The sequence below is a fragment of the Arachis ipaensis genome, chromosome B4 (assembly GCF_059453495.1).
Source record: "Arachis ipaensis isolate K30076 ecotype BB chromosome B4, ASM5945349v1, whole genome shotgun sequence".
Taxonomy (NCBI): domain Eukaryota; kingdom Viridiplantae; phylum Streptophyta; class Magnoliopsida; order Fabales; family Fabaceae; genus Arachis; species Arachis ipaensis.
This window is the reverse complement of record NC_142439.1, coordinates 115,116,287-115,188,375: the sequence shown is the minus strand read 5'-3', so window position 1 is coordinate 115,188,375 and position 72,089 is coordinate 115,116,287. Positions and strand designations below refer to the sequence as shown.

The 72,089-nt window shown below is 36.8% G+C and overlaps 2 protein-coding genes across 6 annotated transcripts; one reads left to right on the top strand and one right to left on the bottom strand.

Annotated features, from left to right (window-relative positions):
• The first annotated feature begins 48,142 nt into the window (after nt 1-48,142).
• Nucleotides 48,143-62,310, top strand: LOC107636789 (ARM repeat superfamily protein). Of its 4 annotated transcripts, none has more exons than XM_088485760.1 (24): nt 48,143-48,678; nt 48,771-48,880; nt 49,090-49,162; nt 49,260-49,321; nt 49,666-49,807; nt 51,584-51,799; nt 51,940-52,006; nt 53,254-53,653; nt 54,104-54,251; nt 54,350-54,510; nt 54,973-55,072; nt 55,314-55,388; nt 55,489-55,623; nt 56,994-57,083; nt 57,727-57,909; nt 57,998-58,102; nt 58,808-58,966; nt 59,851-59,895; nt 59,998-60,219; nt 60,639-60,745; nt 60,813-60,869; nt 61,153-61,222; nt 61,320-61,591; nt 62,001-62,310. In XM_088485760.1, the coding sequence occupies exons 1-23, from the start codon at nt 48,538-48,540 to the stop codon at nt 61,479-61,481; spliced, it is 3,030 nt and encodes a 1,009-aa protein (XP_088341886.1). In that variant the 5' UTR covers nt 48,143-48,537; the 3' UTR covers nt 61,482-61,591; nt 62,001-62,310. The 4 variants fall into 4 exon arrangements, with proteins under 4 accessions (XP_088341886.1, XP_088341885.1, XP_088341888.1 ...); XM_088485759.1 differs by having other exon boundaries at nt 59,998-60,223; nt 60,643-60,745; XM_088485762.1 differs by lacking the exons at nt 48,143-48,678; nt 48,771-48,880; nt 49,090-49,162; nt 49,260-49,321; nt 49,666-49,807 and adding an exon at nt 50,302-50,395 and having other exon boundaries at nt 59,998-60,223; nt 60,643-60,745.
• Nucleotides 62,311-66,761: 4,451 nt separating this feature from the next.
• Nucleotides 66,762-70,606, bottom strand: LOC107639577 (ERBB-3 BINDING PROTEIN 1). Of its 2 annotated transcripts, none has more exons than XM_016343115.3 (10): nt 70,399-70,606; nt 70,132-70,252; nt 69,871-69,955; nt 69,566-69,715; nt 69,315-69,468; nt 67,890-68,105; nt 67,550-67,686; nt 67,376-67,467; nt 67,101-67,280; nt 66,762-66,995 (listed from the first exon to the last, which is right to left on the bottom strand). In XM_016343115.3, exons 2-10 carry the CDS (start codon nt 70,220-70,222, stop codon nt 66,925-66,927), a joined length of 1,176 nt encoding a protein of 391 aa, XP_016198601.1. In that variant the 5' UTR covers nt 70,223-70,252; nt 70,399-70,606; the 3' UTR covers nt 66,762-66,924. The 2 variants fall into 2 exon arrangements, with proteins under 2 accessions (XP_016198601.1, XP_016198602.1); XM_016343116.3 differs by having other exon boundaries at nt 70,132-70,249; nt 70,399-70,540.
• Nucleotides 70,607-72,089: the final 1,483 nt, after the last annotated feature.

Genomic DNA, 72,089 nt, shown 5'->3' with positions numbered 1-72,089 from the left:
AGGAGATGGAGAGATTCATCTCAATGGTCTATAGCTCAGTGGTAGAATATTTGACTGCAAATCAAGAGATCCCTGAGATACCTCAGGGGATACATTTTCCTTCACACAATTATTGGGAGCAACTAAGGGTGGAACATCAAAAGCACTCCATCATCCTCCATGAAATTAGAGAAGATCAAAAAGCAATAAGGGAGGAGCAACAAAGACAAGGAAGAGACATAGAAGAGCTCAAAGACATCATTGGTTCCTCAAGAAGGAAACGCCACCATCACTAAGGTGGACTCATTCCTTGTTCTCAAATTTTCTGTTTTTTGTTTTATTTATGTTAAGTGCTTATCTATGTTAGTGTCTTATTACATGATCATTAGTATTTAGTAACTTTGTCTTAAAGTTATGAATGTCCTATGAATCCATCACTTCTCTTAAATGAAAAATGTTTTTAATTCAAAAGAACAAGAAGTACATGAGTTTCGAATTTATCCTTGAACTTAGTTTAATTATTTTGATGTGGTGACAATACTTTTTGTTTTTTGAATGAATGCTTGAACAGTGCATATGTCTTTTGAAGTTGTTGTTTAAGAATGTTAAATATGTTAGCTCTTGAAAGAATGATGATAAGGAGAAATGTTATTTGATAATCTGAAAAATTATAAAATTTATTCTTGAAGCAAGAAAAAGCAGTGAATACAGAAATCTTGTGGGAAAAAAAAGAGAGAAAAATGGCGAAAAAATAATAGAAAGAAAAAGAAAAAGCAAGCAGAAAAAGCCAAAAGCTCTTAAAACCAAAAGGCAAGAGCAAAAAGCCAATAGCCCTTAAAACCAAAAGGCAAGGGTAATAAAAAGGATCCCAAGGCTTTGAGCATCAGTGGATAGGAGGGCCTAAAGGAATAAAATCCTGGCCTAAGCGGCTAAACCAAGCTGTCCCTAACCATGTGCTTGTGGCGTGAAGGTGTCAAGTGAAAACTTGAGACTGAGCGGTTAAAGTCAAGGTCCAAAGCAAAAGAAGAGTATGCTTAAGAACCCTGGATACCTCTAATTGGGGACTTTAGCAAAGCTGAGTCACAATCTGAAAAGGTTCACCCAATTATGTGTCTGTGGCATTTATGTATCCGGTGGTAATACTGGAAAACAAAGTGCTTAGGGCCACGGCCAAGACTCATAAAGTAGCTGTGTTCAAGAATCAACATACTGAACTAGGAGAATCAATAACACTATCTGAACTCTGAGTTCCTATAGATGCCAATCATTCTGAACTTCAATGGATAAAGTGAGATGCCAAAACTATTCAAGAGGCAAAAAGCTACAAGTCCCACTCATCTTATTGGAGCTATGTTTCATTGATAGTTTGGAATTTATAGTATATTCTCTTCTTTTTATCCTATTTGATTTACAGTTGCTTGGGGACAAGCAACAATTTAAGTTTGGTGTTGTGATGAGCGGATAATTTATACGCTTTTTGGCATTGTTTTTAGTATGTTTTTAGTAGGATCTAGTTACTTTTAGGGATGTTTTTATTAGTTTTTATGTTAAATTCACATTTCTGGACTTTACTATGATTTTTTGTGTTTTTCTGTGATTTCAGGTATTTTCTGGCTGAAATTGAGGGCCTTGAGCAAAAATCAGATTCAGAGGTTGAAGAAGGACTACTGATGCTGTTGGATTCTGACCTCCCTGCACTCAAAGTGGATTTTCTGGAGCTACAGAACTCCAAATGGCGCGCTCTCAACGGCGTTGGAAAGTAGACATCCAGGGCTTTCCAGCAATATAAAATAATTCATACTTTTCTCGAGTTTAGACAATGCAAAAGGGCGTTGAACGCCAGTTCTACGCTGCAGTCTGGAGTTAAACGCCAGAAACACGTCACAACCCAGAGTTGAACGCCAAAAACACGTTACAACTTGGCGTTCAACTCCAAAAGAAGCCTCTGCACGTGTAAACTTCAAGTTCAGCCCAAGCACACACCAAGTGGACCCCGGAAGTGGATTTATGCATCAATTACTTACTTCTGTAAACCCTAATAGCTAGTCTAGTATATATAGAACTTTTTATCATTGTATTCAAAGTTTTGGTTACTCCGGTTCCCCTCTGGGGCCGAGACCAATGAACTCCATTATCACTTATGTATTTTCAACGGTAGAGTTTCTGCACTCCATAGATTAAGGTGTGGAGCTCTGCTGTTCCTCATGATTTAATGCAAACTACTACTGTTTTTCTATTCAATTCAACTTATTCCGCTTCTAAGATATCCATTCGCACCCAAGAACATGATGAATGTGATGATTATGTGACACTCATCATCATTCTCACTTATGAACGCGTGCCTGACAAACACTTCCGTTCTACATGCAAACAAGCTAGAATGAATATCTCTTGGATATCTAATACAGGGGACCGAGTCCGAGTTATTAGAATCTTCGTGGTATAAGTTAGAACCCATGGATGGCCATTCCTGAGATCTGAAAAGTCTAAACCTTGTCTGTGGTATTCCGAGTAGGATCTGAGAAGGGATGGCTGTGACGAACTTCAAACTCGCGAGTGTTGGGCGTAGTGACAGACGCAAAAGGAGGGTGAATCCTATTCCAGTATGATCGAGAACCTCCAGATGATTAGTCGTGCCGTGACAGAGCATTTGGACCTTTTTCACAGAGAGGATGGGATGTAGCCATTGACAACGATGATGCCTTACAGAAAGCTTGCCATGGAAAGGAGTAGGAATGATTGGATGAAGACAGCAGAAAAGCAGAGGTTCAAAGGAACGAAAGCATCTCTATACGCTTATCTGAAATCCTCACCAATGATTTACATAAGTATTTCTATCTTTATTTTCTATTTATTTATTATTATTATTCGAAAACTCTATAACCATTTGATATCCGCCTGACTGAGATTTACAAGATGACCATAGCTTGCTTCATACCAACAATCTCCGTGGGATCAACCCTTACTCACGTAAGGTTTTATTACTTGGACGACCCAGTGCACTTGCTGGTTAGTTGTATCGAAGTTGTGACAAATTATGAATTAAGATTAGAGCACCAAGTTTTTGGAACCATTACCAGGGATCACAATTTCGTGCACCAGCTATTCCGCTAGACCCTCCAATAATGATCCTTTCTCCAAGACATAAAATTTGGGGTAGAGGAATTACCCAAATTTTGGATGGGAAAATCAACCACAGAGGCACCAGAATTTTAATAACAATTAGGTCCATCAAAAAAGTTTCAATCAGAGTAATTTCAACAACAATAATCCACCATCTAATTCTCATAAGTACTCTGACTTAGACTCCATAGTTGCAGAGCTCTCCAAGAGTACTCTTAGTTTCATGAAGAAAATCAGAGCTTCACTTAGGAACTTGGAGGTTCAGATCGGTCAAAAGCCACAAAAGTTGCTGAAATTGATCAAAGGTTATTTCTTTTCTAGTAACACAATTCTAAATCTAAGAGAAGAGTGCAAGGTTATCACCTTGGTAAGTGGACCAGTAGTAGGTTCAAAAGCTAAGGTTAATGAGGAAGCACAAGTTACTGAGGGACCAGTTGAAAAAGAAGCTCCGGAGAAGACACAAGCCAAGGAGAAGCACGCCCATGAGAGGCACCCTGATAATCCTTTTTCGGTTGATCTTGAGCAATATCCGACGAAGCCTAAAGCACCTGAGTACAAGCCAAATATGTCATATCCTCAGAGGCTTCAAAAGGAGACCATGGACAAGCAGTTTCAAATTTTTTGGAAGTCTTCCAAAAGTAACAAATCAATATTCCTTTTGCTGAGGTTTTAGAGTAAACGCCTCTCTATGTCAAGTTCATGAAGGATTTCCTTTCCAAGAAGAGGACTTTAAAGGGAGATGGGACAGTGGTCCTGACTAAGGAATGTAGTGCCAAAATTCAGAGTAATTTGCCAAGGAAGATGCCAGATCCAGGGAGCTTTCAAATTTCATGCACCATTAGGAGCACAACCTTTGTGAAAGCCTTGTATGATCTTTCATGAAATATGCACATCGCCTCTGAAATATGCATTACAACAAGGATAGCATTACAAATAGTGGACAAATCTCTGAAATATGCACATGGAATAGTGGAGAATCTCTTGGTCAAAGTGGAGAAGTTCTTCCTCCCAGCCGACTAAAATATTCTTGACATGGGGAGGATGACAATGCCTCTATAATCCTACAGAGGCCATTCCTAGCCACTGGAAGAGCTCTAATTGATGTAGAGGAGGGTGAACTAGTGCTCAGAGTGCATGAAGAGTAGTAGGTCTTTCATATCTTCAAACATATGCTTTCATTAGGTGAAGAGGAAAGGTGTATATAGACTGAGCTCATTGATCCAAACCTTCAAAAACCCCCTGATGATGCACAATAGGGTCTGTAGCTCAAGCCTCCTTTAGTGACAAAAAACAAAATTCCCTTGACATCAAACCTAAGTTTAGTGTTGTGTGTGTGTCATCCACCAAGGAGAAAGTTCCCAAGAAGAAAGTGCCAAGGGGTTGGAGAAACAAAAAGATACCCACTGAAGGTTTCTCACCAGGGTTAAAAGTGGTGATGACTCAACATCCAGGGTTACCTTATACAGTAAACAAAATCCTCTCTCTTGAGCATATTGAGCTGATCCATGAGGACATAGGGAGAAGATTCACAGTGAGAGGGGAGGAGTTGAAGAATTATGATCAATGATAAGGAGGTGCCCTCTTGAGATGTTCTCAGATTGGATCCGGTTGTAGATTTTCTATGATGGACTCTCTGAAATGGCTAAAATATCTCTGAATAATTCTGCAGGTGGATCTCTACATATGAAGAAGACTCCTGAAAAGGCTAATGAGTTGATTGAGATGGTTCTAACAACCAATATTTATACTCTTTTGAGAGGTCCTCTATGAAGAAAGGAATCTTGGAAGTGGATGCCTTGCATGCTATTCTTGCTCAGAACAAGACCATGTCTCAACAAATTAGTATACACTTGAGTGAGATGCAAGTTTCAGCTGTTAGTGCTCAGAATGCCCCTCAAAAGACTCCATATGACATGAATGGTGGCTTCACTCAAGGTGAGAATTATGAATATGCTGAATTTTATCCTGAACAGGTCAACTTTATGGGGAATGCTCCTAGAAATCCCAACAATGATCCATATGCCAAGAACTTTAATCAAGGTTGGAGAGATCACCTAAACTTTGGGTGGAGAGAGCAACATCAGAGGCCACATAATTTTAATAATTCGCAAAGCAGTTTTAACCAGAATAATTTCAATAACCGCCAATTTCAATCATCTGAGCCACAGCAACCTCAGCAAGCAACTTCTCAGCCTCAGAAGACCACTGACTTAGAATCGCTAGTTGCAAGTTTTTCATAAGAAACATCTTGGGCATTAATAGCTGAGACTTGCAATCCACCCAAGTGTTGAGAAATAGCTTTTATCTGTTGAGACATGGCTTTATTTTGGGCAAGAAGGGCATCCAAAGCATCCAGTTCCATGATTCCTTTCCTCACAGAAGTCCTCTCAGAAGAATACAGATATTAGTTGTTAGTAACCATCTCAATCAAATCTAAAGCCTCCCCAGGGGTCTTTTTCATGTGAAGAGATCCGCTTGCAGAATTATCTAAAGACATTTTGGCGGCCTCAATAGCTCCATCATAAAAGATCTGTAGCTGGATCCAGTCTAAAAACATGTCAGGAGGACATTTTCTAAGCATCAACTTATACCTCTCCCAAGATTCATAGAGAGATTTACCCTCTCTCTGCCTGAAAGTTTGAACATTAGTCCTCAGCTTGGTCAACTTCTGAGGTGAAAAGAATTTGGTCAGAAATCTGTTGACCAATTTGTCCCATGTATCCAAGCTTTCCTTAGGTTGTGTGCCAAGCCACTGCTTGACTCTGTCCCGTATAGCAAACAGAAAGAGCAACAACCTATAGACATAAGGATGAACTCCATTGGTCTTCACCGTATCACAAATTTATAGGAAATTTGAAATGAATAAATTTGGGTCTTCCTGGGGGAGTCCCTAAACCTGACAGTTTTGTTGCACTAAAAGTGATGAGCTGAGACTTCAGCTCAAAGTTGTTAGCAACCATAGGGGGTACAACAATACTATTACCAAAGAAGGTGGGACTAGAAGCGATGTAAAAGCCAAGTGTCCTTCTAGGTTGCTCAAACACATTAGGAGCATTAAGAGCATTGGGCATGACAACATTGTTGGTGTTGTTTAGCTCCATGATGAACTCTTCAGCTTCCTCCTTAGAATGTTCTCTGAGACTCTCAGCAGCTCTAAAATTTCTAACTAACTAACTTGTTGTTGGCGTCTTCTAATAGTTCTTTCAATCTCAGGATCAAATTCAAGAAGAGGTTCCTTGTCTCTATTCCTACTCATAAATAAACAGAAAACAAGAAAAGGTGGAAATTTCTATGTCAGAATGAAGAGAATTCTCAGTGAGGTAACCTGAGTAAAAGAAATAAAATAAAATAAACTAAATAAATTCAATTAACTTTCGAAAATTAAATAGAAATTTAAAATAAAAATTTCAAAAATTAAAAGGAAAAAGGGAGCAACAATTTCGAAAGTAATAAGAAAAATAGGAAAATAAAATGAATAAAACAAAAAAGAAAACACTAAGCAAGTTTTTTGAAAAAATAAGGAAGAAAATTAACAAAATTAAAGTAAAGAACGTCTAATCTAGGCAATCAAACAACGCGTAGTTGTCAATCACAGTTAATCCCCGTAACAGCGCAAAAACCTTGGTGCAGAATTTTAGGATACCACACTGAACTGGCAAGTACACCGGGTTGTACCAAGTAATACCTCAGATGAGTGAGGATCGATTCCATGAGAATTGATGGATCCAGCAACAATAGTTGAGTGATTTACTTAGTCAGACAAGCAAAAAGAGGTGTTTTGAGTTCAAATTGCATTAAACAGTAATTCGGAGAAATTAAGAAAGCAAACAATGACTTGGGTGTGAAATGTATATGAGAAACAGTTAAGGTTTTGGAGATATTTACTTTTCTGGATTAACAATTCTTACCAACTACTTCAATCATGCAAGATTCAATTCATGGCAAACCCTAATTGATTAAACCCTAATTCCTTAGTGATTTAATCTCCTCTAACCTAATCAACTGCCAATTTCTTCATCACTTAATTAGATTAAAGGTTGAAGTCCAATTCTAGTGTGTTAGCCACACAAACCCTAATTACCCAAAGATAAGATGATTATATATCATGTATCACGTTAAGTCCAGATAACCAAAGAATTGTGAGAATTTACTTTCAAGCTATTATTCAAGTGAGTTAACTTTTCCAAAGATTCAACAAGAATTCAAGTAGAAAAAGAGTTATCTTCCAATATACCTGAATTCCTAGGATAAAGAATGAAAGTAATTCTTGAATATAAATTAGTACATTGATTGAAAGTATGATGATAATGGTATTAATCCATAGAATAAACAGAGCTCCTAACCTTAACAATGGAGGTTTAGTTGCTCATGGAAAAAATAAACCCTAGCAGAGAAAAAATGTGTAATTCTGAAAAGTGCGGAATAGGAGAAGATGAAAACCCTAGGCCAAGTTATCTTCTCCTTTTATATCTAATCCTAACAAATGAAAAATATAAATTTCTAAAATCTAAAAATATCTTTTTTTTAATTCATAACTAATTTTAAAAACTAAATTAAATCAAAATATTTGGTGAGGATCACGCTAGAAACCTTCTTTTTCATCATACTAGCGCCAAACTTGAGATTGGTGGCGTTTGGCGCCAAGTATGCAACAAGTAAGCACGTGTTCCCAGGCTTCTGACGCCAAACTTCAGGTTCTGGTGTTTGGTGCCAGCATATTAGTGGCGAGTGTGAGTTCTGGCGCCAAACTTGAGGTTTGTGGCATTTGGCACCATGATGCGAGAAAAAAAGTATAGACTATTATGTTTCATTAGAAAGCTCTGGAAGTTGGCTTTCTAATGCCACTAGAACTGCATCAATTGGACCTTTGTAGCTCAAGTTATAATCATTGGAGTGCGAGGAGGTCAAGGTCGATAACATCCACTTTCTTCTTTTTCTTCTACATGAACTCTGTCAAACTTGCTCGAATGCTACCTGTAATAAATCAAATTGTAAAACAACTCAAAGTAGCATTCATGATGGCTTAAAACACCTAAATCTTGATTTAATTCAACAATTTCACATGCAAATTCACTAAGAAAAGATAAGAAAGATGCTCACACATCAAAGCTCGGGCCAGAAAGGACACAGCTCGTGGAGGAACAAGTGCAGGCCTTGTTAGAAGCAGGGTTCATAAGGGAAGTAAAATATCCATTGTGGCTAACTAATGTTGTTTTGGTGAAAAAAAAAACAAAATAAAAAGTGGAGGATGTGTGTTGATTATACCAACCTCAATAAGGCTTGCCCCAAGGATCCATATCCTCTCCCTAGCATTGACACTCTAGTCGACTCAGTCTTAGGCTATTGGTATCTATCCTTCATGGACGCTTACTCAGGATACAACCAAATCCCGATGTATAAGCCAGATCAGGAGAAAACCTCGTTCATAACCCCAAAGGCTAACTATTGTTACATAGTAATTCCCTTCGAGTTAAAGAATGCTGGAGCCACATATCAACGCTTGATGAATAAGGTATTTTCTTCCCACCTAGGGAAGCTTATGGAGGTAATGTAGACGACATGCTTGTCAAAACCAAGGAGAACTTGACTCAATTATCCGACTTGTCGGAGGTGTTCTCCACAATAAGGAAGCACGAGATGAGGCTGAATCCTTCAAAATGTGCCTTCACAGTAGAGGCAGAAAAGTTTTTAGGCTTCATGTTAACCCAAAGGGGCATAGAGGCAAATCCAGACAAGTGTAAAGCCATACTAGACATGAAGAGCCCAACATGTGTCAAAGAAGTTCAACAACTAAATGCAATGTTAGCAGCTCTATCTTGATTCTTAGTAGGATTAACATTGAAATCTCTGCTTGTGTACTCAATCCTCAAAAAGGGAAAAACAGTTTGAATGGACTCAAGAGCACAAACATGCCTTTCAAGGCTTTAAAAAATTCCTGGGAAAACCCCTATACTTACCCGACCTGTCCCAGGAGAAGAACACATCCTCTAGTTGGCAGTGGTAAGCCATGCTCTAGCTTCAGCCTTAATTAGAGAAGATAAAGACGAACAACAACCTATCTACTTTGTTAACGAAGTCCTACAGGGGGTAGAATTGAACTATCAAAAGATAGAAAATTTTGCATATTCCCTTTTCATCGCCTCTCGAAGACTCTGATCTTATTTCCAAGCTCATACCATAAAATTCCGTAATAATCAACCAATGAAACACGTCCTACAAAAGACGGACCTCGCAGGACGGATGCTACAATGGGCTGTTGAATTGTTCAAGTTCGATTTAAGATATGAAGCTCAGACCGCAATTAAGTCCCAATACTTCGGCGACTTCATCGTTGAATACACTAAAAGTTGGGGAGATCCGACCACATGGAGCCTATATGTAGATAGGTCATCTAACAATGCTAGTAACGGGCAGGGGTCATCCTGGAAAGTGAACAAGGAACTCGAATAGAACTTTCATGAGGAGGTTCGAGTTTCCTACTTCTAATAACCAGGCAGAGTATGAAACCTTACTAGTTGGCCTGAAGTTGACTAAAGAAGTGGGGTCCGAAAGGTTAATAGTGTTCAGCGATTCTCAAGTAATAACTTCACAAATTAATGGAACCTACCAAGCCAAAGACCCCAACATGAAAATATACTTAGATAAAGTGTGAGAACAACTCATACAGTTCTCGGAAGGAGAGGTTCGACATATAACTCGGGAATCCAATGTCCGAGCTGATGCGCTCTCCAAACTAGCCAGTACTAAGCTAGAGAATAACAATAGAAGACTTATTCAGGAGACTCTACAAAGACCATCAATATCAAAAGAAGAGGACAACTCAAAGGTAATGACCATATCTGACCAAAATTTAGGATGGATGACCCTTATAGTCAACTATCTCAAATTTGATGTCCTCTCCGAGAATGAAAAGAAGGCCCGAAGACTCGTAAAAGAGGTACAGAATTACACATTGTTCTACGATTCCTATACAAAGGGGGATATCAACACCTCTCTTAAATTTCGTCCCTACTTCCAACACAAAGGAAGTCTTAGAGGATATACATAATGGCATATGTGGGAATCATTTGGGAGCCCGGTCACTAGCCAAGAAGGTAATCCGAGCTGGTTTCTTTTTGCCGACCTTAAAAAAAGAAGCGGCTGAGCTTGTTAAGAAGTGTCCACCTTGTCAGAAACATGCCGACTTCCATGTTGCGCCTCCTGAAGAACTCATTAGCATTATCTCGCTATGACCATTTGTAAAATGGGGTCTCGATCTACTCAGACCATTTTCTCAAGCTCTAGGACAAGTCAAATACCTCATAATGGGATTGACTATTTCACTAAGTGGATCAAGGCAGAACCATTAGCAACTATTACTGCCCAAAGAAGTCAAAAATTCCTTTACAAGAACATTTTCACAAGGTTTGGAGTTTTCCACTCCATTACCACGAACAATGGGACACAATTTACCGACTTGACCTTCAAGAATCTAGTGGCCGATCTCAAGATAAAGCACCGGTTCACATCGATAGAACACCCTCAGGGCAATGGACAAGATGAAGCTGCAAACAAGGTCATACTAGCCGAGTTTAAACGCCGATTGCAAGAAGCAAAGGCGGCATAGGCAAACAAGGTCCCTCAAGTCTTATGGACATATCGGACAACCCCGCATTCCACAACAAGAGAGTCACTTTTTCGACTTGCCTACGGGATGGAAGCTATGATTCCTATAGAAATCGCTGAAGAATCACCTAGAGTTATATTCTATAATGAAGGGGCCAATACCCGAACACAAAAGGAAGAGCTCGATCTCCTCCCAAAAGTCCGAGAAAGAGCTCGAATTAAAGAGGAATCCTAATTTAAGAAAATTGTCGTGGTGGAGAATTTCCTCAAATGAATTAATTCTCGTCGCAAGTATAGTTCTACACCAACAAACAATCCTCCAAATCAAAAAAATTGAGTTGTCACAAGTACAAATCCCAATGAAAATTAACCGGAGTATTTAGACTCCGGGTCGTCTCACAAGGAATTGCAATGAAGTGCTCAATTATTGGCTATGAAGTATGTTTTGGGGTTTTTGGAATAAGAGACATGAAAAGTAAATGATAAGGAAATTCAAATAACAAAAAGGCCTTGGCAAGGGTTGGTGGTCAAGGATCTCTATCCTTATCACTAACCACAATATGAGAATTGGCAAGGACCAACCCCACTAAGTTAACCCCTAACTAATAGTAGAGGAAAGTCAAGTGAGCTATGTCAATCTAAGTCCATAAGTCCTAGTTCTACACCTAATCAATTGGTGAGATCTAGCGTTAATGGCTCCCAATCGTCAATCACTTGGACATTAGTAACTCAAGAGTTCCTAAGTTACCTTCCCAAGCCAAGAGCACTAAAATCCTACTCTAACATCCAACCAAGCATTTTATCAAACACTTGGAAGGCATAAAAGGAAAGCATAATAAATGACAAGAAATAATAAAATCTATCAACTACCAATTGCAAGAAAAGTAAATCAACAATTCAAATTAACAATAAAAGAACATCAAACATTAAATTGCATTAAAAGAAAATCAAATCCAACAAGTGTTCATCATCACAAAAGAAACATAAAAGAGAAATTAACATGAAAACTAAGAGAATCAAGTAGTAGGAACAAGAAATCATAAAAGAAATAAGATGAGAACAATAATCAAAACCTAGATCTAAGAAATTCTAATCCTAATTCTAGAGAGAAGAGGGAGCTTCTCTCTCTAGAAACTACTCTACATGATGCTAAGCTACCAAACAATTGCTCCCTCTTTACCCAAGCTTGAATTCTGCATGAAATAGCATTAGAAATGAGTTGGGTTGGGCCCAAAGTGCTTCAGAAATCGCTGGGGGCGATTTCACTTTAGTGGGCCACAGACAGCATCGGCGCGCACACGTACATGGTGCGTGCGCGCCCCTGAGCACGAAGTAACATATGGCAAATTTTATATCATTTCGAAGCCCCGGATGTTAGCTTTCCAACGCAACTAGAATCGCCTCATTTGGATCTCTGTAGCTCAAGTTATGATTGATTGAGTACGAAGAGGTCGGATTTGACAACTTTACGGTTCCTTCATTTCTTCATGAGTTCTCCCACCTTGCATGCTTTTCTCCTCACTTCTTCCATCTAATACTTGCCATGTGAACCTAAAATCACTCAACAAATATATCAAGGCATCGAATGGAATTAAAGTGAATTGAATTTAGTATTTTAAGGCATAAAAAAGCATGTTTTCACATTTAAGCACAAATCAAGGGAGAATTGCAAAACCATGCTATTTCATTGAATAAATGTGGAAAAAGGTGATAAAATCCCCCAAATTAAGCACAAGATAAACCACAAAATTGGGGTTTATCAAATCTCCCCACACTTAAACTAAGCATGTCCTCATGCTAAAATCAAGAAAGAAGTAAAGGGATATCAACATTTATTCAATGCAAACTAACTACATGCAACCTATCTATATGCAATCTATCTACATGAATGCATCCACTTAGTCAAAATAAATCAATTCCTAAGAATACATATACAAACACAAGAGCTAAGGCAATAGCAATCACTCAACCAACAATTGAATTGAATTATTAAAAAGATTTTACAAACTTGCAAGAAAAGATGATCATGGGTGGAGACATGTAATTGAGCAATCGAACCCTCACCGGATGTGTATCCGCTCTAGTCACTCAAGTGTATGGGGTTGATTCACTCAATTCTCCTCTAATCATGTTTTTTAAGATTTGTTTTTCATCTAACAATCAACAATTAATTCATGCATGCATACAAATATCATGAGGGCTTTCCCATAGGTTGTAATGGGGCTAGGGTCAAGGTAGGATGCATATGGTCAAGTGGGCTTGAGATTTGAATCTTTGATTAACTTAAACTTCCCACCTAACCTATGACAACCAATATAATTCTAAACAAACCTAACTACCCATTCTTCACTTTTTCACACACTCATGCATTCTCTTTTTGATCACCACCCATATGCATTGACTTTTATTGAACCTTGTTTTGGGGCATTTTTGTCCCCTTTTTATTGTAATTCTTTTTTCTTCTTTTCTATATATTTTCTTTTTTTTCTTATATATATATTCTTTTTGTTTTTCTCATTCATTTTTTTTTCAAACTAAAATATATACAAGAACATCAATGCATATGGTTTACACATGATTAATACATGAGTATATACCCAATTCCCAATATTCTCAACACAAATACAAAAACACACTTTGATCTCTACCCAATGTTCCCAACTCTCCCAAAATCAAATGATAAATGGTGCACGAATTGTTACTCTCTTACAATTTCGCACACATGACCAGCAAGTGCACTGGGTCGTCCAAGTAATACCTCACGTGAGTAAGGGTCGAATCCCACAGAGATTGTTGGTTTGAAGCAATCTATGGTTATCTTGTAAATCTTAGTCAGGAAGTCAATTATGTTAATCAGTTGAATTGCAAATAAACAATAGAGCATGGATTAAGGGTTACTTGTTATGCAGTAATGGAGAATATGTTGGAGTTTTGGAGATGCTTTGTCTTCTGAATCTCTGCTTTCCTCTGTCTTCTTGTTCACGCACGCACGTCCTCCTATGGCAAGCTGTGTGTTGGTGGATCACCGTTGTCAATGGCTACCTTCCATCCTTCCAGTGAAAACTACGCTCACGCGCTCTGTCACAGCACGGCTAATCACCGGTTGGTTCTCGATCCGGTTGGAATAGGATTTACTATCCTTTTGCGTCTGTCACTAACGCCCAGCCTTCAGGAGTTTGAAGCTCGTCACAGTCATTCAATCCTTCAATCCTACTCGGAATACCACAGACAAGGTTTAGACCTTCCGGATTCTCATGAATGCCGCCATCAGTTCTAGCTTATACCACGGAGATTCTGATTAAGGAATCTAAGAGATACTCATTCAATCGTATATAGAACGGAGGTGGTTGTCAGGCACACGTTCATGGGTTGAGGAAGGTGATGAATGTCACAGGTCATCACCTTCATCACAGTTAAGCGCGAATGAACATCTTAGATAGGAACAAGCGTGTTTGAATGGAAAACAGAAATACTTGCATTAATTCATTGAGACACAGCAGAGCTCCTCATCCCCAACAATGGGGTTTAGAGACTCATGCCGTCAGAGAATACAAGGTTTAGATCTAAAAATGTCATGAGATACAAAATAAGTCTCTAAAAGTTGTTTAAATACTAAACTAGTAGCCTAGGGTTACAAAATATGAGTAGACTATGATGGATGATGCAGAGATCCACTTCTGGGGCCCACTTGGTGTGTGCTGGGCTGAGACTTAAGCAATTCACGTGCAGAGACCATTTGTGGAGTTGAACGCCAGTTTTTATGCCAGTTTGGGCGTTCAACTCCAGCTTTTGATCCTTTTCTGGCGCTGGACGCCAGAATTGGGCAGAGAACTGGCGTTGAACGCCAGTTTACGTCATCTATCCTTGTGAAAAGTATGGACTATTATATATTGCTGGAAAGCCCTGGATGTCTACTTTCCAATGCAATTGGAAGCATGCCATTTTGAGTTCTGTAGCTCCAGAAAATCCACTTTGAGTGCAGGGAGGTCAGAATCCAACAGCATCAGCAGTCCTTTTTCAGCCTGAATCAGATTTTTGCTCAGCTCCTTCAATTTCAGCCAGAAAAATACCTGAAATTACAGAAAAACACACAACTCATAGTAAAGTCCAGAAATTTAAATTTTTCCTAAAAACTAATGAAAATAGACTAAAAACTAACTAGAACATACTCAAAACTATATGAAATTAACCCCAAAAAGCGTATAAAATATCCGCTCATCACAACACCAAACTTAAACTGTTGCTTGTCCTCAAGCAACTAGACAAATAAAATAGAAGACTAATAGGTTGAGAAGCAATAATATCTCAGAGTTTTCTTGAGTGAAGCTCAGATTCTAATTAGATGAGCGGGACTAGTAGCTTTTTGCTTCTGAACAGTTTTGGCATCTCACTTTATCCATTGAAGCTCAGAGTGGTTGGCATCTATAGGAACTCAGAATTCAGATAGTGTTATTGATTCTCTTAGTTCAGTGTGATGATTCTTGAACACAGCTATTTTATGAGTCTTGGCCGTGGCCCTAAGCACTTTGTTTTCCAGTATTACCACCGGATACATAAATGCCACAGACACATAACTGGGTGAACCTTTTCAGATTGTGACTCAGCTTTGCTAAAGTCCCCAATTAGAGGTGTCCAGAGTTCTTAAGCACACTCTTCTTTTTGCTTTGGACCTTGACTTTAACCGCTCAGTTTCAAGTTTTCACTTGACACCTTCGCGCCACAAGCACATGGTTAGGGACAGCTTGGTTTAGCCGCTTAGACCAGGATTTTATTCCTTTAGGCCCTCCTATCCACTGATGCTCAAAGCCTTGGGATCCTTTTTATTTGCCCTTGCCTTTTGGTTTTAAGGGTTATTGGCTGTTTGCTCTTGCCTCTTAGTTTTAAGAGCTTTTGGCTTTTTCTGCTTGCTTTTTCTTTTTCTTTCTATATATATATTTTTTTTCTGCAAGCTTTGTTCTTTGCTGCTTTTTCTTGCTTCAAGAATCATTTTTATGATTTTTCAGATTATCAATAACATGTCTCATGTTCATCATTCTTTCAAGAGCCAACATATTTAACAGTCTTAAACAACAAATTCAAAAGACATATGCATTGTTCAAGCATTCATTTAGAAGACAAGAAGCATTGCCACCACATGTTACTAATTAGAATTTTTCTTATTAAAAACTCGAAATTTTATTGCCTCTTATTCAAAAGATTTACTATTTTATTCATGTTTGCTGATGATGAGAAAAATAGACTATAACTTAATTGGGGATAAAATCAAACTAGACACTAATTACTACTAATGATCATGTAATGAAGACACAAACATAGATAAGCACTTAACATAGAGAAAACGAAAAACAGGGAAAGTAAGAACAAGGAACGAGTCTACCTTAGTGATGATGGCATTTCCTTCTTGAGGCACCAATGATGTTCTTGAGCTCTTTTATGTCTCTTCCTTGCCTTTGTGGCTTGATTCTTAGTGATTTTTGGTATTTCTATCCTCAGTGATTTTTGGTATTTCTATCCTCAGTTGCTTCCAATAATTATGTGGAAGGAAGTGCATCCCCTGAGGTATCTCTTGATTTGCAGCCACATGTTCTACCACTGAGCTATAGATCCTTCACATAATTGTTTTACCACACCAAACTTAGAATGTTGCTCGCCCTCGAGCAAAAGAAGAGGGAATAGATGAAGAAGAAGATGTGGAAAGAAAAAACTAGGATTATAAGGAGGGAAGGTGGGGATCCTGTGGGGTCCACAGATCTTGAAATGATCCTGTGAGGTCCACAGATCTTGAGGTGTCAAGGCATTTACATCCCTGCACCAATTTGGGCATGCAAAATGCCCTTGCACACAACTCTGGGCGTTCAGCGCCAGGTTGGTGCCCATTTTGGGCGTTCAACGCCCATTTACTAGCCCTTTCTGGCGTTGAACGCCAGAACCATGCTTGTTCTGGGCGTTCAGCGCCAGGATGTTGCCCATTTTGGGCGTTCAGCGCCAGAACCATGCTCTGTTCTGGCGTTGAACGCCAGACAGGTGCTTCCTCCAGGGTGTGATTTTTCTTCTGCTGTTTTTGATTCCGTTTTCAATTTTTAATATTTATTTTGTGACTCCACATGATCATGAACCTAATAAAACATGAAAAACTATGAAAGTAAATAAAAATTGGGTTGCCTCCCAACAAGCGCTTCTTTAATGTCCTTAGCTGGACCTTGCTGAGCTTTTAATCTAGCTTCAGCCTTGAGCATTCTTGCTCAATGTTGCCTTCTAGATAATGCTTGATTCTCTGTCCATTGACAATGAACTTCTTATCAGAATCAATATCTTGAAGCTCCACATAACCATATGGTGATACACTTGTAATCACGTATGGTCCCCTCCACCGGGATTTCAGTTTCCCGGGGAATAGCCTGAGTCTAGAGTTAAACAACAGAACCTTCTGTCTTGGTTCAAAGATTCTAGATGACAGCTTTCTGTCATGCCATTTTTTTTATTTTTCTTTATAAAGCTTGGCATTTTCGAAAGCTGTGAATCTGAATTCCTCTAGCTCATTTAGCTGGAGCAATCGTTTTTCTCCTGCTAATTTGGCATCAAAGTTTAGGAATCTGGTTGCCCAGTAGGCCTTATGTTCCAGTTCCACGGGCAGGTGACATGCCTTACCATACACGAGTTGGTATGGAGAGGTCCCTATAGGGGTCTTGAATGCTGTTCTGTAAGCCCACAGAGCATCATCCAAGCTCCGTGCCCAATCCTTTCTACGGGTATTTACTGTCCGTTCCAGGATTCTCTTTAATTCTCTGTTAGAGACTTCAGCTTGTCCATTGGTTTGTGGATGATATGGAGTGGCCACCTTGTGGCGAATTCCATACCGAACCATGGCAGAGTAAAGCTGTTTATTGCAGAAGTGAGTGCCCCCATCACTGATTAACACTCTAGGGACACCAAACCTGCTAAAGATATGTTTCTGGAGGAACTTCAGCACTGTTTTATTATCATTGTTGGGTGTGGCAATAGCCTCAACCCATTTTGATACATAGTCAACTGCCACCAGAATATAAGTGTTTGAGTATGATGGTGGGAAAGGTCCCATGAAGTCAATTCCCCATACGTCAAACAACTCTATTTCCAAGATCCCTTGTTGAGGCATGGCGTAACCATGAGGCAGATTACCAGCTCTTTGGCAACTGTCACAATTACGTACAAACTCTCGGGAATCTTTATAGAGTGTGGGCCAATAGAAGCCACATTGGAGGACCTTGGTGGCTGTTCGCTCACCTCCGAAATGGCCTCCATATTGAGATCCATGGCAATGCCATAGGATTCTCTATGCTTCCTCTCTGGGGACACACCTACGGATAATTCCGTCTGCACATCTCTTAAAGAGATAGGGTTCATCCCACAAGTAGTACTTTGCATCAGTAATTAATTTCTTCTTTTGTATTCTATTGTACTCCTTGGGTATGAACCTTGCAGCTTTATAGTTTGCAATATCGGCAAACTATGGTGCTTCCTGAATGGCAAACAGATGCTCATCAGGGAACGTCTCAGAGATCTCAAGAAAGGGGAGGGACGTCCCTTCCACTGGCTCTATCCGGGACAGATGATCAGCCACTTGGTTCTCTGTCCCTTTTCTGTCTCTTATTTCTATATCAAACTCTTGCAGAAGCAATACCCATCTGATGAGCCTAGGTTTTGAATCCTGCTTTGTGAGTAGATACTTAAGAGCAGCATGGTCAGTGTACACAATCACCTTTGATCCTACTAAGTAGGATCTGAACTTGTCAATGGCGTAAACTACTGCAAGTAATTCCTTTTCTGTGGTTGTGTAATTTTTCTGGGCATCATTTAAAACGTGACTAGCATAATAAATGACATGCAGAAGCTTGTCATGCCTCTGTCCCAATACTGCACCAATGGCATGATCACTGGCATCACATATTAGCTCAAATGGTAATGTCCAGTCTGGTGCAGAAATAACTGGTGCTGTGACCAGCTTAGCTTTCAGCGTTTTAAACGCCTGCAGGCACGCTGTGTCAAACACAAATGGCGTGTCAGCAGCTAGCAGATTGCTTAGAGGTTTTGCGATTTTTGAAAAATCCTTTATAAACCTCCTATAGAATCCTGCATGTCCCAGAAAGCTTCTGATTGCCTTAACATTGGCAGGTGGTGGTAATTTTTCAATTACCTCTATTTTTGCTTGATCCACCTCTATTCCCTTGTTTGAGATTTTATGCCCAAGAACAATTCCTTCAGTCACCATGAAGTGACACTTTTCCCAGTTTAAAACTAGGTTGGTTTCTTGGCATCTTTTCAGAACAAGTTTCAGGTGATCAAGACAGGAGCTGAATGAGTCTCCATATACTGAGAAGTCATCCATGAAGACTTCCAGAAATTTTTCCACCATATCAGAGAAAATAGAGAGCATGCATCTCTGGAAGGTTGCAGGCGCATTACATAGCCCAAATGGCATCCTTCTATAAGCAAACACTCCGGATGGACATGTGAATGCTGTTTTCTCTTGATCCTGGGGATCCACTGCAATCTGGTTATAGCCTGAATAGCCATCCAAAAAGCAGTAATAATCATGACCTGCTAGTCTTTCTAGCATCTGGTCTATGAATGGTAAAGGAAAATGATCCTTTCTGGTGGCTGTATTGAGCCTTCTGTAGTCAATACACATGCGCCACCCTGTAACTGTTCTTGTAGGAACCAGTTCATTTTTTTCATTATGAATCACTGTCATGTCTCCCTTTTTTGGGACGACTTGAACAGGGCTCACCCAGGGGCTATCAGAAATGGGATAAATAATCCCAGCCTCCAGTAATTTGGTGACCTCTTTCTGCACCACTTCCTTCATGGCTGGATTTAACCGCCTCTGTGGTTGAACCACTGGTTTGGCATTATCCTCCAATAAGATTTTGTGCATGCATCTAGCTGGGCTTATGCCCTTAAGGTCTCCTATGGACCACCCAAGAGCTGTCTTGTGTGTCCTTAGCACTTGAATAAGTGCTTCCTCTTCCTGTGAATTTAAAGCAGAGCTTATGATCACTGGAAAAGTGTCACCTTCTCCCAGAAATGCATATTTCAAGGATGGTGGTAGTGGCTTGAGCTCGGGTTTATGAGGTTTTTCCTCTTTCAGAAGAAAGTTCAGAGGCTCTTTCATGTCCTCTGAATCCTCCAAATCAGGCTGAACATCTTTAAAGATGTCTTCCAACTCTGATTCGAGACTCTCAGCCATGTTGATCTCTTCTACCAAAGAGTCAATGAGATCAACTTTCATGCAGTCTGTTGATGTGTCTGGATGCTGCATGGCTTTGACAGCGTTCAACTTGAACTCATCATCATTGACTCTCAGGGTTATTTCCCCCTGTTGGACGTCAATGAGGGATCGTCCAGTTGCTAGGAAAGGTCTTCCTAGAATGAGAGTAGCACTCTTGTGCTCCTCCATTTCCAGCACAACAAAGTCAGTGGGAAAGGTGAATGGCCCAACTCTGACAATCATGTCTTCAATCACGCCTGATGGGTATTTAGTGGAACCATCAGCAAGTTGGAGACATATCCGGGTTGGTTTAACTTCTTCAGTTAAACCAAGCTTTCTGATAGTGGATGCAGGTATTAGGTTGATGCTTGCCCCAAGATCGCATAAAGCTGTCTTGGTGCAATCACCTTCTAGTATGCATGGTATCAGAAAACTCCCAGGGTCTTTAAGCTTTTCAGGAAAGCTTTTCAGGATGACTGCACTGCATTCTTCAGTGAGGAGAACTCTTTCTGTTTCTCTCCACTCCTTTTTATGACTCAAGATCTCTTTCATGAACTTGGCATAAGAAGGTATTTGCTCAAGTGCCTCTGCAAATAGAATCTTTATTTCAAGAGTCCTTAGATAATCTGCAAAGCGAGCAAATTGCTTATCCTGCTCTTCTTTCCGGAGTTTTTGAGGATAAGGTATCTTGGCTTTATATTCCTCAACCTTAGTGGTTAAAGAAGCCTTTTTAGAGGGGTTGTTATCAGCACTTGTGTGTGTCTAATCCCTCACTGGCAACTGAGTTCCAGAGTCAGAAGCTGGAGTGACGTTAGACGCTAGCTCACTGTCTGTTCCTGGCGCCTGAACACCAGAAATGTGCCCATTTTGGGCGTTCAACGCTGGATTCTGCCCCATTTGGGCGTTGAACGCCAATTTTGCCTTGTTTCTGGCGTTGAACGCCAGTTTTGGGCATGGTCTGGGCGTTCAGCGCCAGCCTTCCACCCATTTTCTGGCGTTTTAGCGCCAGAATTATTTTTCCCTGGGCTCTTACTGTCCTCAGGTGAATCTTTGGTGGGTTGCTCATTTCTTGAATTTTTGATGCCTTGAGGTGGGGTATTTAATGTTTTCCCACTTCTTAATTGAACTGCTTGGCATTCTTCTGCTATTTGCCTTGATAGCTGCTGCTTTGTTTGCTTAAACTGTTTGTCCATATGTATATTAGCTATCCTTGTCTCCTGTAGCCTGTCCTTGAATTCAGCTAGCTGCTTTGTTAGAAAATCCAATTGCTGATTGAATTCAGCAGCTTGTTTTACAGTACTGAATTCAGCAGTTACTGTTTTAACCTCTTCATTCATGGAAGGGTTGCTGCTTAGGTACAGATGCTGATTCCTGGCAACTGTATCAATGAGCTCTTGAGCCTCTTCAATTGTCTTTCTCATATGGATAGATCCACCAGCTGAGTAATCTAGAGACATCTGAGCTCCTTCTGCAAGCCCATAGTAGAAGATGTCTAACTGAACCCACTCTGAAAACATTTCAGAGGGGCATTTTCGTAGCATCTCTCTGTATCTCTCCCAGGCATCATAAAGAGATTCATTATCTCCTTGTTTAAAGCCTTGGATGTCCAGCCTTAGCTGTGTCATCCTTTTTGGAGGAAAATACTGATTCAGGAATTTTTCTGTCAGCTGTTTCCATGTTCTTATGCTGGCCTTAGGTTGGTTATTTAACCACCTCTTAGCTTGATCTTTTACAGCAAATGGAAACAGTAATAGTCTGTAGACATCCTGATCTATTTCCTTATCATGCACTGTGTCAGCAATTTGTAAAAATTGTGCCAGAAACTCTGTAGGTTCTTCCTGTGGAAGACCGGAATACTGACAACTTTGCTGCACCATGATAATGAGCTGAGGATTCAACTCAAAGCTACTAACTCCAATGGAAGGTATGCAGATGCTACTCCCATATGAAGCAATAGAGGGGTTAGAATATGACCCCAGAGTCCTCCTGGACTGTTCATTTCCACTTATGTCCATGATGGATAAAGGGATATAACTTGGATTGATTTACCTTTTTATTTGTTTTATTTTATTTATTTATTATTTTTTTTATTTCGAAAATAAAATAAATTAAAATAAAATAAATAAAAATAGGTGAAGATTTTCGAAAAAAATGAGGAGAGAGAAAGTGGTTAGGAAGTTTTGAAAAAGATATGATTTGGAAAAGATTTTAAATTTAAAAAAAAAATCTGAAAAAAAAAATTTTTTTTTAATTTAATTTTCGAAAATTTGTTTTGAAAGTAGAGAGAAAAGATATTTTTGAATTTAGTGAGGAAAGAGAAAAACAATAGGATAGCACAAGATTTAAAATTTTTAGATCTAGTGCTCCTTGTTTTCGAAAAATTTGGAGAGAAAACACCAAGGAACACCAAACTTAAAAATTTTAAGATCAAGACCAAACCAAAATTTTCGAAAATCAAAGGAAATCAACAGGAAAACACCAAACTTAAAGTTTGGCACAAAATTTAATAGAGAAAATATTATTTATGAAAAAGAAGGTTTTGAAAAGAATATAAAAGACTCTAACCCAATTACCAAGAACACAGATTAACGCTCTAGCCAAATGAGTTATGGAAATTTTCAAAATTTTTAAGAAAAATCAACAAGAAAACACCAAACTTAAAGTTTGGCACAGGATTTAATAGAAAAATGATTTTTGAAGAAGGTTTTAAAAATATGATAGCCAATTACCATGAACATAAACACCACGTTCTAACTAACTGAGCTATAAATTTAAAGTGTTTTAACAAGGGATAAATAATAAAAGACTCTAAACCAAAAAAAAGAGAATTTTTTCCTAATCTAAACAACAAAATAATCCGTCAGTTGTTCAAACACGAACAATCCCCGGCAACGGCGCCAAAAACTTGGTGCACGAATTGTTACTCTCTTACAATTTCGCACACATGACCAGCAAGTGCACTGGGTCATCCAAGTAATACCTCACGTGAGTAAGGGTCGAATCCCACGGAGATTGTTGGTTTGAAGCAATCTATGGTTATCTTGTAAATCTTAGTCAGGAAGTCAATTATGTTAATCAGTTGAATTGCAAATAAACAATAGAGCATGGATTAAGGGTTACTTGTTATGCAGTAATGGAGAATATGTTGGAGTTTTGGAGATGCTTTGTCTTCTGAATCTCTGCTTTCCTCTGTCTTCTTGTTCACGCACGCACGTCCTCCTATGGCAAGCTGTGTGTTGGTGGATCACCGTTGTCAATGGCTACCTTCCATCCTTCCAGTGAAAACTACGCTCACGCGCTCTGTCGCAGCACGGCTAATCACCGGTTGGTTCTCGATCCGGTTGGAATAGGATTTACTATCCTTTTGCGTCTGTCACTAACGCCCAGCCTTCAGGAGTTTGAAGCTCGTCACAGTCATTCAATCCTTGAATCCTACTCGGAATACCATAGACAAGGTTTAGACCTTCCGGATTCTCATGAATGCCGCCATCAGTTCTAGCTTATACCACGGAGATTCTGATTAAGGAATCTAAGAGATACTCATTCAATCGTATATAGAACGGAGGTGGTTGTCAGGCACACATTCATGGGTTGAGGAAGGTGATGAATGTCATAGGTCATCACCTTCATCACAGTTAAGTGCGAATGAACATCTTAGATAGGAACAAGCGTGTTTGAATGGAAAACAGAAATACTTGCATTAATTCATTGAGACACAGCAGAGCTCCTCACCTCCAACAATGGGGTTTAGAGACTCATGCCGTCAGAGAATACAAGGTTTAGATCTAAAAATGTCATGAGATACAAAATAAGTCTCTAAAAGTTGTTTAAATACTAAACTAGTAGCTTAGGGTTACAAAATATGAGTAGACTATGATGGATGATGCAGAGATCCACTTCTGGGGCCCACTTGGTGTGTGCTGGGCTGAGACTTAAGCAATTCACGTGCAGAGGCCATTTGTGGAGTTGAACGCCAGTTTTTATGCCAGTTTGGGCGTTCAACTCCAGCTTTTGATCCTTTTCTGGCGCTGGACGCCAGAATTGGGCAGAGAACTGGCGTTGAACGCCAGTTTACGTCATCTATCCTTGTGAAAAGTATGGACTATTATATATTGCTGGAAAGCCTTGGATGTCTACTTTCCAATGCAATTGGAAGCATGCCATTTTGAGTTCTGTAGCTCCAGAAAATCCACTTTGAGTGCAGGGAGGTCAGAATCCAACAGCATCAGCAGTCCTTTTTCAGCCTGAATCAGATTTTTGCTCAGCTCCTTCAATTTCAGCCAGAAAAATACCTGAAATTACAGAAAAATACACAACTCATAGTAAAGTCCAGAAATATAAATTTTTCCTAAAAACTAATGAAAATAGACTAAAAACTAACTAGAACATACTCAAAACTATATGAAATTAACCCCAAAAAGCGTATAAAATATCCGCTCATCAATAAACACTCTCACTAGCCTAAGCTAATCAAAGATCCAAATTAAGGGATATTTATTATTTTTTACTTAGGCTTGTAATGTGCTACAATTAAGAACAAATGGGTTAAGCATAGGCTCAAATTGGTTATCAATTGAAGATAAAAGGTATGCTTATTTGGGTAAGTGAGCTATTTGAACAATGGCCTCAATCATATAAATGCATGTATACACAAAATAATGGACATATAGAATTAAACAAATCAAAGATTACAATCATAGGAAGAGAATAATGCACACAAGAATGAAAATAAGTGGTTATATATGATGTAACCACACAATTAGGCTCAAATATCACATGCTTGTGTTCTTAGCTCAAAAATCATGTTTCACAAAGTATATAATTCAAGCAAGTTCTAAAAAAAATTTTTTTCAATTGGGGTGCCTATAGATAAAATTCTTGGAAAATATCATGATTTTGACTAAGCTTATTATATACATATGCAAAATAAGAAAATACAACTAAAAATCCTAAAATGAAATGTAGAAGTATTGGGATTAGAAACTTGTCACCCAAAAATGCCGAGCGGTCGGATGACCTCCCCACACTTAAAAGTTTGCACTGTCCTCGGTGCATCTAAAGATGAACAAGGGGGTTCGACGACTTTCCTAGTTGCTACCTTCAGTTGGTAGGTCAACTGATGCTGCGTGTTCTTCTTCCGCTTCCGTTTTTGCTTATGGTGACTCATCCTGAGCATAGAAAACAGGAGATAATAAGACAAGTAAATGCACAAGCAAGGAAGCATGGATTGTTGGAATGAGGTAAATCACTAGAAATGAGTGAGTGAATTAGTGTGACATTAATGAAAAATAAGTGTGTGGATCCTAACTTGCATGCAGTTTAGAACTCACATCCTAGTATTTAAAAATCATGTCACAATTATACAAAAAAAAACATGCACTTCACTCATTCTAGTGTGCTTGAGATACTTTAAAAGACTTGTAGGCTAAAACAACCCAACGAGTAGTGAAGAAGCATAAAAGCATTCAAGCAAAAAATCAAGCAATTGTGAAATTGGATAATGCATGGACATTGATTGATGTGTAGGTAGACTTAGTGAACAAAATGGTATATGAAACTCACACAACAATCAATGATACATATTGAAGTTGTTGCAACACTAAGTGACATAGAGGTGAAACACATGGATGCTATGGAACTTAGGAAAAAGAAGATAGGAGTGGAAATCAATCACATAGCAAGCATGGCCCACTAAGCCTTACAAAGCTCAAAAATATGTCACTAGGTAAGCTTTCGATCCAATTTCACAATTCTATGATCTCAATGCATGGAATAAGTGATGTGAATAAGAGTAAACCATAAACAAGCATCACCTAAAAAAAATGCATCGACAATGTACAATTGCCCAACAATAGATGATGAATGGATGGTGGCCAAAACATGCAATTCAAAAGAGTTAAGAAGTTTAAAGGCAATGTCACATGTATTTGGTATTCAAAAGTATTAAACATGAAAATTCAAAATCAAGTAATAAATTGCAACCTCAATAAAGGAATCCAACAATGACAATAACAACAATGATGTTAAACTAACATCCCATTAGTAATAAGCAGCAGTAAATGGTAAACAAGATTAGTAATCCAACACTTATAATGGAAAACAAAAATTAAACTAACTAACTAACTAAAAGAAATGGTGTTACATGATGCTTGGTAGTGTTGGATGATGTTTGAAGGGTGGAAAGAAAAGAAGAGAAGAGAGAAGAAGGAAAGAAATGGAGAGAAGAGAAGAAAAGAAGGTGAGTGAAACAGGGCAATCCACGCGTGCGCGTCATGTGCGTGTAAGCGTGGATTGATGAAATGGAAGCGACGCGTACGCGTGCAGTGAACGTATGCGTGCATGGCAAAGCAGAGAGTCGACGTGTACGCGCAAGGTACGCGTTTGCGTGCCCTGGGGCACAAAGTTGGCACACTTCAGGCACAACTCTCGGGTGAATGTATGGGAGGTGGGAAAAATTCAATCCACGCGTACGCGTACATGGCACGTCCGCGTGGATGGCCAAAATTGCTTGATTCACGCGTACGCGTGGAGTGTGCGTGCGCGTGGGTGGTACTCTATTTTTCAAAATTTTTCTATGTTTTTGCACCAAACCAAGCATTCTAAACCTCCAAACAACTACCAAAACATCATAAAACCTTATTTAACCTACTAGACTCCCAAACAAACTTAACAAATCAATCAAAACATGAGATTAAACCTATTTTACCAATATGTACAAAAGGAAAAATGAAAAGATGTTACCATAGTGGGGTGTCTCCCACCTAGAACTTTTGTTTATTGTCCTTAAGTTGGACTTATGGGGAGCTCTTCATCAAGGTGGCTTGTGCTTGAATCCATCATTGAACATCCACCAATGCTTGGACTTCCATTGTGCTTCATCATTCAAAGTTAATAACTCCAAGCTTTGATGGAGTTCTTCACAAACCATAGGCTCCCAAAGTTGATCTTCCTTGTGCGATCCGGGATCCCACACTTTGTTTTCACACCCGTCCTTGAGTTGATCATGGTAATTTCCTCCGGGTGGCAAGAGAGATGAATTCTCATGGAGGCACCAAACTATTCTCCTAGACCCATCCAATTGAGCACTAGTCCAACCTTTGCTCTTTATGCTTCAACCATAATGAGCCTTGATTTGCAATGCCAACCACAAAACATTTTTCTTTTATGCTTCATCCCACAAAGCATCCTAAGTTGACCATCTGTTTCAAGCAAGCCATATTCGAGTGGTATAATAAAGATAATAGAAATAAGTTTCACCCACTCAAATGAAGGTGTAGATGACAACCTAGGTAAAGGTGATTCCAAGGGTCTTGACAAGGCGTATTCAATTCCCATCCTCCTTTTTCTAAGGACTTCCACCTCTCCACAAGATCTCTTAATTTCAATCCTTTGTTCAATAATTTTATCTAAACCTTTTCCCTTACTCAAATCATAAATGGGAGGACGAGAGAGATTTACCTCCATATTGCTTTCCATCTCCTTGGGAGAAGGTTCTTCATGCTCAAAGAATTTTTCACCACTAAGACTTGATGCTTGATCTTCATCACCAAGGGAACTCAATTCTTGCTCTATCCCATCCACTTCTTCATAAGAGATATGCCTTGGAGGTTGTGCACATTCCTCCTTAGCATCAAATTCAATCATCTTGGAGGGGCTTTCTTCAATCCTAGACTCCCAAGGTGGTTCTGTATCTCCTAAGTCCTCAACCACTTCTTCCTCTTCTTCAATAATCTCTACCTCTTTCTCTTGTTGTATTTCTTGCTTTAACTCTTCTTCTTCACCTTGGAGCTTCAAGCTCACTCCCTCACTAAGCTCCTTCGTTGCTTCTCCACATTCCACAATGGAAGTGCCTTGATCGCATAGGCTTAGGCGGAATGAGACTATGTTGCCAATGGCTTCTACCATGATAGCCATTTTTGCTCTTAACTCCACAAATATCTTGTCATTCTCTTCGTGTTGCCTTAAGATATGAGATTCAAGATTCCTTAATTCTAGCATAAAGGCTTCATCGGAGGGTTGTGGTGGAAGAGAGTGTTCATTGTTTGGGGGAAAGGTATTATAGTTGGAAGGTGGTTCTTCTTGGTAAAGTTGTGGTGGTAAGTAGTATTCATCTTGGTAATAATATGGAGGGGGTGGTTCTTGAAAATGTTGATGTTGGAATGGTTGTGGCTCTATATGTGGTTCATATGGCTCATATGTTTGTTGGTAGGATGGATATAGATTAGGGTCATATAAAGATGGTTGGTGAAAAGTGGCTTGTGAGTATGGTTGATGGCTATGTTGAGGATATGGTTCATAGGTGTATGGTGGTGGTTCTTGGAAGTCACAAGGGGATTCACCATAACCATTGGATTGATATGTATCATAGAATGGCTCTTCTTCATAGTGCATTAGTGGAGGTTGTTGCCATGAAGATTGATCATATGCATATGGCTCCTCCCACCTTTGGTTATCCCATCCTTGATGCACATCTTCATTGAAGTTCCTATTTCCTACAACATAGTTGTAATCACACTCATAGCCAAGGTGAGAATTCATGATAGCAAAAGAAAATGAAAACAAAATCAAATAAGAAGCAAGAAAATTAAATCCTAAAACTAGCAAAAACTAACAAAGAAGCAAAAGGTAAACCTATTTACAATATTCACATATATACAATAACCAATAACATAACACCATTGCAACTTCCCGGCAACGGTGCCATTTTGATTTAAGAAAATTGTCGTGGTGGAGAATTTCCTCAAATGAATTAATTCTCGTCGCAAGTATAGTTCTACACCAACAAACAATCCTCCAAATCAAAAAAATTGAGTTGTCACAAGTACAAACCCCAATGAAAATTAACCGGAGTATTTAGACTCCGGGTCGTCTCACAAGGAATTGCAATGAAGTGCTCAATTATTGGCTATGAAGTATGTTTTGGGATTTTTGGAATAAGAGACATGAAAAGTAAATGATAAGGAAATTCAAATAACAAAAAGGCCTTGGCAAGGGTTGGTGGTCAAGGATCTCTATCCTTATCACTAACCACAATATGAGAATTGGCAAGGACCAACCCCACTAAGTTAACCCCTAACTAATAGTAGAGGAAAGTCAAGTGAGCTATGTCAATCCAAGTCCATAAGTCCTAGTTCTACACCTAATCAATTGGTGAGATCTAGCGTTAATGGCTCCCAATCGTCAATCACTTGGACATTAGTAACTCAAGAGTTCCTAAGTTACCTTCCCAAGCCAAGAGCACTAAAATCCTACTCTAACATCCAACCAAGCATTTTATCAAACACTTGGAAGGCATAAAAGGAAAGCATAATAAATGACAAGAAATAATAAAATCTATCAACTACCAATTGCAAGAAAAGTAAATCAACAATTCAAATTAACAATAAAAGAACATCAAACATTAAATTGCATTAAAAGAAAATCAAATCCAACAAGTGTTCATCATCACAAAAGAAACATAAAAGAGAAATTAACATGAAAACTAAGAGAATCAAGTAGTAGGAACAAGAAATCATAAAAGAAATAAGATGAGAACAATAATCAAAACCTAGATCTAAGAAATTCTAATCCTAATTCTAGAGAGAATAGAGAGCTTCTCTCTCTAGAAACTACTCTACATGATGCTAAGCTACCAAACAATTGCTCTCTCTTTTCCCAAGCTTGAATTCTGCATGAAATAGCATTAGAAATGAGTTGGGTTGGACCCAAAGTGCTTCAGAAATCGCTGGGGGCGATTTCACTTTAGTGGGCCACGGACAGCATCGGCGCGCACGCATACATGGCGCGTGCGCGCCCCTGAGCGCGAAGTAACATATAAAAAATTTTATATCATTTAGAAGCCCCGGATGTTAGCTTTCCAACGCAACTGGAATCGCCTCATTTGGACCTCTGTAGCTCAAGTTATGATCGATTGAGTGCGAAGAGGTCGGATTTGACAGCTTTACGGTTCCTTCATTTCTTCATGAGTTCTCCCACCTTGCATGCTTTTCTCCTCACTTCTTCCATCTAATACTTGCCCTGTGAACCTAAAATCACTCAACAAATACATCAAGGCATCGAATGGAATTAAAGTGAATTGAATTTAGCATTTTAAGGCCTAAAAAAGCATGTTTTCACATTTAAGCACAAATCAAGAGAGAATTGCAAAACCATGCTATTTCATTGAATAAATGTGGGAAAAGGTGATAAAATCCCCCAAATTAAGCACAAGATAAACCACAAAATTGGGGTTTATCAAATCCCTAAAGCGAAGGATGGCCCTAACGTATAATTAAAAGGTGATCAAATGAAGCTTTTCCACTAACGACCTTGTCCAAATCCCAAACGACATCGGAGTGCAGCAATCAGGTGGTGCGGATTTTATAACCCACAAACTAACCGGCAAGTGCACCGGGTCATACCAAGTAATACCTCAGGTGAGTGAGGTCGACCCCACGAGGATTGATGGACCAAGCAACAATGATTAAGTGATTTACTTAGTTAGGCTAACAGAAAATGATGTTTAGAGAGTTCAAAGCATTAACAGTGAATCAGAATATTAGAAGACAGGCAAGTAAATAAGTTGGGAATAAAATATGGAGAAACAGTTAAGGCTTCAGAGTTATCTATTTTTCGGATTGACTTTTCTTACTAACTATTTTAATCATGCAAGATTTAATTCATGGCAAACTATATGTGACTAGACCCTAATTCTTTAGACCTTTCTAGCCTCCTCTAATTCTCATCAACCGCCAATTCCTTGGTCAATTAATTCCAATTAGGGGGTGAAGTTTAATTCTAGTTATTATGCCATAAAAATCCTAATTATCCAAATATAAGAGGATTATATGTCACGTATACCGTTAAGTCCAGATAATTAGAATTTAGGAGAAATTGTTTTCAAGTTGTTGTTCAAGTAAAGAGCTTTTCCAAGTTATACAAGAACTCAAGTAGAAAGAGGGTCATACTTCCGTTCCACCCAAATTCATAAGATAAAGAACGAAAACAATTCTTGAATTATAAATCCATACATGAATTAAAATAGAAAAACAATAAAATCAATCCATACAAATAGACAGAGCTCCTAACCTTAAAAATTGAAGTTTAGTTGCTCATGGTTCAGAGAGAAAAACTAGGATTCAGGTAAATTGTAATTTTCAAAATAATAATGGGGATCCCCCTGAAGAGAAGTTTCTTTTCTCTTTTATATCTCATCCTAATTAATGTAAAATCTAATTTTTAAAACTAAATAATATCTTTTCCTATTTTTAAAATAAAAATTTAAATTTAAATCAAAATTAGTTATAGCAATCAGCAAGTCTTCAATTGATGGATGGGGACCACTTGCATCATAAGATCCACGCATAACTTGGGAAATAGCAAAAAGTGTTCCCATGATTCCTCGACTCTGCAACCTCTAATATGTGTTTTCTGGGCCAAAAACTGGGTCAAAACAGCCCAAAAATCGCCCCAGCATTTTTTGCATTTTCTGAACGTGGCGCATGTCACGCGTACGCGTCAGTCACGCGTACACGTCGATGGTCTTCTTCGCGTGTCACGCGTACGCGTCGCTCCTCGCTGGTTATCTCCTCTTCTATAGAAACTCCATCAAATCCAGCTGAATGCTACCTAAAATAAACAGAATTTCACAAGACTCAAAGTATCATCCATAGTGGCTAAAAGATAATTAATTCTCGATTAAACTCAAAAAATTAAATGCAAATTCACTAGGAAAGTAATTATCTTTTCCTATCTTTTCCTAGTGAATTTGCATTTAATTTGTTAAGTTTAATCAAGAATTAATTATCTTTTAGCCACTATAGATGCTATTTTGAATCTTGTGCAATTCTGTTTATTTTAGGTAGCATTCAGCTGGATTTGATGGAGTTTTTACAGTACAAGAATTAAAGGAGATGACAGCGAGAAACGATGCGTGCGCGTACTTGACGCGTGCGCGTGATTTGGAGCTTTCCATGGCAACGCGTGCGTGTGCCTGACGCGTACGCGTGAAAAGCGAGTTGCTCAGCAACGCGTGCGCATACTTGACGCGTACGTGTGACATGTGAAGAGGACCATCGACGCGTACGCGTGACTAACGCGTATGCGTGACATGCACCACGTGCAGAAAATGCAGAAAATGCTGGGGGCGATTTCTGGGTTGTTTTTGACCCAGTTTCCAGCCCAGAAAACACAGATTAGAAGCTGCAGAATGGACGAAACAAGTGGTCCCCATCCATCAATTGAAGACTTACTGATTATTTAATTAATTCTGATTTAAATTTAAATCTTATTTTAGGAAAAGATATTATTTTAAATTTAGAAATTATATTTTAAATTTATTAGGATTAGATATAAAAAGAAGAAACTCTTATTCTGAGGGGGATCCCAATTAGTTAACTTTTCATTCCACCTCAGCCCAATTTACAATCCTAGTTTTCTTCTCTAAACCATGAGCAACTAAACCTCCATTGTTAAGGTTAGGATCTCTGTCTATTTGTATGGATTGATTCTATTGCTTTTTCTATTTTAATTCATGTACTGATTTTTAATTTAAGAATTGTCTTCGTTCTTTATTTTATAAATTTGGGTGGAACGGAAGTATGACCCTCTTTCTAATTGAGTTCTTGTATAACTTGGAAAAGCTCTTTACTTGAACAACAGCTTGAAAACAATTTCTCCTAAATTCTAATTATCCGGACTTAACAGGATATGTGACATATAATCTTCTTATATTTGGATAATCAGGATTTTTGTGGCATAATAACCAGAATTAAACTTTACCCTCTAATTGGAATTAATTGACCAAGGAATTGGCAGTTGATAAATTTTAGAGGAGACTAGAAAGGTCTAAGGAATTAGGGTCTAGTCACATATGGTTTGCCATGAATTGAATCTTGCATGATTAAAATAGTTAGTAAGAAAAGTCATTCCGAAAAAATAGATAACTCTGAAGCCTTAACTCCTTTCTCCATATTTTACTCCCAACTTATTCACCTGTCTGTCTTCAAACCTTTTACTTTATTGTTTACTGCTTTTGAATTCTCAACACTCTTTTCTGTTTGCCTAACTAAGTAACTTAATCAATCATTGTTGCTTAGTCCTTCAATCCTCGTGGGATCGACCCTCACTCACCTGAGGTATTACTTGGTACGACCTGGTGCACTTGCCGGTTAGTTTGTGGTTGTAAATTTCTGCATCAAGTTTTTAGCGCCATTGTCGGGGATTGATAGTGATTAACAACTATTAGTTGCTTGATTGCTTAGATTAGGCTTTTTAGTTTTAATTTTTATTTAATTCCTACCTTATTATTTTCGAATTTATTACTAGTAATTTTTTTTAATTTCTGAAATTAAGTTTGGTGTCACCTAGTTAATTTTATCTTAATTTTCTTGTTTATTTTCCTATTAATTTTTGAATTTTTTTTATTTATTCAGTAATTCTATTTTATTATTTTACACTGGTTACCTCACTGGGAGTTCTCTGCACTCTGACATAGAGAATCCCATCTTTCTTGTCTTTTGTCTATTTATGAGCAGGAACAGAGACAAAGAACCTCTGTTAGACTTTGACCCTGAACCTGAAAGGACTTGTAGACGACGTTTACAACAAGCAAGACTTTACAGGGCTGCAGAATCCACTATGGATCCTAACAATGCTGTTAATGCCAATGTGGCAAATCCGAATGGGATGAGCAACAAAGGAGAGTGCTTGGCTCTTATTTTGCCCCTACTGTGGATCTTTATGGAAAAAGCATTGTGGTGCCTCCTATAGCTGCGAACAACTTTGAGTTGAAGCCACAATTGTTCACTCTGGTGCAACGAAATTGCCAGTATCATGGACTTCCTCATGAAGATCCAAATCAATTTATATCTGATTTTCTGCAGATTTGTGTTACTGTGAAGACAAATGGAGTGAACTCAGAGGTGTACAAACTCATGCTCTTCCCATTTTCTCTGAGGGATAAAGCAAAGCTATGGCTAGATTCCCAACCAAAGGAGAGTTTGGATACTTGGGACAAGGTTGTTACTGAGTTTCTTACTAAATTTTTCCCACCAAAGAAGCTGACTAAGCTTAAGTTGGAGGTTCAGACTTTCAGGCAGAAGGAGGGTGAAACTCTTTATGAAGCTTGGGAGAGATACAAGCTACTAACTAGGCAATGCTCTCCGGACATGTTCTCCAAATGAACCCAACTAGATATCTTTTATGAAGGCTTGTGTGAGATGTCCAAGATGAGTTTAGATACTTCTGCAGGTAGTTCATTGCACAAGAAGAAGACACCAGAGGAGACTATTGAGCTTATTGAATTGGTGGCTAGCAACTAATATTTATACTCATCTAACAGGAATCCGGTGAACTCTGAGACCTCTTAGAAGAGAGGCATGTTAAAAGTGGAAGCTGTTAATGCTCTTCTTGCTCAGAACAAGCTTATGTCTCAGCAAATAAATCTACTTACTCAACAGATGGGTGGCATGCAAGTCTCAGCTGTCAACACCCAAAATCTACCCCCAAGAGGTCTCGTATGACATGGTAGGTAATTTTATACAAAATGATACTTATGATTATGCTCAATCCTCTTTTGAACAGGTCAATTACATGGGGAGTGCTCCTAGAAATCCCAATAATGATCCCTATTCTCAAACCTACAATCAAGGGTGGAGAAATCACCCAAATTTTGGATGGAGAGACCAACCTCAGAGACCTCAGAACTTCAACAATAATTCTCTGGGCGGCTTCCAACAGAACAATTACAATAACCGCCAATTTCAGTCTCAGCAGCAACAACCACCTCCACAGGCAAATTCTAAATCCCAAGAAGATTCTAATTGGGAAATGATGAGGAGTTTTGTGCAAGAAACCAGAGCATCAATCAAGAATTTGGAGATTCAGATGGGTCAAATAGCCACAAGAGTTAATGAAATTGATCAGAGGACCACTAATAGCCTTCCTGGTAACACAATTCCAAATCCAAGAGAGGAATGCAAGGCTATCACCTTGATAAGTGGACAAGTGGCAAGTATTAAACCACAAGTTAATGAGGAGCCAGTTGAAAAAGAAGATTGCAAAGTTATTCAATTGAGAAGAGGTAAAGTAGCTGGCTCTGAGACCAAGGTCAATGGAGAGTTAGTGGAAAAAGAAGCTCCAGAGGAGAAGAAGGAAGAAGTAGAGCACGTCCCTCCAAAGCATGCGGACAACCCATTCCCAGACGCTCTTGACACTTATCCTACACTGCCAAAAGCTCCTGAGTACAAGCCTAAAATGCCATCTCCTTAGAGACTTCAAAAGGAGACCAAGGACAAGCAGTTTTCAAAGTTCTTGGAAGTCTTCAGAAAGTTGCAAATCAATATTCCTTTTGCTGAGGTTTTGGAACAAATGCCTCTCTATGTCAAGTTCATGAAGGAGTTGTTGTCAAAGAAGAAGCATTTAAAGAGAGATGAGACAGTGGTCCTGACTAAAGAATGCTGTGCCATTGGTGCACGAATTGTAAATCACACTTTTCACAACTCGTACCACTAACCAGCAAGTGCACTAGGTCGTCCAAGTAATACCTTACGTGAGTAAGGGTCGATCTCACGGAGATTGTCGGCTTGAAGCAAGCTATGGCTATTTTGTAATTCTTAGTCAGGAAATCAATGATAAGAGTGATTATATTTATGAAGAGTAAATAGCATAAAATAAATAATACTTGTTATGCAGTAATGGAGAACAGATTGAGGATTTGGAGATGCTCTGTCTTCCGAATCTTTGCTTTCTTACTGTCTTCTTCTTCACGCACGCAAGTCTCCTTCCATGGCAAGCTGTATGTTGGTGGATCACCGTTGTCAATGGCTACCATCCATCCTCTCAGTGAAAATGGTCCAAATACGCTGTCACCGCACGGCTAATCATCTGTCGGTTCTCACTCATGTTGGAATAGGATCCATTGATCCTTTTGCGTCTGTCACTACGCCCAGCACTCGTGAGTTTGAAGCTCGTCACAGTCATTACATCCCAGATCCTACTCGGAATACCACAGACAATGTTTAGACTTTCCGGATCTCAGGAATGGCCGCCAATAATCCTAGCCTATACCACAAAGACTCTGATAATGAACCAAGAGGCTAAGAGATACACACTCAATCTAAGGTAGAACGGAAGTAGTTGTCAGGCACGCGTTCATAAGTTGAGAATGATGATGAGTGTCACGGATCATCACATTTATCACGGTTAAGTACAAGCGAGTATCTTAGAACAGAAACAAGCATGATTGAATAGAAAACAGAAGTAATTGCATTAATTCATCGAGACACAGCAGAGCTCCTCACCCCCAACCATGGGGTTTAGAGACTCATGCCGTCAGAAATACAATATGAAAACATGTAAAATGTCATGAGATACAAAAATAAATCTCTAAAAGTTGTTTAAATACTAAACTAGTAACCTAGGTTTATAGAAAATGAGTAAACTATGATAGATAGTGCAGAAATCCACTTCTGGGGCCCACTTGGTGTGTGCTAGGGCTGAGACTTGAGCTTTACACGTGCCTAGGCTGTTTGTGGAGTTAAACGCCAGGTTGTAACCTGTTTCTGGCGTTTAACTCTGCTTTGCAACCTATTTCTGGCGTTTAACTCCAGAATATGGCAGGAAGCTGGCGTTGAACGCCAGTTTACGTCATTTATCTTCGAGCAAAGTATAGACTATTATATATTGCTGGAAAGCCCTGGATGTCTACTTTCCAATGCAATTAAGAGCGCGCCATTTGGACTTCTGTAGCTCCAGAAAATCCACTTTGAGTGCAGGGAGTCAGAATCCAACAGCATCTGCAGTCCTTCTTCAGCCTCTGAATCAGATTTTTGCTCAAGTCCCTCAATTTTAGCCAGAAATTACTTGAAATTACAGAAAAACACACAAACTCATAGTAAAGTCCAGAAATTTGATTTTTATTTAAAAACTAATAAAAATATATTAAAAACTAACTAAATCATACTAAAAACTATATAAAAACAATGCCAAAAAGTGTATAAATTATCCGCTCATCAGCCATCATTCAGAATAACTTACCAAAGAAGATGCCAGATTCAGGGAGCTTTCAAATTCTATGCACCATTGGGAGCACAACCTTTGAGAAAGCCCTATGTGATCTGGGGGCAAGCATAAATCTAATGCCCTTATCTGTGATGAAGAAGCTGCAAATCCAAGAGGCACAACCCACAAAGATAGCATTACAGATGGCAGACAAATCTATGAAGCCTGCATACGGATTAGTGGAGAATATCTTGGTCAAAGTGGGTAAGTTCTTCCTCCCAGCATATTTTGTGATTCTTGACACAGGGGAGGATGAGAATGCCTCTATAATTTTAGGAAAACCATTCCTAGCCACTGGAAGAGCTCTGATTGATGTAGAAGTGGGTGAATTAGTGCTTAGAGTGCATAATGAGCAACTAGTCTTTCATGTCTTCAAAGATATACATTCAACAGGTAAAGAAGAGAGGTGCATGTAGACTGAACTTATTGATCCAAACCTTCAAGAACCTCCTGATGATGCACAGCAGAAATTGCAGCTCAAACCTCCTTTGGTGACAATCAATAAAATTTCTCCTGACATCAAACCTAAGTTTGGTGTTGGGAATGCATCATCCACCAAGGAGGAGGTTCCCAAAAAGAAGAAAATACCCAGGGGATGGAGAAACAAAAAGATCCCCACTGAAGGTTTCTCCCCAAGAATGAAGGTGGTGTTGACTAAGAATCCAGTATGGATTTATACAGTAAACAGAATCCTCTCTCTGGAGCATATTGAGCTCATTTATGGAGACACAGGAAAGAAGTTCAAAGTAAGGGGTGAAGAGCTGAGCACCTATGATCCTCCTCCTTAGAGGAGCTGACCGTCAAGCTAGTGACGTTAAAGAAGCGCTTGTCAGGAGGCAACTCGATAATTTCGTATCCTTAGCTATTTTTCGTAGTAGTAGTTTTCTTGCTTATTTGATTTTTATTGAGTTTTTGCTATTTTTCAGATCATGCAGCTATTTTAGAACAGGAACCGAATAGCATAAAAAAAAAGAGCACACAACGCGCAAGCGTCACTGACGCGTACGCATCATATGTATGTGTGTGAAAAATAAAATTGAACAGAGAGTTGAGCAGGAGTGGCACTGGAACTATGCCTTTCGCATAAACAACCCCACGCGTGCGCGTCGTTTGCGATTTTAGCCATCCATGCGTGCGCGTCCCTGACGCGTACGCGTGACCTTGAAAATTGGCGTCAATGAGTGTTTGGGCAGAGAGTTGTGCTAGCTTGGGGCTGGAAGCATGCTAGAGGCACAAACGTGATCACGCGTACGCGTCCCTGACGCGTGCGCGTCCTTTGCACAAATGGGCATCCACGCATGCGCGTGCATTACGCGCACGCGTCGTATGAAAATTTTAGTTCCCAAGCCACGCGAACAAAGAGTTGCGCGTCGACGCGGCTACCTTCGCGCGATTAGCACAAATCATAGGCACGCGTACGCGTGCCTGACGCTTACGCGTCACTATGAAAATTGCACGACCCACACGTACGCATTGCCAGCGCTGCACAATTACATGAGTTCGCCGCCCAGTTTTAATTTTCTTTCTCTCTCTCCCAAATCCTAACTCTCTCTCTTGTTCTTTCATCCTTATATTCTTCTTTCCTCTTACTATTTGTTTTTGTTTTCAGTTCTTCTTTGCTTGAGGATAAGCAAACCTTTAAGTTTGGTGTTGACGCTTCGCATATGGATTTTTTGTTTATTTTTATGGCACCAAAGGGAGGCAAATCACGGGGGAGCACAGCCTGAAGAAAGAAACAACCACTAGCATAACTGAGGTGGTTAAGTTCCTTTCATTCTATATTCCTTCCCGCTTTTTCTATGTTATGTTCCAGTTTTCTGCTATTTTGTCTCGTTTATTGCATGATCCTTTATTAGATAAATTCCTAGGTTTTAGTTTAGTTCTGTTAGTTGCTTTAATTCTTAAAGATGTCTCATATATTACTCACTGAGCTTGAAATCAAAAAGAAAAGAAAATGATGTACTGCATGAGAAATTGAATTTATATTGAAGAATAGTCTTATTTACTTAAATATGGTGGTATTTTCTGTGATTCTGAATGCATAAAATGAATAGTGCATAGTCGAATTTGAATCAAAGAATGTTGATGTACAAGGAACAGGAATTTAGAGAACTATTATGAAGTCTCTGCAATAAGTAAAAGTTTAATCCTTGAAGCAAAAAAAACAGCATTGAAATATATATATATATATATATATATATATATATAATAAGCAAGGTCCAAGGCTCTGAGCATCAATGACTAGGGAGGTCAGACATGATTAAAAGCTCAAAGAGTTGTTTCCCTAGTTACATGCTTGTGGTGTTCTTGTGTCAAGTAATCCATGAGACAAAACATTTAGAGTCGAGATCAATTGCAATTAACAGAATATGCCAAAGGCTTTGAGCACCACTGTCTGGGAGTAACTGAAAGAAAAATCAGAACTTAAAGAGAGTTTCCCAGTTAAGTGCTTGTGGTATTTCTGTGTCAAGTGAAGCTTGAGACAAAACATTTAAAGTCACGACTAGGCTTAAGGTGCAAAGCACCAAAGAAAAAAAGAATCAAAGAAAAATTGATGTGTTCAAGGGTTAGAGTTACAAAAGATCAGAGAATTCATAATATTATCCGGATTCTAATTCTGAAGAACAGTGACATCCTCCTGATTCAAAGGAGAGTGAGATGTCAAAACTATTCAGGATTGCAGTTGTAAACCCCACTATAGAAAGAGACCTGAGCTTAATCGAACTCTCATTCTCATGTAAATTCACATCCTAAGCCTATATTAGTTTTGGTTGCGTGAGGACAAGCAACAATTCAAGTTTGGTGTTGTGATGCGTGAGCATTTTTCCTATCTTTTCCTAGTGAATTTCCATTTAATTTGTTAAGTTTAATCAAGAATTAATTATCTTTTAGCCACTATGGATGCTACTTTGAGTCTTGTGCAATTCTGTTTATTTTAGGTCGCATTCGGCTGGATTTGATGGAGTTTCTACAGCACAACAATTAAAGGAGATGATAGCGAAGAACGACGCGTACGCGTACTTGACGCGTGCGCATACTTGACTCGTACGCATGACATGCGAAGAGGACCATCGACGCGTACGCGTGACTGACGTGTACGCGTGACATGCGCCACGTGCAAAAAACGCAGAAACCATTGGAGGCGATTTCTGGGCTGTTTTTGACCCAGTTTCCAGCCCAGAAAACACAGATTAGAAGCTGCAGAATGAACGAAACAAGTGGTCCCCATCCATCAATTGAAGACTTGCTAATTATTTAATTAATTTTGATTTAAATTTAAATCTTATTTTAGGAAAAGATATTATTTTAAATTTAGAAATTAGATTTTAAATTTATTAGGATTAGATATAAAAAGAAGAAACTCTTCTTCTGAGGGGGGGGATCCCAATTAGTTAACTTTTCATTCCACCTCAGCCCAATTTACAATCCTAGTTTTCTTCTCTGAACCATGAGCAACTAAACCTCCATTGTTAAGGTTAGGAGCTCTGTCTATTTGTATGGATTGATTCTATTATTTTTTCTATTTTAATTCATGTACTGATTTTTAATTTAAGAATTGTCTTCATTCTTTATTTTATGAATTTGGGTGGAACGGAAGTATGACCCTCTTTCTAATTGAGTTTTTGTATAACTTGGAAAAGCTCTTTACTTGAACAACAGCTTGAAAATAATTTCTCCTAAATTCTAATTATCCGGACTTAACGGGATACGTGACATATAATCTTCTTATATTTGGATAATCAGGATTTTTGTGGCATAATAACCAGAATTAAACTTCACCCTCTAATTGGAATTAATTGACCAAGGAATTGGCAGTTGACAAATTTTAGAGGAGACTAGAAAGGTCTAAGGAATTAGGGTCTAGTCACATATGGTTTGCCATGAATTGAATCTTGCATGATTAAAATAGTTAGTAAGAAAAGTCAATCTAGAAAAATAGATAACTCTAAAGCCTTAACTGCTTTCTCCATATTTTACTCCCAACTTATTCACCTGTCTGTCTTCAAACTCTTACTTTATTGTTTACTGCTTTTGAATTCTCAACACTCTTTTCTGTTTGCCTAACTAAGTAACTTAATCAATCATTGTTGCTTAGTCCTTCAATCCTTGTGGGATCGACCCTCACTCACCTGAGGTATTACTTGGTACGACCCGGTGCACTTGTCGGTTAGTTTGTGATTGTACATTGCCGCACCACATAGCAGGGATAGCAGCGAAAGACGAAGGAGAAGTCTCAATGTTAACGACCTCAGGCTGGACCTCGGAAGTTGCAGAATTTGGTACTATAGTCTTTGGGTCGGGCAGAGGGACTTCCGCCTCATCATCTAGGGTCGAAACGATCTTCCCATCAACCACTATATTGTCTTGACCGAATAAGGAAAGATCGACCCTGGGAGCCAGGACCTAGACTTGAGCTTTTAGATTCTCGAATATTTTATCCATGCCCTCAACCACAGACTCCTGAAGAGAGGCATATTCTTCTCGAGCATTTTTTAACTCCTCCTAGAGGTCAAGCCTTTCCCCGTAAACCTGAGTATAACTCTCCTCTGTCCTCTTCTTCACACCTCCCGATGTCTTAATTCGGGTCCGAGCTTTTTCTAGATCGGATTTTAGCCCGACCCTCTCCTCCTCCATCTCCTTCTTTATTTCCTTAAGTGTCTCTTCCTTAGATCGGGCAGCCTCAAGGGAACTTTGGGTAAAACTGAGGGGAGTCTTTTTTAACTCCTTAGATAAAGCCATACATATTCCCGCTATCCAGATCCCATTCCGAGCCATAAACTGGAGGTGATTTTGGATAGCCACATAATCCATGATGATACGGTTGTGAGAAAGAATGTTTCTCTTACTTTAGGAAATCTTGTCAAAATCTTTATTGTAAATGCCCCCACCTTCAGCAACTTTCTGTTTTTTGGGAGGAGGCTCTGAAGACAAAGGAGAAGAGGGGACTGTCATACTGTCAGAAGGAGATTTAAGAGCGATAATCTGAACAAAAGGAGTAGCGATGATTTTCCTCTGAGCTGAAGCACTCGAGTCCGTCTTATTAGGTGAAGGGCGGGAGGAAGTACCCACGGCCTCCTTATCTTGAAGACCTCGGCCACGACCGTCTTCTGGGTCTGGCACAATTCTTTTATAGCTGCAGTCTTGGGAGCCGTAGTTTATGCAAAAAAGAAACAAAAGGCACCTTAGTAAAACAAATCACAGGCAAGGAGTCACTAAAGCTAAAGGTTAGGAAGCTACCTAGCTTGAATATAAGCAGACTAAGATTTCCTAAGAATCTTTTTGTATCCAAGTAAGGAGCCTGGTCCCAACACTCTTAAAACACATTCACAAAACACTTTTCGATTTTCTTTAGATTACCTACACTATACTTGGCAACTTCTTCTTGCTAGTACAAGGGAGAGGAAGGCTCATCATTCTCATCTAAAAAGAAAGGCCGGGCACCCTCCACAGCTCAAATTTTAAAGAAATAGTTCTTGAAGTCATGAAAAGATTTATCATAAATGAAAAAAACTTTCCTACCCTGAATAGCGCGAAAGAAAAACTAAGAAGCCTTCCCTTTTAGCCACCCAGGTTTAGTCAAAACAAACAAATAAAAGAAGACCATAGTAAAAGGTCAGACCTCAAGATCTCGACATAAAAGCTGGAGAATTTTTAAGAAAGCCCAGGAGTTCGGGTAAAGATGAAAAGGGACAACATCGCAAGACCAAAGAATATTTGTCTCAAAATCGGTAAAGGAGAGTGAAACGCCTAATTTGGAGAAAAAGCAATCATAGGCATAAAAAAAGGGTGTTCCGACTTAGTTAAGGGAGGAAAACAAACTCTCTCCTCGGGATCGGGTACCATTAATTCATAATTTCTCTTATCTTCTCGGTACTAAGATATTCTATGGTGCCTACGGAAGACCTCGCAATATTCTTTTTAACTATAGGGACACAGGAAAAGACAGAAGCATCTACCCAATTTAAGAGGCTAGGGGGAACTTTAGTCGACATATTCAGAATAATAGAGCGCGACATAAAGGCTACACCTACAAATGCAAAATAAAGAAGCCGTTACTAAAAGAGCTCGGACGTCATCCAACACAGGTTGGGCAAAGACAAATAAAATCCATCAATACAGTTTCAAAGTTCTTCTACATACAGAAAGTGTCAAAATGGTGTCACTCCTATAGTAACAGTAATGACATCATCACATAGTAGCAACACCATTGGGGACAATAAGAATGCAACCAAACATACAACAAAAAATGGTTTCAAATGACTAGAGCTCCACAAAGATAGCAGACACATAACCAAACACTCTACATCAATCTCAATCGATGAAAAAGACCAAAAAGACTTCTTAGCAAAAGAAACGCAATAACAGTTAAATCAAGTCAGTCAAAGCAACTCCAAGAATAAAAAAACAAACATATAAGCATCGACACCATTTTATCAGGGACCCCCAGAACATTCTCAAGTAAATAGAATACAAAGGTTATCAAGAAGATAAAATACTAACCTTGATAGGGAGAGGGGCACGTCAAGCAGCAAATCGCGGATGATCCTCTTCGCTAAACACAAGCCAAGATAAAGAAAATTTTGGGAAAGGGAATCGCAAAGTGAACGACTAAAAGAAAGGAGAGAAGTTTTACGGTAACAAAAGGTACTTTGCGAAGAAGAAAGCAATGGAAGATTTTCAGAAATGTGGAAAGGGAGAAGAAGAACCAAGGCGCTTTTATAAGAGACAAGAGGTAAAATAGCCTCATAACTCCTCTTTAAAAACGTGTGCGGATCACAAGGAAACTGCCGTGCAATGTTCACCTCGTATTAAAGGAAACAACGTTCAAATTTTTGAAAAATAAGTCGAGTACCCGACCTCTAGAAGGCGGAGTACCCGACGTCGAAACAAAAGGCCACAAATTGCTTGACCTTGACCTATTGAAAGCTCAGGACTCAAGGAGGAGCACTATTCATGTCTGACACAAACAAAAGAACTAGGCCCAATAAGGATAAGAGAACCAACTAAAAAAGGAGGTCTCCGACCTGTACCCGACCTATTCTAGGAGGTCAAACACCGCAAAGGAGTACAACTCTACTTGCCCAAACAAATAACTGCCTCCGCGGATCTCTCCCGCGATCTCTATCTTCTCCTAAAAAATAGATTCCGAAAAATTCTCAAGATAAAGGGAACGGTTATCCATCAATAAAGATGGAACTACTCTAATAAAGGTGGTTACAAGCTCTACTATAAATACATTGACACCCCTTAGGTTTAATTTACGTTCTAATCTACTAAAAACCTGCCTAAAGCCCTTTCTAACTTAAGTATTGGAGTCTCTTGCAGGTACCATCCTCATCTCCTCACGAGGAACTCGAACGGCGGCACCCCGGCACAAGAACAAGTCGGATGCTGCCTCACAAGGAGTCTGGACCTCACGTTTAAGCCCAAATCAACATTTCAGGTAATACTCGGAACAATAACTAATTTTTAAATAAAAAGAGTCTAACCAAATTAATCTTCTCCAGTGGATTCATCCAAATGAAAGTGCACAGTAAATACTTACCTTTTCCTTTTGAACATCCTCCCATGTAAAGTGAATGAAAAAAGACTTGTAAGCTTCGATTTATATCTTCGTTTCATCCTTCCAAGTAATCATTAGTCTATCCCCTTGATCAATCAGATCCACACAAAATAAAGCCTGAAAACTAACACCCTTAATCAACCTCTCCACATGTGACGTATTGCTTTTGGTTTCACTTGGATGATACGAGATCCAATCATTGCCCTTTGCTCATCAATTTGGAAAGGGAGAGAACTAGAACTAAAAGAAGATTCAGGTTTGAAGAGCGCTGGTATGATAGAGAGGACGTATCTGTAATTGTTGAATAGGCTTGGGACTTAGAAGTTGAGGGCTCTCCTATGTTCAAATTTGCTGCAAAGTTAAAAAATTACAAGCATAGATTGGTTAATTGGATGAAACCAGTAGCTTCAAACTCTAGGTAACAAAATTGAAGTATACAAATGAAGCCAGAGAAAGAGAATGGAAAACGGGTGGATGTGGATGGCATAGTAATCAAATTATTAGAGGATAAGTTAGAGGAGAATTCTAAGCAAGAAGAACAATTTTGGAAGGAGAAATCGAGAGCATAATGGCTAAATTAGGGAGACAAAAACACAGTTTTTTCACTCTAAATTTTCATCAAGATGCTAGAGGAATAAAATTCAAGAACTCGTTGATGAAAGTGGTAATGTGGCCTCGGATCAGCAAGGAATTACTGCTGTAGCCCAGAAATATTTTGTTAATATTTTCACCTCGGTTAACCCAAAGAAGCCTACTAAAGTTCTCAAGGAAATTTCTACAAAGATGGATGATAATACAAATTGGATGGTCACTAGACCAATATAAAAAAGAGAGATAAAATCAGCCATAATTTTCATTAATCCGTTCTTAGCTCTGGGTAACAATGGCTTCACAAGAAAATTTTTTCAATTTGATTGAAAGCTGATTAAGAAGGATGTGATATATGTAGTCAAGAGTTTCTTCTCAGGAGGTAAATTGTTGAAAGCTTTCAATTATACAAAAATTTGTCTTATTCCAAAAAATTATAAATGCTAATCCTATGAAGTAAGTTAGGTCAATCAAACTCAACAGTGTATTTTATAAAATCGTTTCAAGATTTTAGTGCATAACTGCAAAATATGATGAACAAGGTATAAGTGATACTCAGAGTGCATTCATCAAAGAAAGATCGATTAGTGATAATATTCTAATTTTGTACGAGTTTATGCACTTTTTGAAAAATAAGAATTATGGTGACTATGATTTGGATTTTAAGCTTGACATGAGTAAGGCTTATGAGAGTGTTCAGTAGGCTTTTTGTGTGAGAGATTATGAACAAGATAGGTTTTTACAAAACGTGAATGACTGGATCAAAGAGTGGATGATGATGATTTTTTACTCCGTTACTATGGAAGGTTGACCTCATGGTTTCTTCAAACCATGTAGAGGCTTACGCTAGGGTGATCTTCTCTCTCTCTCTCTCTCTCTCTCTCTCTCTCTCCCTATTTATTTTTGTTAAGCACAGAAGATCTTTCTCGTCTACTCACAAAGGAGAATGGAGGCTAGAGTTTTCTAGTTTTAGATTGAATCCTAGATGTCCTAAGGCCAACCATTTATTTTTTATGGATGACTCTGTCCCTTTAGTAAGTTGACAGTGAAATATTGCGAAAGTTTGTTGAAGATTTTACAAGTCTATGAAGAGGTAAGTGAGCAGGTTGTGAATTTAGACAAGTCTTCGATGTTTTTTTGCAAGAATATTCCTCCAAAAATCCGAGATCAACTGGCTGCTCCACTATCTATACCACATGTTGGCTATTAGAATAAATATCTAGGCTTTCTACTAGTGATTAACAAATAAAAAAGGGAGACTTTTAATTATATTAAGGATAAAGTACTATAAAAGCTGCAACACTGGAAGATGGTCATCGGCTAATGGCAGAGAGTTATTGATTAAAGCAGTGGCAACTGCAATGCCTATTTACACACTAAGCTGTTTTAAGTTTCTTGAGACTTTACAAAAAGAGATTCAAAAGGCAACTATGTTGTTTTGGTGGGGATAAAAGAACACAGAGAAAAAATTGCAGTGGGTTAATTGGCAAATTGTTTGTAGACTAAAAAGTCAAAGTGGGTTAAATTTCAAGGACTTTAGGACATTCAACTTGGCTATGTTAAAGAAACAAGAATGGAGATTGATTTCTTGACTTCACTCTGTAATTCACAGAGTCTATTAAAACATATTTCAGGCATTCAAACTTCATATGTGTAGAATCAGTAATAATCCTTCCTGACCTGGAAAAGTGGCCTTGAGGGCAGAAGGGCTTTGGAAAAATGTATTTTTTGGAGGATAGGAAGGGGGCATTCAGTAAAAATTATAAAGGATAATTGAATAAAATAATTATAACCAAATAAAATCTAGTTTCTCTACAACACACACAGTCGACCAGTTTAGGTTTCTAAACTCCTACTACCGAACATAAATTTGAATAAAGCATTCTACATTAACATATCTTGTGGCTCAAGCAATTATAAACACAAGCATTATTGAAGGAGAAGATGTTGTTCCCCGAGACTAAGGAGAAGAATGAAAGCTACTCGGTTGCCTTTGGGTATTTATTGGCCTTCCAGCTTTGTCATGCTCCAGTTGAGTTCTTGCCGGAACACTATAGAAGAAAGGAAGTTTGAAACTCAATGTTCAAAATTAAAACATTTCTCTAGAAGGTGATGCATGGAGGATTACCAGTTAAAGAAAGATTACATACCATAATCAAATTGGTGAGTTTAATGTGCAATCAATGTGAAGTAGCAAGTGAATCAACCATTCACCGTCTCACCCCAGTGCCTATTCAACGAATGCATGGAAAAAACAAGCTTGCACTAGACAAATCAAGAAATGGAACACATGAAGGTGGTGGTTATGGCCTTAAAAATAGCTTCGAGGAAGCTTAAAAGCCAAAGAGACAACCCATTTTACAACAACACTCATATGACAGATATGGAAGATGAGGAGGAACTTGAGACTCTTTGAAACAAAATTTATTGCCCCCAAAAGGTAGTAACTATTGCAAGATCTAAAGTTTCTGAAGCCGTGACAGTCATCCATTGACAAAGCATTTTTTATTGTCCTTTCCTTTTTTATTTTACTCTATTCTCTTCTTCGAAAATCAATTATTTTCTTTCTTAAGACATTTTCTTTTAGATATTTTTCAGTTGAATAAAAATATCCATTTTTATTCTTTGCTATAAGTTCAATACGAACATCTTATTTTATTGCAACAATAAAATTTGTCTTTGAAAAAAATTGAAGAGAGTTAAGTTTTCAAAACTTTTTTTTTTATTTTAATTTTTTTTAGTAATATGATTTTCTTATAAAATCAAGCATGTTAGGTTCATATTAAAAATCAATCATAAAATTAGCATTTGTATATAATATATGTTGAAATATAAAATAGACATTACAAATGAATTAAACTATAGGTGGTGTATATATATTTTTATAAAATTTATATAAAAGAACGAAAAAACATTTGTTTCAATAATTGTTTGTTACCCCAAAAATTAAACCTTACCCATCAATACAAACATTTACTTTGTGCTCTACTTTCTCCAAACCATTGGGTTACAAACTTGCATCCTTTTACACACTTGCAATCGAGGAAGCAAATGTGAGTTGGCAAAGGAAAGGGTTATTGACGCAGCAATGAGTGAAGAGTGTGGTGGTGCAGTATATAAATGGCCGAATGGAGAACATCCCAAAACGACAACGCTCTTATTCACGCTCTGTCCTCTCTCCCAATTTTCTTCCTTCTTTCCTTCAACGTAGAGAACACACACTCTCACTCGCGAAGCTCACACTCAAAAACTTCCATTTCCTCCAACCAACTGTAAAAATATCCACACGATCACTCATATAAAGCACATTCCATAATTTTATATTTTCACAAATCCCGGACACAGTAGAGAGAAAGAGAACGGGGGAGGGGGAGAGTTTCTCTATACGGTGATGGCGGTTTCAGGCTCCGACGTGGCGGCGCTGTACACGCTGCTTTCAAATTCGATGAACGCCGATCAACGCCTCCGTGGCCCCGCCGAAGAAGCACTTGCGCAATCGGAGTCTAGGCCTGGCTTCTGCTCCTGCCTCCTTGTAATTCCTCTTTCTTTCTCTTTCTTAGGGTTTCGATGATTGAACTTCGCATTGTTTATGAGAGTTTCTATTTTTCGTTGATGGAACTGCAGGAGCTGATTATGGCAAAGGATTTGGCGTCGCAAAATGACGTGAGATTGATGGCCACCTTATACTTCAAAAACAGCGTTAATCGCTACTGGCGGCACCGCCGTGATTCCTCGTGAGTCATTTCTTTTTATTTTTCCTCTTACACTAATGGTTGATTTTTAGTTAGTATTTGGATTAGGTTACTTTTTGTGTTGAGGCTTAGGGTCAATGCATGTCTGTAGCTGATATTCAAAATGCTGCTGAAAGTGTTATTCTTCTAAGGATGTAGACTCTATTTTGGCTAGTACGTGGATGGGAATGTGACTTCATTTTTGTTTTCAGTGGGATTAGCAATGAGGAGAAAACGCATCTGAGGCAGAAGTTGCTGTTATACTTGAGAGAAGAGAATGAACAGGTGCTTGTTGTTTACTTTTTCTTTGCTGGCTATGATTGTGAATTTATTGATAAGGCGTAGTCTTACTTCTATTTACTTTCATTTCTGTCAAATGCAGATTGCTCAAATGTTGGCAGTGCTCATCTCCAAAATTGCACGCATTGATTATCCTAAAGAATGGTACTTTCGGTATTTATTTGCTCTAAACAATTCTGCAATTGCAGTTTCATCACCCACTCTCATCATGTTTTTTTATTTTTGTTTATTTTTTTTTTTAGCTGGGTTATGGCCATAAGATTTTTTCTTTTCTCTTGCGGGTTTCCTAAGTTGTTTTTATTATACATTCTTAATTTTTGTACAAAATAAGCGTTAGCTTTGTGGAGCATTATCAACATGCAATGCAAAATTGCTTTTTTCGCCACTTATCTCTATTAATTTTTTTGCTTTTGTGTTTGATTCATTCGATTTAAACATTTGATTATAAAGAAATATATATCAATGTACTAGTTTTAATGACTTCTCAGGGCAGACATCTTTATGGTATTATCACAACAGCTTCAATCAGCAGATGTTCTTGCCTCCCACCGAATATTTATGATTCTGTTTAGGACTTTAAAGGAGTTGTCCACAAAACGCCTTACTTCTGACCAGCGAAACTTTGCTGAGGTGTGGTTCCTTCTGTTCTTTTCTTCCAGATTTTGCTTGCTTTGATGTCACAATGTTTGCTTCTTTGTATGTTGAGAAACTTCAAACATGCCTGAGACAGTGACATGCAAACCTGAATAACTCACTCTACTATGATCTTGTTTTATCAAACGAAAAATTTTTAATAGCTGTTATCCGTGTAATGAGATATTGATCACAGACGTATGTTCAACGTCACACCATCATGCATACCCATGGTTTTCATACTCTATTTTGACTTATATCTTTTCTTACAAGCATAGGTTGAGGTTCTTTTGGATGGGTTGTGGAAAGTTAAATATAGGTATTTGATGCCTCTATGGCTTGTTTCAAGAGACTTTTGATATAGCCACCTTAAATGGCTGAGTCCCAACTATCCATTACTTCTTAGGTAGCTTTAAGATCTGTAGGAGTTGATTTGTGTTTTGTTTGGGAAGGGATGTGTATCACTCAATCAGTGCGTTTTCAAATTTCAGGCATTTCTGCATGGGAGTGTGACTCATTGCTTTATGTGGATCTTTTCTTGAATTTCAACTAATAGATTGGAAGTTTGGTGCTGACTGTGATAGAGTAAGAGAAACTTTTAAGTGTTCGTAAATCTAATAGAATCCTTACAAGAGAATGACGAACTAGAATTCAGTGCATATGTGGTCTTGAGTAAATCCTGAGGGTGTCCAACTCCAATGGTGTATGTTGCATGTTTTATTTTTATTTCGTTCGAGACAAAACTTGTGGTCTATCTATCTACAACAAGCTAGATAAAAAAAGCAGTTAAAATGCCATTGGGCATCTCGAGTTTTTTGCCCATTATTTTCCTTTTTGTTAATATATTGCAGCTTTTATATCCATGTCCTATATGTGTTTGATAATCCTTTTGTGTGTGTGCGTGTGGGTGCGTTCGTGCACATTGTGTGGGTGCCTGGTTTGCTGCGTGAAGGTGTGCTTGACTTATAGGTGGCATGTATCCATGCAAGTTGTTCTACTTTTGAATGGATCCTGATGAGTTAGCAACTTTGATAAGCTTTGTAGAAATGTGTGAAACAGATCATCATGTATGTATCAAGTATAAAAGTTAATGTGTTTGAAATGATTCAACTACCAGATTATATGCTTGTTTCAATACGCTTTTTGTGATTAATTTATTTGAAGTGCTTTTGTTAGTTTAGTGTGTTTGAATGAGCATCTGTACAAGAAATATTGTATGTCCACTTTTTATGTTTTGATAAAGAATGTCCACTTAATCATACAAAGAAGAAAGTCATGCCTTTTGAGCTCCCTAGAGAGTGAAGTCTTAAACTTCTATATTTGATTGTTTTTATCTTATGTAAAAACTGGTTAGCAATCTTGATAGGAAAATGCTGAATCCTTTAAGGAAACGGTACAGAATGTGACTAGGACAACTTGGAGGTACTAGGTAAAAAATAAAAGCTTCTATACATAAGTACGTTACATACATAGCTTGAAAGAAGCATGAGTTGTGTGTGGTGTAAGTTACAGCTTTCATATATTATTCTTTTTATGTATTACTATGTTACTAAATCCTATTTTTATTTAGCCTTTAATATTCCAGTCTTGTGAGTTATATCATATATGGTCTAACTACTAGGCACTGTGATTGTTTTCTTCCCCGAATGCTTGCATCTTCAAGTTCTGCCTAAAATCTGCATTTGATTGACTAGATATTTTTAGATTAAGATGAATATTTAGCAACCTGTCCTTATGCTAAATACTAAAGTATTCAACTGATTCCTTTGGCAGATATCATCCCATTTCTTTGATTATAGCTGGCACCTATGGCAAAGTGATATGCAGACAATATTGCATGGTTTCTCATCTCTTTCTCAATCCTATAATTCAAATCCTGACGATCAGCATCATGAACTTTATCTTACATGTGAGAGATGGTTGTTATGTTCAAAGATAATACGGCAATTAATTATTTCAGGATTTCAAAGCGATTCAAAGTGTTTTCAGGTAATTATGGGGTTCATTTTATGTCATCATCCTCTAGTAATATATCTATCTTGAAGTTTTTAGTACCCTTTCTTCTTTCTACTTTTCAAATCAACCAATCCTAAAATGAAGGTAGTAAGTCTGATGTTACTATTTTACAGGAGGTTCGGCCAGTCAAGGAAGTCTCACCTGTATTCCTAAGTGCACTTCAGTCTTTCCTTCCATACTGTGAGACTTCTATCTCCCATCTCATTTGTGTATATTCTTGGGTTTAAGTTAATATCAGCAACTACATGATCCCATTTTTTTAAAAATGAAAACATCTAGAATAGTTTGTTTCTTAATTGAGTCATTCCAGCACACAATAGCATGTTAAGCAATGCTCATGTACATTGTTATACAATGATGATGCTAATTTAGTCTTTTCATCGTAGCTATTTAACTGGGACTTTGATAATCCAAACCTGGTGTGGAATATGCAAATACTTTTTACATAATTGATATTGGTATGAAAATTTCGTGTAGTTGTGGAAGATTTGTTGCTTTTCAACTTTGTATCATACCTCATTAGATAAAGATTGGATGTGCTTAATAAATAAATAAATGTTGCCAAGAAAAATGAATTAGGAGTCAAGGCTTACTTCACTGATAATATTGGCAATGCATAATTGACAATATATCTGCTTTCTCTTTAATCTAGGGTAACGACATTGTAAACTAAGTTGGATAAGCATATTAATCAGTTATCATGTTAGTTAATTTATCTTTAACTTTCAGTGCCTAGAGTCCATTTGGATAACATCACTTATGATTTATACATAATTTTTCTGTTCTGTATGACTATATCTCATAACTTCTCAAACCATCATGTTAAATGCTTTTCAGAAGATAAAATATCTAACTTTTCCACATGCACTTGGCAAATACTCAAAAGAAGCACTTGTGTAATCACTTATATAAATACTAAATAATTTATTTAAATTCTTTCTGAGAATTTCCTTTCCCATGAGTGCTTAAATAAGCTTGTTATTCAGACAGGCCCTTAGAATCGCAACTTCTTAGGCATTAGCTTTTGCCTTTTCTCTCCTCCTTTTTGTTGTTTTTGAAAATAGCAATGAACAGATATATGCTTTGTAGTTAGATACCATGCCAAAATGTTGAACCCCCCCCCCCCCCCCCCTAAATGGGACCTTTTATGACATCTATTTCTCATATTTATCGACTTCCTCTACTTTTATAGTTTTATTGCATGTGAAATGTTAGCTTATTTACTTCTGGTGGTTGTTGGAAATAATAATGAACATATAACATATATATGCTTTGTAGTTAGATTCCTTGCCAAAAAGTTGAACCCTGAAATTGGACCCTATATGACATCTATTTTTCATATTTATCGACTTTCTCTACTTTTGTTGCACCAGAAATGTTAACTTATTTCTTCCTTGTAGTCTAACTAGACATATCTTTGTTTGCAGATTCATCTTTTGAAAAGCAATATCCCAAATTTTGGGACTTTCTAAAGAGGGCTTGTACCAAATTGATGAAAATTTTAGTTGCCTTTCAGGGCAGACATCCTTATTCATTTGGAGATAAATTTGTGCTTTCCTCAGTTGTTGACTTCTGTTTAAATAAGATAACAGATCCTGAGCAATATGTGTTGTCATTCGAACAGTTTCTCATTCAATGTATGGTAATGATTAAGAATATCCTGGAATGTACGGAATACAAGCCAAGTTTTACTGGTAGGGTGATGGATGAAAATGGAGTTACACTGGAGCAGATGAAAAAAAACATTTCCAGTGCTGTCGGTGGTATTTTGACTTCCCTTTTGCCCAATGAACGGATAGTCCTCTTGTGTAATGTGTTGATAAGAAGGTATCCACTATTCAGATCCGTCCAGGCTTTATTAGTTTGCCGTGTTTGGTCTTGTACTTTAGTTTATACATGTTAGTTTATTTGTGATATCCACTATTTAGTCCTTCTAGGCTTTATTAGTTTACCAAGGTGCATTGTCTGACCTAAATCATTGCTTCCAAATATGTTGAGAGTTTGGAAAGCTACACTAAATAGATAATTCTTCTTTGATTGTTCTTTTGCTCCTCCATCTTATATTTTTCTTCTCTTCTTCTAAATGATATTCTTCTTGTATAAAAAAAAAGGGTGTGAAAATTATGAGTATTAAATTAAACTTTCCTTTTATTTATATTATTGTTGTTGTTGTTGTTGTGGACATTGATGAAAAGATGTTGCTATATTCATATATGTTTCAATATGCTTCAAAACAAAGATGTTGCTCCTTTCAAATGCTCTTTATCCATGCCACAGGTATTTTGTTCTGACAGCGAGTGATTTGGAGGAGTGGTATCATAACTCTGAGGCTTTTCATCATGAGCAGGATATGATTCAGTGGACGGAAAAACTAAGACCATGTGCTGAAGCTTTGTACATTGTATTGTTTGAAAATTATAGCCAAGTAGGTGACATTCAAAATCAAGGTGTCTTGTATTCTCTTGTGATTTTTCAATCATTGACATAGATTAATATGGTGCTTGGTTGTGACTTAAACTTTAGCTGCTAGGCCCTGTTGTGGTCTCTCTTCTCCAAGAGACTATGAATAATTGCCCAACTTCAGTGACGGAAATTACTCCAGTGTTGCTTCTTAAAGATGCTGCTTATGGAGCTGCTGCTTATGTTTATTATGAACTCTCGAATTATCTGAGCTTTAAAGACTGGTGAGTCTGAAGTTATTGGGGTATGTGTAAATATTGTTCTGATTATTGGAGGCACATCCACTGTTTCCTTTCACCTGCCATCATTCACACAAGAAAATTTCTTTCAATTATCCACTTCATTTATTTACGTTTATTATTATCCACTTGAACTTTTCCGTTTTTCTTTTGGCTGTTTCCTGTTCTATTTGTTTATGTAGGAGCATACCTCATCTCCTTTCTCTTTGAAGTTTTTCTGTTCATGTTCATGAATTTACATTGCCAAAAAATTATATGCAAATTAAAAAATTGCTGATAACAAAGTGATCATTACCTTGAGATCTAAGTGGATTTTGTTAATTTATATAAAGGTTTATTTCATAGTTTATTATTGATATTGATACTTTCTCCTTTTAAGGCTTTGATTGGAGAATAGAGTACTCTGATAATGACTCTGGTATCTTCTTTTTAACAATATACTTGTAGGTTTAATGGTGCTTTATCCCTCGAGCTCTCAAATGAACATCCCAATTTGCGTATTATTCATCGGAAAGTTGCTATAATTCTTGGGCAGTGGGTTTCTGAGGTATATAATTTATTGTGCTGCTCTGTGGATGAACTAAATATTTGATGCGTGACTTTCTTTCACAGCCTGATTATTGTGATATGAAATTCAAAAACATTTATATATTAAAAAATATTGTTGTATAAGTAGTGAAGTTTTATGGCAGTAAATTTACTTATTTTCTTTATGTCTTAAACCTTAAAATAAAAAACAAAAGCCATTTGTACTTACTATATTGTTGTTGCTTTTCTCTACTTCATAGGTTAAAGAAGATACAAAAAGACCTGTGTACTGTGCTTTAATCAGATTGTTACAGGGAAATGACTTATCTGTCAGGGTATGTTACAGCTTTCTATTCCTGCTGCCGTTATTTATGCTCTTTCTGCTAAGTCACTGTGGTTCCTAATTATCAGTTTTCCTATTTGTGTCACTTTTAGCTTGCAGCTTGTCGATCCTTGTGTTTACATATTGAAGATGCAAATTTTTCAGACAGGGAGTTTGTTGATCTTCTCCCTATCTGTTGGGACTCATGTTTCAAGCTGTTTGATGAAGTTCAGGAATTTGACTCAAAGGTAAAACCTATTGATAGGAAACATTTCCCATTTTTTGGTAGGGGGCAAAAAGTCATCGAGTCTATTTTCGATGAAGTTGTAATGTGGGGAATGGAAGGTAATAACCTATGAAAGCACGGACATGAGATGCCACGGGACACACGGACACATCAATTTTAATTTTTGATAGAGATGGAGACAAAAATCAGTGACCCATATAGAATACTTATTGAAATACAAAATACACTGGAAGTGTGTGAAAAAACACATGTATTTATACACAAATGCAAGATGGATGTACATATAGCTTACACACACACACACACACACACACAGAGGGAGAGAGGGAGAGGGAGAGGGAGAGGGAGAGAGAGAGAGAGATTTGTAGACAAAATCTAATAGTATTTTCATATTTTATTGATATTAAAGTTCAAATTAAGTTTTTAATGTTTTTAATTTCTTTTTTAATTATATCAAACATTTTAGATCATTTTTGTATTGATAATTTATAATACCTATTATTTATAAACTCATTTTAAGAATATAGGATAAGAATAAAGTTGGACACGTTGACACATCATTATTTGGGTGTGACCAAGCATGTTTGAATTTTTTTATTTTTTATTAAGATACAGTTGGACATAAAAGACGTGTTGCACGAGTGTCATGTTTGAAATGTGTCCAACACTTGAAGACGACAGCTAAATGAAGTGTCGATGCTTATAGTAATAACCTTACTTGGTTGGACCATTTAAACTTATGGAGAGGGAAGGATTGTGCTGTGAAAGCATTCCCCTCTGGTCTTCAACTTTGTTTTCCCTTCTCATTGGGGAGTGTGGAGTTGATTCATTGTTGATGATGCGGTAGTGTGTGTTTCTATGTATTGCTTCTCTCTTCAGTATTACCACATTCATGGTGTGAAATGGAGGCCATTGCCAAGGAAGAGAGCTGCATGCTTTAATTATGAATTAGGTTCTGGGTACCACTGATCATTGAGTGAGAGCAAGAACAACATGTGAATTTGTTTCTGGAAGAGTAATGATGTGATGTTGGAAGATATACTGAACAGCGTTCTGTGTAGAAGGGATACGCAGCAGAGGCTGATTGATTCTCTGGCAAGTGTTCATGAACATGGGCTAAGGCACATGATGTCCAACTGCCTTAAGCCTGAATTCAAGGCTATTAATAACTAAAGCTAGTGAAAGGACTCAGCATGCATACATTTGGTTGTGGTTTAATACCAAATATACATTGTTGGCATTCAACTTCTTTTTAACTTTGAATGCTGGCAAGAGCTAAAACATAGTACTTGTGAATTATAATTTGACCTGAATTTGTTCTGGATTTAGTCCAGTTGGTGAAATCATGTTCTTTTTTAAATGTTTCTCCAGGTCCAGGTTTTGAATTTGATTTCCACCCTTATCCTTCATGTTAGTGAAGTTATTCCATTTGCAGAAAAGTTGGTTCAATTTTTTCAGAAGGTACATAAGAGAATCCTATGTTTTGTTTTTTCTACTTATTAGTGTTATACATTCAATATTTGGCTGTCAGTATTTAAGTAAAATGTGAATAAGATTTTTATTTCGAGAAGAAGTATGTGATAGGGACTCGGGTAAGTAGCCCAAGTCCTATGTTGAGTAGGGATAATTTTTTTTTTTTTTAATTTTCCTTTTCTTTTATTTGTCCCCTTCTCCAAATTTTGGTGCAGGTGAGTAACCAAATGCTACCTGAGAAAACTTGGGGGGAATGACCAAAAGGGCTATTAATGGTTTAAACATGGATATGATTCCTGATAGAGCACTATGGCACACTTTAATCCATGTAACTGATCTCACTTAGTGGACTAGGCTTAGTTATTGTTGGATAAGTTATCCCAATGAATTTAGGGTTATGATATATGTACAGAGCATTTCAGGAACTTAATCCAGAATAGCTTTCCAAGATGTTGAATATTGATTTTGAATGCTAGATTAAGCATAAATCTAAAAACATTTCAATGGCAATGTTCACCTCTTAATTGTTTGCCTTTTACCCTATGTCTGCTGGTGTTATCCATGTAGCTAAAGGTAAACATATAGCTTATCAAAATGAATTTATCTTCTCTATTGCTCCTATTTTTGCAAGGTCTGGGAAGAATCCTCTGGTGAAAGTTTGCTGCAGATTCAGCTTCTTGTTGCTTTGAAAAACTTTGTGGTTGCACTTGGTTACCAGTCACCCATTTGCTACAGCATATTATTGCCAATTCTGGAGAATGGAATTAATATTAATAATCCAGATGAACTGAATCTCCTAGAAGATAGCATGCTGGTAATAATGCTGTCTTGTTCTTATTAATTAAGATGGGTATGATTTTTGTGCGAGAATGTCATGATAATTCAACTCCATAACCTTTCAGTTATGGGAGGCCACACTTTCCCATGCCCCGTCAATGGTGCCTCAATTACTGCCACATTTTTCACGCCTTGTGGATATCATGGAAAGAAGCTTTGACCATTTAGAGGTTAGATTTTTCTCCATACTATAATAATATTTTGACTAAAAGAATCTGTGTTCAGGAGAATGATAGAGTCTGCGTTAGTGATAGACTGATAGTGAGTAGTGACAATAGAATGAAGTGGTCATTTAGTTAGCTTGATGGGTTGTACTTGAGGTAATTTACATGGTGTACAAATATTTAAATTAGTTAAAAGATATTTCCTTTGATTTCCCTGCTTGCCATCTCTTCTTCTGTACCTCTTAAATATTTTTAGACCACTATAAAGTTGATTTGATTGCTTGGTGAATCTCTGGCTTCTGAACTTAGTTTGTTAGGTTTGAAACTCAAACAGGTAAAACTACTCTTGGTTTCTACTTTGTACCAAATTAAAAGGTCTTAGTGCAATATAATATATATATGAAGTTAATCAATGTATTTTTCGGTCATCTACTTTACATCAAACTTAATTGAGATGAAGTTAATGTTGTTAATACTAAATATTCATTCAGCTATTGATTTCATGGAAAGGTGTAAAAACTTCAGCCGCTGCCATCGCTCTGATTATTATAATTTCTGTATTTATTTCTTTGATAACTACTTTGGTTCGTGATCTATTCTTGATGAGTCATTGTTTTAGTTACTCCAACCGTAACGGCCAATTGTTCTTGATATAATTATAATAAACGTGTTTATTTTATTTGTATGTTATTTCTGTTTGTCGAATTACAGGTTGCAGTAAACATAATTGAAGATTACATAATTTTGGGTGGAAATGACTTTCTGAGCATGCATGCTGCAAATATTGCTAAAATTCTTGATTTAGTTGTTGGAAATGTTAATGACAAAGGTCTTCTTTCAGTTCTACCTGTCATTGATATCTTAATACAGGTATGTTTTTCCCATATTGACAAATATAGTTTCAATATATTGTGGAAGTTTGTGCAAGTCTTGAACCCATTCCCATCTAACTGATCGGAGATTAAACTAACCATTAGATGAGTGCATTACATGCTTATTATTTCAAGGTTAGTTGTGAATGGTGAACCATTGAGACTTTAGTAGATGGCTATGTAGTTTGTAGCTTCTTGCTCTGTTTCCCACAAGCTTGCATATGGACTAGTCTCAGTCTTTGGTGGTTGCTTAAATAGTTTGATATTGGACCAAGATGATAACCGGGGAATTTAACTATGACTATTGTGGTTGACATTCTTAGCACATAGAAGGTTTGTCATTGGAGCTATTAATAATGGACCATTTGAAGGGTTTAGGATTGATTCAAAAGGGTGTTGCGGTTCCATCTTCAATTTGCAATAACTTAATTATAAACAATTTAACTTCAAATTTAGCCTGCTAAAGTTCGTGTTAGAGAACTATTTCGGTAAATGATTTGTTTTAACCGATGTCTACATCCCTAAATGGATATTATAAATGGCTGTGTTTGTGTCTCGATTTCCAGTGCAAGGTTATCAATAGTGGATAGCAGCTCATCGGTTGTGAAATTTCCGCTACACAATAGTGCTATTGCGCCGATAAATGTGGATATTTGACAACCTTGAGAGGAGGTCAAGGTATCAATAGCGGATTGCGGCTCTTCGCGTTTTGCTAAATTTCTGCTACGCAATAGCGCTATGGCATGTAGCGGATATCTGACAACCTTGTACCCGTGCAGGACCATTCTCTAATTATTTGGTCTCAGTTGGATTAGAATTTAGTTTCTTGTTGTATTTGATTTAAAATCTCAAAACAATTTATCTTGATTCGCCCCTTTACAGTGTTTTCCTATGGAAGTGCCACCGCTCATTAGCAGTACTTTACAAGTAAGGAGTTGTATGCTTGTTGAATAAATAGGATTTTGTGTTCAACTCACCTTGTTACTAATATGGACATGTTTTTAATCTGTTATTTCTTTTTTATTTCAGAAATTAATTTTAATATGTTTGAGTGGAGGAGATGACCGTGATCCTTCTAAAACATCTGTCAAAGCATCTTCTGCTGCCATCCTAGCAAGGCTTCTGGTGATGAATACAAACTCACTTGCCCAATTAGCATCAGATCCATCTACTTCTCTACTCCTTCAAACAGCATCCATACCTGTTCAAGAAAATATACTTCTTTGTCTGGTTGACATTTGGGTCGACAAGGTTGGTGTTGTTAAGCTATAATATGACTAATTTTGTTTGGTTTTAAATAATTGAATTATTTAATACTCCGCAAGTCTGAAACTGTATTGTGTTTAGTTTTATATCAAAGAATTACTTAATACTCTACATGTCTGAAACTGTAATATGATTTATATTTGTTTGGCTTTTGATGTTTATATGAGAATATATATTTCTGCAGAACAATCATCATGTTTGAATTTCATAATCTTCTGCATTTTTAATACAATTTCTTTCTTTCTTTTCATTCAATACCATAAGAATGGGGTAGGAAAAACAACAATTGGTATTTCTGAACAGTGATGTCTTTAGCCAATATTTGGACATAATTATTTCATTTGGTCCTATTGAATATGTTGTATCCTTACTTTATTGTAAATGTACATTTTCAATTTTTTCAGGTAGATAATGTTTCTTGCATCCAGAAGAAGACAATTGGCTTAGCCCTCTCAATAATTCTGACATTAAGGCTACCGCAAGTCATTGACAAACTTGATCAAATTTTGAGGTACTAATATAGTGAACATCATAAACATGTTAATGTGAAGTAAATGACTATTTGTTGTTTTGTGCAGTGTTTGCACAAGTGTAATTCTGGGAGGAAACAGTGACTTGACTGAGGAAGAATCCAGGTTAGTTTTTTGCATTTTGTTTTTATCTTTTTCTTTTCCTAAAAAGATTTTAAACTTTATAACCTAATATGTCTCTTGCACTTCATGTTTAATAATTGAACTTGGACCCGATCTGAGTTCGGTTTTACTTTCATACGAGGATATATTATTCTCCCTATTAGAAGTGGGAACGGTTTTGAAGGCAACTGAAGAGTTTAGAAATTGAGGGGTTGTCCCTGTTATTATATGGCTTTTGCTCATGTTTTACTATCATATAATTCTTTATGTCTGATGTAAATAACAGTGGTGTTATGAGCTCCAGTACGTCTCCTGATGATGGCAATATCCCAAGTAAAGAATTCAGAAAAAGACAGGCAAGAATTTATGAAACTTAACCATAATACTCATTCTGGGACAATGTGATTGTATGAAAAACAAAGGGTGTTATGCATATGTATATTTTCTCTCCAGATCAAATTTTCAGACCGTATCAATCACATATCACTTGAGGACTCTGTGAAAGAAAATCTACAAACTTGTGCTGCTATTCATGGAGAATCGTTTAATGCTGCAATGAACAATATGCACCCATCTGCGCTTGCACAATTGAAGCAAGCATTAAAGATGCCATAATTGGCGTGCCATAATAGTTTGTGGCTGGGACATGGCTTGGTGGTTGTTGATCAGGTGGAACTATGTGCATTTGCGGATCTTCTGTCCATAGATTGTGACTTTTCTATAGGGTATGTTCCCTTTTTTGCTTGCTGCAACTTCAGAAAGAAAACATAACCTGTTGCTGGCATTGACCAAATAATAGTAAGGTTGATTACAGGATCACTGACATATACTGAATAGCTTTAAAACTATAGGCTACTTGCTGCAAATTATAACTCTGGAAATCATGGCACACTGAATTTGAGATGTTTTCTTGAAAATAATGAAAAAACTGTTAGACAGGAACAGCTTCAGTAATTAACATATTATTTGTTTCCAGTTTGTACTCATCACCATCTCTTCCTTTTTGGCATTATGATATATTATGTCTGGCTCGAGATTTAGGACTAAGAAATAGTGTGCGGATTAAATTACTAGATGATTATTTTAATGTAGTAGTATTTTTAGTTAACTGACAGTTAACTTATCTTTCTGCAGGTGAAATTCAAGCTTATTACAAGAATTATTGGTTTTTATTCACATTTTAAATTGTTTCCAAGTCATGTTTTTTTAGCACTAAAAAATCATTCATTAGTTATGCCAGTCCGGCATCGTGAAACTCTGTAAATAGGATGCTGTCCTCTATTATATATAAAAGGAGGATCAGCATTGAGTCTACAGTGTTCTATTTAACTGAGAAGAATTACAGGAAATATGAAATGGTCTGTGTAGATGCTGTTTTTGAACATTTTGGGATGTGTAGTGGAAATTTCAGCAGTCTAATCTGGAAAAGTTAATTTTGATTGCATATTATTTGCTAGATTAACATTTTTATTTCTATTTTCTCACACTAGTTATGGATCAATATGTAAAGTCATAAATAACTAGTTAAGTCATACAATCTCTTTTTTTTCTTTAACCTAAGCTTTAAATTGTAAGATTTTACTCAGTATTTATTCAAGTACTGAAGCTCGACTAAGATGTATTAATATTTGATGACACTTGTGCAACCTGTGGATACTGGTACGTATGAGACTGATGACTTTCAATTATTGGGTGTGATGTAGTAGCTTTTTATAATCTTAATTGATGACAAATTGAAATACTGGTGTTTTAGGAACATTTGAAATTTTTCCTAAATTCCAAAGTTACAATGTTTTGGAACTGTAATAGTAGCAACTTTTATTTTGATCTGACTTAGAAATTCAATCTTAACTGACGTACAAAGGAAAAGGAAGCGTACGATAAAAAGAGGGGAGCAAATTATGTATTTTTGTTACTAGAGAAGGAGCAATAGATTACAGGACAGAGTAAACCGATTTGTAATTTTTGCCTTGTGATCCAAGCAAAGTTTGAGAGAATTGTATGAGCCTGACCCCAAGAGAGTTTAATTTAAAAGACTTGCTGTGTAAGAAAGCACCTAGACTTTGAGTAGTAATGAATTGGAAAAATAGGAATTCCTAATGAGAAACTTGCAACATTGTCATGCCCATTAAAGAAAATCGAAAGCCACGATAGGCAACTCGTTTTGCTTTCGTTCATGCTAAATCTATGGATGAAAGCATATAAAACAATCCAATTGAAAAGTCAACCCAAAAAAGCCGCACCAAAGTATGAGTATGGGTTTGTTTAGTTGAAGGGCAACAATGAGGATTATTTGCTTTTATTCAAATAAATGTTCATGTATATGTATGGATTTAATCAATTTATACATAAAAGGCATTTGCATAAAGTTTGCCTCTACTTTTATCTTCCAACCATTCCAACCAAACATGTCCTAAGAAGAATCCTCACCATTAGGACTGAACTCACCAGGAGAATCCCAAGCAAACCAAGATTAACAATTTCACTTAATAGTTTTACGTGCCCCAATCTTTGAATTAATACTTATTTCTACGACTACCAGTCTATAGGAGGTATCTATTACCTTTGCTCCATAAATATTGTTAGGCATTAGAAATAAGTGGCTACTCCAACGAAGATTTCATAATTGTCATTATGTAAAGATACTTCATTTTGATCATTATGATAAAATTATAGAGCTTGATTTTTATATGTCATAAAAGTGTTACTTTTATTTAAAATGTGGTCAAACAAATATGTTACACTGTTTAAACAAATATTATTATGAAAAGATGTTTTTGCCATTTTCATTGAAGTAGTTGGCTTAGAAATTTGACTGTTAGAAGAAAGCAATTAAACAACTAAGTACCTATTTCTACATTGGTTTTCCTATTATCCTCCCATACTCCCCTGGCCGCAGCTAATTACACACCTGTCTTGATTTTGGACAAATTAAACTAATCCTCCCTTACCGTTTTTTTTCTCATTTACTCTTATTTAACAAGGCAGCGTTTGAATGTTGTTCATGTCTCAACACACATTTTTTGTTTGGTTTGGTAAAACACGAATATTTAATGAAGACAGAAGAATATAAATATGCAAAATTTGTAGACCACGTTTAAGCTAAGACACTACAATAGACAAAATACAGTTTTTTTTCCATCCTTCAATAATTTTTAAATTTCAATTTTAACCTTAACCCTGAGAATTCTTTTTCCTCTCTCTCCCTCCCCCTCCCCCTCCCCTCCTCCATCTTCCTCTGCCAACTACCCTCTCACCTCCATCACTGTTCCCTCTGCCATCACGGTTGGCAGTGGCAGGAGTGGTTCTCCTCACCATCGTCACCATTTCCCTCACCTTGTTTCATACTCGGCGCCACCTTCTTCCCCAATTTCCCTCCCTTCGTTCCCGTCGCTCCTTTTCTTTTTCTTTTGTTTCGTTCCCTCTTCCTGGGCATGTGGGTTTAATGTGTTCCAGATCTACAATCACTAGTGTTGTTTAGGTTTGATTGAATTTGTTTGTTTGAATAAAGAGAAGTTCTGTGGTGTGGATTGGAAAAAAGATCCATACATATAAATAGTAAGGTGTGTATATCAGGTAATAACGCCTGGCTTCTTTCTTCTGACTTGCATGGAGAACTGCAAGCACAAAAGGCTGTCACTGCAGGTTTATGTAGACGTTGTCGTACTTGGCGCAAGTTTAGTTTAAGAAAAGAAAAAAGGACAAATAGGTCCCTCACCTTTTGTTCCGCAGATATTTTTATCCCTGACCATTAAAAAATACTTTTTTAAGTCATTGACCTTCACAAAACTTGGACAGATCAGTCCTTGATGGAGGCATTTGGACGGATCAATTCCTGACTGAGGCATTTGGACAGAGAGACTGATCTGTCCAAATTTTGTGAAGGTCAAAGACTTAAAAGTATTTTTCAAATGGTTAGAGACGAAAATATTTGCTGGGCAAAAGGTTAACCTATTTATTTTTTTCTCTTAAGAAAATTATTATTAATGTGAGTGATTATAATATTTGAAAATTGGGCTGAAACTTTTTGAACTTGCTTAGGGTAAATGGACTTCTTGTTTTGTACAAAATGAGATTATACAATTTCCTTTGAATTTCTTTTATCATTTATGTTCTAATATGAAAACTGTTTGGATTTTACATTCTTAAATGGATTAAGAAAACAAGAATCTGCAGGACATTGATTTGAGCTTTTACAAAGAAACCAAAAAAAAAAAGAAAATGATATATGTTAATAATAATAATATAAAATATATATTTATTATTGCTATAGTCAAATTATTAATACATAAAATTTATTATGGTTACAATACGATGATAATAATTATGTTTACAAATAGTAAAAATTTATTATCTAATACTTTTAATTATAAGTATAATATTTAAGAAAAAAATAAATTATTTTAGAATTTTTCATGTTTTTTTAACGGTTTTTTAGTCTAACTTTTAGAATTTTCATGTTATTATTATAACAACCGTTAAAAAATTAGAGATAAAAAAACATGAAAAATTTGACTAAAGAACCCTTAAAAAGATTTATTAACAAACTTATTAAAAAGGACCAAATGTTTTCATTAATATTTATAAGAAGGAGGACTAAATTTTTTTATAAAAAAATAAATATATTTTTAATTATTTTTTCACTTATTTTTCATAATTTTTATATTAATAATTTTCATTAACTATTTATTTTTGTGTTAATTTATTTTCATAATCTTTACATTTTTATTTTAACTTATTTCCATGACTTTTTATTTTTATTTGTTTTCATAATCTTCATTTTTTTATTTTTATTTGTATTCTTATTTACTTATTCACGTTAATTAAAATTACTAAAATTAAAAAAATTTATTTATATAACAATAACGAAATTAAATAATAAAATAATTAAAAATATAATTATCTCTATAAAAAAATTTAATTTTTTTCTTAAATATTATACTTATAATTAAAAGTATTAGATAATAAATTTTTACTATTTGTAAACATAATTATTATCATCGTATTGTAACCATAATAAGTTTTATGTATTAATAATTTGACTAAAGCAATAATAAATATATATTTTATATTATTATTAACATACATCATTCTCTTTTTTTTTTCGGTTTCTTTGTAAAAGCTCAAAACAATGTCCTGCACGTTCTTGTTTTCTTAATCCATTTAAGAATGTAAAATTCAAACAGTTTTCATATTAGAACATAAAAGTTTCAACCCAATTTCCAAACATTATAATCACTCACATTAATAATAATTTTGCACCACAACAACTCACATTAATAATAATTTTGCACCACAACAACGTCTACATCAACCTATCAATGCGTTATTACCTAATGTACACACCTCACTATCTACATGTATGGATATTTTCCTAATCCACACCACAGAACTTTCCTTGAATAAAAGTAATTGAATATATTTGTTTGAATAAAAGTAATTTGGTTGGTGTGTAACAATGAGGGTGGAATTGGTGATTGAATTAAAAGTAACTTTAACTTTTTTGAATATTTGTATGCCTTGTTCATTAGATTTTGTTTATTAGTTTTTCCAAACACACTAGATAGACACAATTATTTTGTTTTTATATTTTGATGTCTGTCCCATCCTATCAGTCAACTAAACAAAGCCTAATTACAGTCACCAAAAGAAGCCAGTTACGAAAAAAACCAATCTAATTGATGTTGTCTTAGCTTTTCAAAATAATCACTTATTTAAAAACAAATCAAATTTTTAAATCAACAATTATTTGAAATCAAAGGGTATATATATAGACTATTATTGACCAGAACAAAGCTTAGGTAAAACAAATTGAAACCCATCTTTATAAAGTACAAACTCTTTGTTTTGAGAAAAGGGATATTTGCTCTAAGAAAAGGCAGAACAAAGTAAGCATTTGGGGTGCAACAATAATGGGCATACGAAAACTTTGCTGTTAGTATCTAATATTTGAACAGTGAATACTATACTAAATTCATATCCAAGCAGAGATACAATTCAGTGAACAGTGTACCAAAATTGAAAAGGGGTTGAAAAATGAAACGAGATCATTTTAAACTCATTCTTGACCATTTGTAGAGTCCATAGGCTCAGCTTCAGCTGATTCATCTGCCTTGTCCCCCTTCTTACCTATGAGGAAGAAAAAAAAAATCATGTTATTGAAAATTAATCAGAAATCTATAGAAGCAATGATACGATACAGCAAAGAATGATAACATATAACCAATCTTATACCTTTCTTCTTTTTTCCACCACCTTTCTTCTTTGTTTTTGTGCCCAAAGCCAGCCATGCCTTGATATCTGGATCCTCTATGGTTTTCGTTGGCTGCAACTCCTGGAGTGGATAAGAGGTGACTCGATCTGATCCATTTGGCATTAGCAAGACTGTGAATTTGATGTGCGCAACATAATCACCTGAAAACAACTAATTGTGCATAACATGAGCATGACTCAGATGAATCAAAACACCAATAGATTTAATCATACTACTGGCCAAGAAAAGTTTTCACCCGGCTTTTCATGCAGAACAGGATATGGCTGCAAGAGCTCATGATTCACACATTCCACTAGACCCAGGCGAGCTCTTTTCTCTTCCAAAGCCCTGTATCACACAATTAACATCTTAGAAGAATGAAGACAACACATTTGAATAAAATACTAGAAATATGCAGGTAGGAATTTACCTAGCAGAGAATGGCATAATTGGAAATTTTTGGCTTATTTCACTGAAAATGAATCTAGATGCTTTCATCTTTAAGTGATAACTCTTGTCAACGGCTCTCTTATAAATAGTTGTCTGCTTTTCGTCCAACAGCTTGGGCTGCACGTTATTAAGAAGTTGCTTTAGCAACTCATTCGATAATTACCTCGTATTCATAAGTGATAACTCCGCCTATGTTACACTTGCGGTACATAGCCGGTCCCAAGCCCGGATAAAGGAGGAGGGTTGTGTTAGGTCTTCGGCAACCAACATAAAAATATAGCCGAACCCCCATGACAATTCATAATAGATAAAATACCTACCTTGCCTTCTCCAGTGCTTGTTACTATATCAATTGCATAAACTTCGTTTTCCTCAAACTCCGCGTCATCAACCCTTGTATCTGGATTTGTTACACTAAGCACAACTTTGTTCCCATCAATTACAAATTGCTTCATTTGGTGACTAAGCACACCCTCAACAATTTTACAATCATAGGCAGCAGCAACCTTTTGAATTGCCTCGGTTACATCCTTATTCTGCCAAGAGAAATAAATTGATTAATAAATTATTTACAATAATAATATAAATCAGCATAATCATGATTCATGAAACAATCTCTATATTAAATCAATAGTTGTATCAGAAACCACAAAAAAAATCAATTGTTAATTTGCTATGAAAGTACAAACCATTCCCTCAATTAAGCATTTATATCAATAAGTAATATGTTAAACCTTGTACAATGTTGGCTATAGTAGCAAGTATACTGACTATAAAATTCAGCACGACTGTGAAACTATTATAAGCCAATTATGTTTAGGCAACAGGGAAAAGAGGAAATCAATATAGTACTAATCACCTCGGCAAAGTTGCCAATTCTACAAAGAATGGATTTCCTTAAGTATTAGGAGGGCTTGGAAAATGAGTTACAAATGCAACCAATTGGTGTCAAAGAAGCACACTAAGTTGATACCAACTTGATTGTGTCTATATATCCTGAGAGATGGTCAAAATGTATTATGGAAAAGATTTTCCGGTAAAAGGACTATGGAAAAGATAACCATGGAAAAGATGACCAACTATGAAACGGAAGATGAATGATTATCCATCAGTGTAACTATGACAAAAATGGCTTCATTGGGATTACCCATAGCCTATGATGTCTACATCATATGGAGATCATATCATCCAAACTTAAAATCATTTTGTAAAACCAAACATTAATTTGGGAGGGAGACAAAATCAAGGAACAGAACCAGCTAATATTTCTCAAAATTCCAAAGATAGCAAACTTTTGAATGATGGTGCATGATAAAATCCATCGGTGTGACAAAACCGTATGTCTAATATGCTTGAACTTGAAAGCAATTTTACTCAAGTGTATACTAAAAAGTTAATCAAGTAACTCTAGCTGAGATTACACAATGAAAAGCATACATGACCTCTATCAGTGTAACTATGACAATGAAGCTTCATTGGAGTATATCCATGGCTCATGATATTTTTCATCCTTTAGAGATCAATGAACCCCCTTGAAAGAGAGATTTAAAAATAATCTAATTTCATGCATATTTCAATAAGCTGAATTGCCTATGTAATCTATATTATAAATATAGAATAGTAAACAACTTGTGTTCAACATAAGCCAGTGCACTGGAAAAATGAACATAATAGTCCGAATTATAGAGCACAGAATAAGAATCATTTAAGATTTCTAGAGATTCCTATAAGGTGCACCTAGTTACCTTCTTTCCTGGCCTTACAAGTCTTAAGGCTACTTCGGCAGCAGTGTTTGCAGCTGTGATAACATCAGCTGCCCGTCCTGTAACTGGGCCATCCTGAAGCACATGTGTGTGTGCCACAGCAGCAATGAATCCATCTATATGACAAGCCATATCACTGGGAAAAAATGCGGAAAAGATAAATTAGCATTAATAGCCAAAACCAATCTCCCACCATTCTTAACAAAAGTATTCTCCAAACATCTCTCTCTTACATTTTCAATATATCACCTCCTTCCAACACCGCCTCATCGCTTGCTAGAGGAGAGAAATGACAGACTGTATTGTTTACAGATATGCAGGTTGGAAAAGCAACGCCTCTCTCAATCTTTCTCTTAACATTCTTGTACACATTACCAGTTTGCCTTCATTAAAAGAAAAAGGGAAAACAGTTGAACACTAAGAACCATAATACAAAAAGAGAAACTAACACAGCTATTACATACAAATATGAGAAATGGCACAGAACATTGAACATTGCTAATTCCATTGAATTATAAAAGAGAACATATAAGCTTACTCTCTAATGTATGAATCTCCTTTTTCGCAAATGTCCACAATCTTGGCCTTCGGTTTACATTCTGAGACCACCAACTTCAAAGCCTCTGCTCCCAAAAACACAAGGCATCCATTATTACCAACATAAAAAAAAGGAAAGAAAGAAAAAAACACAGGAATTGGAAAAGAGAACGGTATCTTAATAATTCAACATATTCATGTATGAAATATATAGAATAATTTAAAAAAATTTAAAAAAAAAATAGAAGAGTGAGTAACGCACTGTTAACGATCTCAGCCGCAGTCTTGTATTTGGTGACAACTTCAGGAGAAGAGAGATCCAACTCCTTCTCCTCCCTTTCATCATCTGACATGGTTGCTTTCTTGTTCAATTGTTCTCACTTCTGCCAACAAATAAAAAACACAGAGAAAAAAGGATATCATACATTTGCCGAATTCGATAGTGAGAAAAAAAACTAAAATTTGCAAAGAAAAAAGTTAGACGGAGACTAGAATTTGTGAAATTGAAGAGTTTTGGAGAATCACTAACAGCGAAGGGTTTGGTGGCAGTGAAGAACGAAAGGTAGGGTTTTAGAAGTGAATGGAACGGTGTGCAAGTGTTAGAAAAGCAGAGAGGTGGCTGTGGCTCGGTGCAACTAGGGTTACACCTTTGCAGATCAGCTTTGGCTTATATAGGATTTTTTCATTTTCATTACATTAAAATTACTATAAACTTATGTGTAAGGGTTTATCTATCCAAAAATGTCATTAGCTGATTGGCTCCTATATTATTATTATTATTATTATTATTATTATTATTATTATTATTATTATTATTATTATTATTATTATTATTATTATATATGTAATGTGTAGTGATCTAAGAAAAAAATGCTACAACTGCAAGACATTAATTTGAATATCATGTCGAGTTTTATAATATTGTACAATAATTATGGTTGTGTTTGTCTAAGATTCTAACAAACAAAAAGAAAAGAAAATATCTTCTTATAATTTATATTGTATATAATTAACAACGTTGAAAACATTTTTTCTTGATTAATTTTTATTCCATTTAAATATGGAGAGATTTGGTTACTTTTTTATAAAATATACAAGTACTAAAAATAATTTAGTAAAAAATATTATTAATAAAAAATAAAGAAGTTGTTCTGTGAGTTACTTGAAATTGGGTTTGTATTTGGACCTGTATGTGAGGTCCAAGCTCCTTGTGGGACAGCGTCCGACCTATGTCAGGTAGCCGTCATCCGAGTTTTTCGTGAGGAAATAGGGGTAGTACCTGCAAGATACTCCGATTCTTAAGTCAGCAAAGATATAAGCAGATTTATAGTTGATTGTCTTAAGCATACCTGAGAGATATTAGTGTATTTATAGGTGATGAGCAAATAATTACCGTTGGAGTGGTTCTATTATTGGTGATGGATAACCGTCCTCTTTATTTAGGGCTGCTGAGATCTCCCTTGAGATAAATGAGAGATAGTGGGGTTAGTTATAACTCTTTTAAGGGAGATTTATCACTTTGTAATATTATGTTCAATCTCTTTGGAAGCCGGCTACTCAGTGACTGTCTTCTAAACTTTCTCTAATTTGGACCAAGTTTGAATTTTAGGTTAGAGTATGAACAGAAGTACATTCCCAAAATTTATAATCATGTCAAAAGAAAAGGTTGAATAATGGCTTAATTTAAATTTATGCATATTTAGATAAACAAATTAGGTAAAATGTTAAAAATTTTCTAATTTTATTTTACAATAATAAAAAAGATAAATTTATGCAATGGCACATAAATATTTATATCTCATTTTTTATTTTGTGAAAATTTGTATACATATTTTTTAAAAAATATCTTATAATATTTTTTTTGGGTATCAATAAAAATTTACCTTTAGATTTTCTGATTATAGAAATTCTAACATCATGTCATAAAATCACTTTTTAAAAAAATTAAGTTGATAAAAAGAATAACATCAATGATTATATCTCTTAAAAAAATAAAAAATATGTAATTAACAATATACCTTGATTGAAATAACAATATCTAATTCTCACATTGTTAGCTTAAAAATTTTGAGATTTGTACACTAATTTAAAACAAGTTACAAATGCCAAGAACAAAATCTAGCTTCTAAATAATTCAATGGTCATCGTATCTCTTTTGTCTTTTTCAAGCTACTAGATTATATTAAATGAGTAATTAGCAAATCAGTCTTTGGAAATTTT

Excerpts from the sequence above, each read along its gene's own strand:
- LOC107636789 (XM_088485760.1), top strand. The coding sequence starts at position 48,538 with ATGGCGGTTTCAGGCTCCGACGTGGCGGCGCTGTACACGCTGCTTTCA. Across the intron at positions 51,800-51,939 it reads GCGATTCAAAGTGTTTTCAG|GAGGTTCGGCCAGTCAAGGA; the intron begins GTAATTATGGGG and ends ACTATTTTACAG. Across the intron at positions 58,967-59,850 it reads TCATTGATATCTTAATACAG|TGTTTTCCTATGGAAGTGCC; the intron begins GTATGTTTTTCC and ends GCCCCTTTACAG.
- LOC107639577 (XM_016343115.3), bottom strand. The coding sequence starts at position 70,222 with ATGTCAGATGATGAAAGGGAGGAGAAGGAGTTGGATCTCTCTTCTCCT. Across the intron at positions 69,956-70,131 it reads TGCGGCTGAGATCGTTAACA|AGGCTTTGAAGTTGGTGGTC; the intron begins GTGCGTTACTCA and ends TTTTGGGAGCAG. Across the intron at positions 67,468-67,549 it reads ATTATGCCATTCTCTGCTAG|GGCTTTGGAAGAGAAAAGAG; the intron begins GTAAATTCCTAC and ends TGTGTGATACAG.